At 37.3% G+C, this 72,089-nt stretch overlaps 1 protein-coding gene across 2 annotated transcripts; it reads left to right on the top strand.

The window, feature by feature from the left end:
• Positions 1-18,298: 18,298 nt before the first annotated feature.
• Positions 18,299-68,883, top strand: EFR3A (EFR3 homolog A; the record flags this gene model as incomplete). Of its 2 annotated transcripts, XM_084229529.1 has the most annotated exons (23): positions 18,299-18,370; positions 22,125-22,252; positions 23,385-23,535; positions 26,060-26,181; positions 29,513-29,662; positions 31,919-32,056; positions 34,737-34,815; positions 36,908-37,043; positions 38,967-39,134; positions 41,976-42,090; positions 42,592-42,643; positions 44,137-44,309; positions 44,722-44,797; positions 48,155-48,316; positions 48,949-49,080; positions 51,733-51,800; positions 52,775-52,902; positions 54,356-54,406; positions 58,854-58,945; positions 63,612-63,660; positions 66,935-67,038; positions 67,821-67,870; positions 68,778-68,883. In XM_084229529.1, exons 2-23 carry the CDS (start codon positions 22,146-22,148, stop codon positions 68,881-68,883), a joined length of 2,409 nt encoding a protein of 802 aa, XP_084085655.1. In that variant the 5' UTR covers positions 18,299-18,370; positions 22,125-22,145. The 2 variants fall into 2 exon arrangements, with proteins under 2 accessions (XP_084085655.1, XP_084085656.1); XM_084229530.1 differs by lacking the exon at positions 54,356-54,406.
• Positions 68,884-72,089: the final 3,206 nt, after the last annotated feature.

Below are 72,089 nucleotides of genomic sequence, written 5' to 3'. Positions count from 1 at the left end.
TGAGTCTCTGTTGACTTACTTTAGTTGGTGTATCCTGATAAATACTGTTTTGGGTTCCCATTTTAAGGCCATAAAAGGAGTGTTTATTTGATTGTTTCTCATAAAAACTAAGGACCAGTGTGGGGACAGTTGATAACTAAAGTATGATTATCAACCTTTATAAATTAGAAATCATTTCCATATGCTGCCCTTAGTCATCTTTTACACTCAGAAATAACTAATGTACATCTAATTAAACTAATTAAAGCTATTTTTATAGAAATCTGGTTGTCTTTTAAACTTTACTCTTTATGCTGTGTTAAGTATATTAAGCATTTTTAGATATGACTGTTTATTTGTTTGAATATGGTGGTTTTATACCAGGTTTTTAATTGAAAAATCTTTATCCTTTGTCCCTGATTATACATTTTCTGTAATTACTGTTAATGTGATTAGTTTAAATTTGTTCACCAAGTAATGTTTTGGATCCTTTGACATAGTAATTAAACAGACTACACTCATAGTTGCATTATTTTATCATCCCATTGTCCTACGCAAATGCTTCAGGTTGTTCAAAGCGAAGTTAAAGCTTTTTATCTGTTTATCCAAGACCCTTTGGATCTGAAAAGGTATAGCTGTTGTTCCCAGGCTCACCTCTAACTATGCTGTTCATTTGTTTTTTTTTTTTTTTATAAATTTTATTGTTATATTCCCCATACAATTGCAGCCCCCCCATTCTGACCCCAATCCCTCCCCTCCCGCCCCCGCCCCCCTAAAAGTGTCTCTGGTTCATAGTTTTTTGTTGATTTTGATTTTCACTTTCTTATAGTTATTCATTTTCCTGGTCCCTTGTTTAAGTTTTCTAGATTCCTGCTATGAGTGAGACCATCCGGTATTTTTCTTTTTCTTTTTGGCTTATTTCGCTGAGCATGATCCCTTCCAGCGCCATCCATGTTGCTGCAATTTGCATGTGTTTATCTTTTTTGAAGGCTGAGTAATATTCCATGGTATATATGTACCACATCTTCTTGATCCAGTCATCTATTTTTGGGCATTTGGGTTGTTTCCAAAGCTTAGCTATTGTAAACAGTGCTGCTATAAACATAGGGGTGCAGGTGTTCTTTGGAATTGATGTTTCTGTGTCCTTTGGGTAAATACCTAGGAGTGGAATTGCTGGATCATATGGAAGCTCTATGTTTAGTAGGTCCAGAAATCTCCACACAGCTCTCCACAGTGGTTGGACCAGTTTGCACTCCCACCAACAGTGCAGAAGAGTTCCTTTTTCTCTACACCCTCGCCAGCATTTGTTGTTGCTAGTTTTTTTAATATGTGCCATTCTCACTGGTGTAAGATGGTATCTCAAGGTAGTTTTGATTTGCATTTCCCTGATGGCAAGTGATGTTGAACATTTTTTCATATGCCTGTTGGCCATTTGCATTTCCTCTTCAGAGAAGTTTCTTTTTAGCTCTTCTGCCCATTTTTTGACTGGATTATTTTCTTTGTTGTTGTTGAGTCTCATCAGCTCTTTGCAGATTTTTGTGATCAGTCCTTTATCATTAGTGTTGGGTGCAAAAATGTTCTCCCAGTTGGTGGGGTTTCTCTTTGTTTTTGTTATTGTCTCTTTTGCTGTGCAGAAGCTCTTTAATTTGATGTAGTCCCAGCTGTTTGTCTTTGCCTTCACTATCACTGCTTTGGGTGATGTGTCTGTAAAGATGTCTTTGATGTGCAGATCACGTAGTGTTTCGCCTATATTTCCTTCTATATATTTTATGGTTTCAGGTCTTATGTCTAGTTCTTTAATCCATTTTGAGTTGATTTTTGTGTATGGTGTGAGGTAGTGGTCAAGCTTCATTCTTTTGCATGTAGCGACCCAGTTTTCCCAGCACCATTTATTGAACAAACTTTCTTTGCTCCAATGCATAGTCTTTGCTCCTTTGTCAAAGATTAGTTGACCATAAATCTGTGGGTTTATTTCTGGATTTTCTATTTGATTCCATTGGTCTGTATGTCTGTTCTTGTTCCAATACCATGCAGTTTTGATGATTATGGCTTTGTAGTATAGTTTGAAGTCTGGGAGTGTAATGCCTCCATTCTCTTCTTTTTTTTTCAGGAGAGCTTTGGCTATTTGGGGTTTTTTGTGATTCCATATGAATTTCATCAATAATTGTTCTATTTCTTTGAAGAATGACATTGAAATTTTGATTGGAATAGCATTGAATCTGTATATTGCTTTTGGAAGGATGGCCATTTTAATAATGTTTATTCTTCCAATCCACGAGCAGGGGATGTCTCTCCATTTCTTTGTGTCTTCTTCTATTTCTTTTAACAGTGTTTTATAGTTTTCTTTGTATAGGTCCTTTACCTCTTTTGTTAGATTTATTCCCAAATATTTGATTTTTTTTGTTTCAATAACAAAAGGGATGGTTTTTTTTTATTTCTTCTTCTTCAGATTTATTGTTTGTGTATAGGAAGGCTACTGACTTTTGCATGTTGATTTTGTATCCTGCCACTTTACTGAACTGATTGATGAGTTGAATTAGCTTTTCTGTGGAGTTTTTGGGGTTCTCTATGTATAATATCATATCGTCTGCAAATAGTGATAGTTTGACTTCTTCTTTTCCTATTTGGATTCCTTGGATGTCTTTCTCTTGTCTTATTGCCCTGGCTAGGACTTCCAGTATTATATTGAAAAGCAGTGGTGAGAGTGGACATCCTTGTCTTGTTCCAGATCTTAATGGAATTGCTTTCAGCTTTTCACCATTGAGAATGATACTGGCTGTTGGCTTGTCATAGATGGCCTTTATGATGTTGAGGTATGTTCCTTGTATCCCAAGAATTTCAAGGGCTTTTATCATGAATGGGTGTTGCACTTTGTCGAAAGCTTTCTCAGCATCTATTGATATTATCATATGGTTTTTATATTTCTTTTTGTTGATGTGTTGGATAACGTTGATTGATTTTCGGATGTTAAACCATCCTTGTGCCCCTGGAATGAATCCTACTTGGTCGTGGTGAATTATCTTATGGATACATTGTTGGATTCTGATGGCTAAAATTTTATTGAGGATTTTTGCATCAGTGTTCATTAGGGAGATTGGCCTGTAGTTTTCCTTTTTTGTGTTGTCCTTGTTCGGTTTTGGTATTAGTGTAATGTTGGCTTCATAGAACGTGTTTGGTATTGTCCCTTCCTTCTCAATTTTTTGGAAGAGTTTGTGAAGGATAGGCACTAATTCGTCTCTGAATGTTTGGTAGAATTCATTTGTAAATCCATCAGGTCCTGAGCTTTTGTTTTTGGGGAGGTTTTTGATTACCATTTCAATTTCGCTAATTGTAATTGGTCTGTTTAGGTGTTCTATTTCTTCTTTATCTAGCTTTGGGTGATTGTAGAGTTGTAGGAATTTGTCCATCTCCTCTAGATTATTAAACTTGTTTCCATATAACTGTTCATAGTAGTTACTGATTATTCTTTTGATTTCTGCTGTGTCCGTTGTGATTTCTCCTCTTTCATTGATGATCCTGTTTATTTGTGCTTTCTCCCTTTTTTCCTTTGTGAGCCTGGCTAGGGGTTTGTCTATTTTATTGATTTTTTCAAAGAACCAGCTCTTGGTTTCATTGATCTTTTGGATTGTTTTTTTAGTTTCAATTTCATTTATTTCTGCTTTGGTTTTTATTATTTCTTTTCTTCTACTGGTTTTGGGGTTTTTTTGTTGTTCTTTTTCTAGATCTTTGAGCTTCGAGATTAGGTTGTTTCTTTGAGTTCTTTCTTGTTTCTTGATGTGAGCTTCTATTGCTATATATTTTCCTCTTATTACTGCTTTTGCTGCATCCCATACATTTAGGATATTGGTGTCCTCCTTGTCGTTCAATTCAAAAAATGTTTTAATTTCTTCTTTGATCTCCTCATTAGTCCAGTGGTCTTCCAGTAGTGTGGTTTTTAATCTCCATGAGGTAGGAAAGTTCCTTGCCTTCTTTTTATGGTTTATTTCTAGTTTGATGCCTTCATGGTCAGAAAAGATGGTTGATATGATTTCAATCTTGGTGTATCTGTTGATGTTTGTCTTGTGCCCCAGTATGTGATCGATCCTGGAGAATGATCCGTGTGCACTTGAGAAAAATGTGTACTCCGTTTTTTTGGGGTTTAGTGTTCTATAGATGTCTGTTAAGCCCAATTGCTCTAGGTCCTTATTTAGAGCTTTGGTTTCTTTACTTATTTTTTGTCTTGTTGATCTATCCATTGTTGATAGTGGTGTGTTGAAGTCTCCCACTACGTATGTGTTTTCTCTGATGTCTGTTTTCAGAGAGGACAACAGTTGTCTGATATATTTTGGTGCTCCTTCGTTTGGTGAGTATATGTTAATGAGTGTTATTTCTTCTTGAAGTATTGTCCCCTTGATCATAATGTAGTGACCATTGGGGTCTCTTTTTATCTTTTTGAGTTTGAAATCTGTTTTATCTGATATAAGTATAGCTATTCCTGCTTTCTTTTTTGGTCCATTTGCTTGTAGGATTGTTTTCCATCCTTTAACTTTGAGCCCATTTTTATCTTTTGTCGCTAAATGTGTTTCCTGGAGACAGCAAAAGGTTGGGTTTTGTTTCTTAATCCAGGCTGCAACTCTGTGTCTTTTTATTGAAGAGTTTAGTCCATTTACATTTAGAGTTAATATTGATATGTTAACATCTGTATTTGCCATTGTGTTTGTCTTTCCTTTGATTTTATTTATTCTTTTAATAATTTTTTTTTTTTTTTTTTGGCCTTCTTTCAATGTTATTCGTCCCTCTGAGGTTCTGGCTTTAGGACTCCTTGTAGTATTTTTTGGAGTGGGGGTTTATTTGCAATGAAATTCCGGAGTTTCTGTTTGTCTGGGAAGGTCCATATTCTTTCTTCAAAGAGGAAGGAGAGCTTTGCGGGATAGAGTATTCTTGGTTGGCATCTGTTTTCTTGGAGTCTGTTGACTATGTCCCTCCACTCTCTCCTTGCCCGTAGTGTTTCTTCGGAGAAGTCTGATGTCAGCCTGATTGGTTTTCCTTTGAATGTTATCTGTTTCTTCCCTCTTGCCAGCTTCATTATTTTTTCCTTGTCCTGGATTCTTGGGAGCTTTACTATTATGTGTCTTGCTGTATTTTTCCTTTCGTCGTGGAAGTTTGGTGTTCTTCTTGCTTCTTGTATATCAATTTTCAGCTCCTTCTTCACATTTGAAGAAGTTCTCTTCAATTATCTCTTTGAATATTTTCTCTGTTCCTACTTCTCTCTCCTCTCCTTCTGGTATTCCTATAACTCTTATATTTCCTTTCCTCATGGAGTCAGATAGTTCCCGAAGTCTTTCTTCGTTCTTTTTCCTTCGTACTTCTCTTTCCTTTTCTGTTTTGGTTCTTTTTATTTCTGTGTCTTCAAGAGCTCTTATTCGTTCTTCCATTTCATCAATTCTGCTTTCATTGCTTTTCCCAGAATTCTTTAGTTCTTCCACTAATTCTTTGATCTCCTGCATTTCTTTTACTTCCCTCTTTAGGGACTCAATTTCATTCTTCTGATCGTTGATTATTTTTCCCTTATCATTGTTTTCCTTTATGACTTCTGTCAGTTTTTTAATCACGGCAATTTTAAATTCTCTTTCTGGAAGGCTCAGAAGTTCTTCCAAGTTACTGTCATTGCAATCTGGGGGCTGGCTTTCTTTTTGTGGTGTGCTTTTTCTCTGGAGAGTTGCTAGGTTGCGTGTGGTTCTTCTCCTCCCTACTGTCTGTTTTCTAATTTGCCGTATGCGTTGGGACACTGTGTTGTTGGGACTGGCCGGCATCTTGGGTGGGCTTCTCTTCTCCCCTCTGGTTCCTCCAGGAGTCATCGGCAGCCCGGGCTGTGTGCGCATCTCCGGGGGTCTTTGTTCTTCTCTAATGGCGCCCGGAGCCTTTCGCTCACCGCCGCGGGGAATCCTGCAGGGTTCGCCTCAGCTCCCGTTCACGGGGTGTGGTGGCTGCAATAGTTCCTTTCCACTCACAGTCCCGCTTGCTGGGTCGTTTATTCTTGTTGGCTGTTTTGGTTTGTTGTTTTCCTCCTCTCTGCGGGTGGGAGAGTGCCGCCTCTGTGGGCGGGGGAGGGGAGCAGGGTTCTGCGCTTCCCTCCCTTCTAGTCCTCTTTTATGGCCACTTTCTTCTTCGGGTAGTTTGCTGGAGTCACCCGTTTATCTTCCGTGTCCCAGTTCTCACTGGGACCTGCCGCTTTTCCTCCCTATTAACTTTTTTTAATGGGAGATCTTACTCGCAGCGTCTCCTCGCCGCCATGTTGCTCCGCCCCCCCTATGCTGTTCATTTGTATTCATGTTTGGCTGACCCATTTTTCCTCTGAGTAGCTTTTCTAGACTTTTTCAGTTGGAATTTAATTTCTCATTTCTTGTATTAATATTCTTTGTGATTCTTTTTTTTTTTTTTTAAAGATTTATTTATTTATTTATACAAGCCCTGGGTACAGTCAGAAGCGCGGGAGGGTGAGAGCATTCACCAGAGCCAGAGCGGGGAGCAGAGCAGCTAGAAGGACCGAAGGACACTGCCGAGGGGAGCAGCGGGCGGCAGGAGAGGTCTGCGTGCCATGTGGGACCCTCCTCCGGTGGCCGGGGAGCAGCCGGGGATTGAACCGGCGCTGCAGAGGCTGCGGGCAGCTTCGCAACCCAGCGCTCAACCATTGCACCACAGGGGAGGCCCTGTATGTGATTCTTTATTCCATCCTTTCATACATGAGTTCTTGTATGAAATACAAGATAATACTTTCCACTGTCAGTTTTTTCTGTACCTTTCACAGTACTGTGTATAGTATTTTCTATACAATTGGTATTCACTGGTGTGTGTTTGCATATGAATTGGAATCTTGGACATTACATATTTTATGTAATTTTATGGTTTTACCATTGATTACAACACTATACAAATTTTGGCACACGTATGTGTAAGCCTCATGTCACCCACTCCTGAAATTCCAGTGCCTCCCCAGGATCAGGTTGATTCTCTCCTCCCTTTCCACCCCCCTTTAACTCCCCCTGGCAATCACTATATTTTTCACAGAGCATGAGATTTATTTTTGTTGTGATTTGTTCATTTGCTTTCCTTATTTATATTCCACATACGAGAGAAACCCTCTAGTAACTATGTTTTACTTTTGACTTATTTTGCTTCGCATAATCACCTCAGGTTCCATCCACATGTCACAGAAGGCAAGGTTTCCTCGAGCATATATACCATAGTTATCGGTCGATTGGCAGACAGGTCGTTTGCATGTTTTCGCTATTGTGAATAAGGCTGCTATAAAAATAGGGGCACATATATTTTTCCCAAGGATCTTTTTCATATTTAGAGAGTTTACTTAATTTAACCTCTAATGTGAATCTTTTTTTTTAAATTTTTAAAATTTTATATAATTCTTACATCATTTTTCATTTTTGCACAATGTATGCATTTTCATTTTGGTTATATTCCCCATACAATTCCCGCCTGATCCTGTTTGGAAATTCACAGGGAATTCTCATAATTTTGACTACTTGTGTCCCAGTTCTGTCCTTTGAGAGTATCACAGAGTAATCCCTTTTTAATATAATGTACTTTAAATATTTGGGTAAAACCTCGTATATTAATACTGTATGTCATACTCCGTCATAAGCAGTTTTTGATGTAAAGAACTAAACTATAGGACTTTGATGTCAAGTTTTCTATTAAACATTAGGAATTTCATTGAATAGCCTGCAGAAATACCATATTGTTATTTATGAAAGTTCACTGTTGCAGAATCCATGAAACGCAGCAAAATTACCCTCAATTAGCAATAAGATACCTACTTAGCATTTGCATCCAGGTGATGCATTGCCCTGCATTTCTGACCACTAATATGTGGTCAGAGAATTAAAAATTATTTTTAAGAAATGATTTTGATTTGATCTCAAAGTACATTAAATAGAAAACATAAAAATATAAAATTATACAAATAGGCCTGCTTATACAAAAATATGAATGGGGAAATTCTCAAGAACAAATAATTTGTTTCCTCTGGCACAGGCAAGAAGTAACTAAAGACAAAAAACAATGTCCTCTAATCTTCCACAAATTTTGCTAATAATGCATTAAACAGAGAATTATACAAAACAGTGAACACACTAGACAGTGATGATATTCAACGTGGTCTGAAGGTTGTGTGTCCCTGAAAAATCATGAAACAGTTCAGATATTCTAATGACTGTTTCAGAGGTTTAGTTCATGGATCATAGATGCTGTAGATTAGTCAGTTTCAGAATGTCCTTGTGTTAATTTGAAAAGGTCGTTTGTCTCGTCTGTGACTCCAAGTTTATTTAACTTCCTCGTAAATATATATGATATTCTAGATAGTTAAGGTCAACACACTGCAGTATTACTCTTTTTTAATATTAATGTAACAAACAAAAGAAATGTGTCCAAATGATGACATTTAAAAAAGCTGTGGCTTATTTTTTTGTAGAACATGAAATCAAAGCCTTAAAGCTTTATTGTGATCCAGTAAAGCAAACTATAATGGTGTACATATGGTATCCGATACTAAAATTACATTTTTAAGCTGCATACTTAATGAATGCTAAAATTTACTTTATAGCTCGAGAAACAACTACAAGTTTTTGTGATAACCAGTTTAAACTGGTTTAAGTTTTATTCAATACTAGCACTTTCACTACAAGTGATTTAAAGTAAAAAAAAAAAAAATTAACTGTAACATGTCAAAGAGAATTCCAGATTTCCAAGATTTCATTTTTCTTTCACAGAATGGAAAAATGTACATAGTTATAGATTTTTCTTTCTAGACATTTTTGGGTCTTTAGCTTTCGAACATATTTTACCCTCTAAGTCTTTTGGACATGAGTAAACCATAGCCCTGCCTTTGAGTTTTAGAGCCCTCGGAGAAATACTTGAGTCGGTCAGTTAAACAGGTGGTGGTGACAGTTGTGGTAGAGGTGAGTAATGCCTGCCCAGCTCTTGGTGGGCATCTCGATCTTGGTGGAACAATGCCAGACATGGGCTGGAGGATGAGTAGTTGCCTGCGGGACAAAGAAGGGCTGGGGAAAGGGATAGCAAGAGAGAAGCCTGTCCTCTTCCTCAAATATATTACAATTTTGAAAATGTCAAACATTGCTTTTTTTGTTCTATATCCCGTCTACAGAATTGTTAGGCAAAAAAAAAAAAAAAAAAAAACTAAACTCAGTTTTGTGGTAGTGACTAGAAATCTACAAGTTTGTGTCCCCCAAACTTGAGCACTCTACCTCTGACAGTGTTCTCATATCCTAGATCAAAAAAACACCTCTACCACACAAACAACCAGCATTATTTCAATTAAAAAAATACTGCATGAGAAGTTTAAAATTCATATTTTTGATAATCGTTGGTGGTGACTTTGGACATAGAAGCAAACACGGACACCAAAGTCAGCATGGTTACAGGTTATGAGCCAGCCCTGCATATACTCAAAACAAAATGAAATTGCTTTTAGTGAGACATAATTCTTAGCAAGTAAAATATAGGTTCTATTATTTGCTAGTGGTTGGTGTTAAATTTATTGATGTCACCTTTTACCTCTGCACTTCTTGAAAATTTATAATTTTTTCATTTATTATTCATTATTCAATTATCTTTCATTTGTTTATTATTTCAGTTCAAACAAAAAACCATTTCAAACTTCCTGTTCATCATAATTTCCAAAACACTACTGATAATAATTCTACAATCATCTTAAAGTGGCCTTTGACAATGTAAACTACAATTTGACAAATAGAATTTTTAAAACTTTATCTTCTTAGATTGGGAACTATTTGAAAACATACATACTGTATTTCAGGCATTTTGCATGTGGCAGGCACTTTAATGAACATATTTTGATTGATTGATTAGTCATATAAAAAGTTAAAAGGTTCTTTGAATGTCTATCTTAGAAGAAGAAGAACTCAAATGTAGAGCTCTTAATCTGGGTCTATTATTAGGATAAGATCAGTGCCGGATTCTTGATCTTGTTAGATGAAACCTCTGCTTTAATCACTGTTCAACACCAAATCCCAAAGTGAAGGGTGAGGATTCTGCAGATGTTGTATTTTTTTCCTTTGGTTATTTATTTCAGTATAACTTTGCTTTGTTACTGTCTCGTTCTAATCATTTTGTCCTTCACTGTTTATTCAGAATTAACACACTTTAGTTCTCTATTTTAGATAGAAAAGTTGTATCATATAAGAATTGATTAAAATAGACATGAAATATATTAGTAGATTCTTTTAAGAGATATTTCATCTTATTCATTTAATTTTTAATAAGAACCAATCAGGGTTGAAAACGGTCATCAGTCTCTTTTTCCAACATCAAATGTAGGATCTGTAGAACAGTGATTTTCTGTCTGGACATTTTGAAACTAATTTTGGTCAAAATGCTTAGCCCAACCAAGAATTTTAACATATTAAAATCTGAGATTTTCATCTTTACTTGTTTTTTAAAATGTTCTTAATTTCTTTTTCTGCTGTTTCCTCATTCCTAGGGTATTTTTTAAAGTTCTCATTTCTTTTATCCGTGTAATTGGTACTTTTGTAGAAGGTATAGGATTGAAAAACTCTCCTTTGTTTTCTTGCACACAATTCTTTTGCAGTTTTATTCCCATTTCTTTAGATGTCTTCTCTTTCACTTCCTCCTCTGCTGGATCATCCTTTAAATGCTTGTTTTCCACAGGGTTCTCTCCCAGACGACCTCCCGTTTTCTTCGGTGGCCTCAGCTACTCCAGCTTGCTGCTTTTGCTGTTACTATATATGTTTTTGGTTCTTAAATTTTTATTTCTAACCTAGATCAGTTCTGTACTACAGCATGTCCCGTTTCAGGTTTATTACCTCACACTTAACAAGTGCAAAATAGAATTCATTCTCTCCCTCTTCAGCATCTCCTCCACCCTGAAATTCATCTTCCCTTGTTCCACTTAGGCTTTCCAGGTAGCATCTGTCTGGCTGTTTTACTCATGTGCAGAGCTCTGTGCTTGTTTGCAAATTAAAATGACATGCTTGTTTACCTCTGAACCTTAACATACTGACTTCTACCTGGTGTGCTAATCCTCCCCTTTTTGCCTAATTTCCACTTTTTTCTTCAATACTTAACTTAGTCTTTACTTCATGCAGGAAGGTTAAACCTAATCTTCCTGCCTGACCTTCCTGCTAGCCTCTGCTGATTTCCCATAGCATCCTGTTCTGTTATTGCTGTTATCACACAGTTACATTTTTCTCTTTATGTGATTATCTCCTTACCAGACTGTGAGCTATTGAAGGCCAGGGCTAAGACCTTTGTATTTCCTGCATTTAGCCAATTGCATGTGGAATGGTAATTCACATTAAGTATTCTTACTAAAAGAATAACTCTGATTGGGTATAAGTGTTTTTTCCCAACCAAATGCATTTCCGAGGGACATGTATTTGTTGTTTTCAAGAGGGTAGCAGTTGCACCCATGTCACTCTCCAAGTTTGGAACTAATTGAGAGAAATAAAAAAATCCATCTGATACAAGTCAAAATACTAGCTTTATTGCTAGTAAAGCTGCATCTGAGAGTGTGACTTGACTTTTATCATCAGGTGTCTTACTGACTTTTCTCTCCCCAAAGTGGTCAAAAAAAAAAAAAAATACTTACCCAGTCTTCTGCAAGCAGGACTTTCTGACTCAGACTTCTTGGTAGCCCCATAGAGACAGGTTTTCAGATCCAAATACCTTACCATCTAAAAGCAGATAGAGTGAATGGCAGAATGGAGATCTGAGCTGAGACACTCTTGGGAATTCATTTATTCATTCAACAAATGAGTTCGACTATGTCCTGGCCAGTATGTATGTGCTAAGGATACAGACTTGGAGCTTATGTTTTAAGGCATGATTGGTTTCTTTTTCCAGGCTCGCCGGTATAAGAAGTTTCTCTTCCTCTCATACTGTACAGAAATCTTACATAGAGAAGGTAGCACCAGGAATAGAACAATTTCTTCAAATGATAACTCCCTTTAGCCATTGCACATTAAATAAATTGCAAGAGTTATGATAATGTTAAAGACAGAGCAGCAGGAAATACAGAGAAGTGTACCACAGTAGTCTTTTAGGAAAAGGAAATTTCAAAGGACTGATCCTATTTTAGAAAAAATGTGAAAAGATCACAATCATTTATTTCTCTTTATTTGCAACACTTAGGATTTTTAAGGCGTTTAGCACCTCACTCTGTTTTATTTCCAGCATGGGTCTGCCAAATCATTCATTCATACAAGTTGATTAGAAATTGTAGTCCTACTACTGGCATTATCATAGAACTATTAAGTCAGTATTTTGTATATATAAAATAGTCAGTATTTGTATATATAAAAAGTCAGTATTTTGTATATATAAAAAGGAAAGCACATACTCTTTCATTTTTCAGTTCTGTCTTACCCCTGGTGGGCAGGGCGCAGGAGTGCTGTCCCACCTGGCCACACTGCCCCCTGCTCACATTGAAAGTCTGTGGCAGGGAGCATCCAGGCAGTGGTCTTAGAAGGAGGCAGGAGGCACAGGCTGTCTCTCAGCAGTGGTGTGGACTGAGGTGTGGGTATTTTTCTTTCCTGCTTGCAGCTCTGGTTTCTTTGTCTTCCACTGGAGTGTCTTACTTGTTAACAAACTAAGTCAGTATCAGATGAAATGAATAGACAGTTCTGTTTCCTGATTTTAATATTTGCAATAATTGTTTCCAAGATAATGATTGTAGAAGCTTTGCAAATGCAATCTTGCAGGATTATGTCTTCTGAAATCTAGATTATTCTGTGTTTTGTTGCTCTTGTCCTTGGGTAACTCTGCTGAGTAATATTTTATTTTCAGCTAAGTGGGATAGTATGCAGTAAAGTATTGGTATACATCTGTAAATTGACTTTGTAAGAAGGCGTTGTCAATACGTATTTTTTTCTATTAATTGGTATGATAGTAAGGGGCAATAAAAGCATGTTGAGTAAAGACCAGTCACTCATTGGCTCAGAAAAAAGCTGCTGGTTTTTCCCTAGATAGTAATTCTGAATAGTTTTGAAAAGTGTACCAGAGATTTCTCTGTATCACAACCATATGAAAACCAAGTTTTGCAGTGCTGTGGAAGACTGTTCTAACGCAGAATTAGAGTTTGAATTCCCTTGTTGCCTTGTGTCCTTCTGTTTTCCATCAGGCTATGTGCCTGGGAGCAAAGAACAAGCAGTGAAATTGAGAGTTAAAGAACAGAAAGTGTAGAATTACACGTGGAAAGAGCCACGTAATGAAATACTCCTCTAATGGATTAAAATCCTTTTAAAAGGAACACTTTCCTAAAGATAAGACCTGTTTCGCTCCTGTTCCTTTGCCCTCCCCTGTATCTAGCAAGCTGCCAACCCCTTTCCATCCTTTGTGCCATCTCCTTCCTTCCTTTTCTGAAATCTGCAGCATTAGAAAATGCATTTTCAGTTTTTTCCGTGGGGCCCCCTGCTGAGTTCTGCGTCCATCGTCCCCCCTGACTAGGTGTCCTTCACTGTCCCAGATTTAGCCCACACGTTCAGCCCCCCTCACTTTCCAGGCAGACCCACAGCTCAAATCCTATTTCCTCCGTCAGCCCTCTTCACCTGAGCTGGAAGTGCTCCTCGCTCTCTCTGGTCCCTGTGACCTGCCATCCATATGGCACTGGCTATCTCCGCCTCACATGGTTTCCAAATATCGTTTCAAAATTCCATTTTTAAGTCTTTGTCTTTTCAAGTACATAGGTGTCTTTTTAATCTCCTGTGGTTCTGAGCGAGTGCCCCGCACACATGTTGAGGTACAGGAATAGCACCCATATTATAGCCTTTGTGTATAGCATAAGTTTGTGGGGGGTGTGTATTTATATATTAAGTCTTTGATGTTTGGAAGGGATATGTGTGGGTGGGTTACAATATCATTAAATCTTTTTAATTGTATTGTTTTGTTCTCACACCAACTCAGTGGTATCTAATTTTAAATCCTATATTTTAAGTTTAACCTTGAAGGGAATATATATGATGCAGACTCTTTTAAAGGCCTACAGTTCTTCACAGAACTAGAGTTCTTGAAGTGATTAATCTTTAAAAATCTCCTAGTAGGAAAACAGTCTCTTTTCACCTTGATTACTAAGAGCCTCCACTAGGCCTAAAAATAAAACAGAAATTGTTTAAAGTGATTCATTTGATATTGTCATATGTTTTTTTGCGAAATATTATTCTGGCATTTACTTAGTGTTTTGTGCTAGACAATGTCATCATCTTCATTTTCATAGCATGTATCAGAGTGCATATTGCATTTATTTTATCAGTAAACTTTGGGTCTTCATTTAGTAAAGAAACATTTTTACATGTTTACGCCTAAGAATTAACCTGGGAGGTAGGTAGGTAGGTTTTGGGGTTTCCTGTTTACTGAGGAAGGCCCAAAAGGCCTTGTTGAGCAGGTTGCCCCAGTGTTACCTGCACATGACTCTCACACACAGCCTGGCACTTCGTTGTGGTCACAATTTCTCTCTTTTCAAGCATGCCCAAGTTCCGTTTTCCCACTGGTTAGTCATCCCGCTTGAGACTTCCTGTTTCTCCTCCTAGCAAGTGCATTGTGAGTAGGCTTTGACTGCCAGTGCCTTTGTGGTGTGGGTATTAGGGTGACATGCACCTGAGGGTGTGACCCTGTACCTCTTAATCATATACAGCACCGTAAACCAGTGCTGCCTCTATTAAAAAAAAAAATGGGTGCTGAATTCTCATACTACAGAAGAGTAGTGAATTCTCTTCTCCTTCATGTGCTTGAATTTCATTTAAAGGAAAAATTCTTTCAGACTTGCCAGTTGCGTGAAGCTTCTGTGGTATGTTTAGCCCACTTTTTCTTTGGAAAAGAGAAAGTTGGGTTGAAGTTGAACATAGAAGTGAATTGGGGATAAAGTGAGGGGTTTGTGGGAAGAACTCAGAAGCTAAGATGAGGAGGAATTAAAGGAATGCTTTAAGGGAAAAAGGTATTAAATAGGTTTATTTTCTTCAACTGTCTAAAACTCTACTTTTATTTAATTTGCAACACCACCAGGACTTCAGAGCAGCTCATGTAAGCTGTTTGGTTTTGCCAGCAGAATTTGATAGATTATCAAGTTCTTGATAGCTTTATATTTGATGTAGCAACAGGTTATATAAGTTACAGTACATCAGTATCCTCTGCTAATTAATTATAAGTGAAGTGAACCAGGTACATCTTGAACAGTAGGTAAAAGGATCTGGAAGAAGGAAAGAGCAGCTAGAAAATAGCCTTTTACAACATGAAGGACTATGTCCGGGTACCTGCAGCCGAACTGGAAAAGGCTTATGAGTTGACATCCCCACGGGAGCCCAGCACATTCCTCTGCCTGCGTAGGTCCAATGATTTCATTGTGCTTGCTTTTGTGATGTTTGTAAGTGCAACATTCTCTTGTTTTAAGTTGTCCATAGCGTTGTTTCTTTTATAATTTCTGTTGCCACAGTTATTTTAACTCTATGTTATCTTCAGTGTCCTCCTTTTATCAAATCTTGAGTAAACTATAATTTCTAAACCCAGTTTCAGGTGTCTGTACAGATGGTAGCTTTTCATTTATAGTAAGTGGTCAGGGTCTTTTGTCTTGTTTCGTCTCAGGCCTTCTGGAGAGACTTTCCGTGGCCACCTATTTCCCTGCATGGCAGCGCATTCCTTACTTGTTAGTCAGACTCATACCTGCAGTCATGTTCACTGGCCATGGTTTGTGTTTAAAGTATCTTGGAAGTTGGCTGGTGTGGACATTAGTGTAGCAATGACCCTGTGCAGTCATCAGGTCGGGGCTGGAATCTCAGTTCCTCTTTTTACAGGGTGTGTGACGTTAGACAAATGTGTCTCCCCAAGCTTCAACCCCTCCATGACTCAGTGAATAGGCGGTGAAGTGTAGTGAGTGCACGTCCTGTTCAGAAACTGGCAGCTCCCCACATGCTGCTGCTGCTCTTCCCTGTAGCTCTGGGCAGCACGACATCCACACATGTCACCCTCCTGCGGCTTGCAGACCATCAGTTTGCAGGAAGGTTTTCACAGTGTGGGGAAGACTGTCTCAGCGCTTCTCACTGCCTCCTGCTTGCCCATAGTAATGACTTCTTGAAGCGGCATTGCTAATAACAGCTGCCGCTTTCTTCAGTGCTTACTGTATGTTATGGCCTCAATAAGAACTTTATACAAGTTGTATTTCATTTTCCCAATGAGTGTGATGAGGGAATTATTCCATCTATGTAGCGGGGGGGGGGGGGGGGCGGAGGGGAGAACATAGGTGAAGTGAGAGAAAATAACCTGCCCACCCAGCTAGACGGTCAGTCTCTGAGTTCACCCAGGGCTGCGAGGCTCAGAGCCTTCCCCCCTTGACCCCAAGCTGCCGTTTTACTCTCATGTCCCGAGTAGACCTAAGTTACCTGCCTGCACTTAGGGACTAGGTGACTTGTATATTCCAGTGTCACATTTTTTTGAAGCCTCTTTAAACTAAAAGCCTCTTTAAACTAATATCAGAAAATGTCTATGAAAGTGAAACAGTAACTTTTTAGGAAACCCCTCTTGCTTATTGAAAATAGCACAGTTTACCATTCCGGCTGGAAACGTGAAGCTTTGAGACTTGTTTTTCAGCCTCATTGCCAGTCTCTTTGCCATGAAAGTGATACGCAATGCACTAGATTTGGCCTTGCGTTAGTGCTAGCAGAGGATTCACTGTGATCTTACCAGGGACGCCCTCCTTTCATTGTTGTCACACCCGGCTCTCTCAGGGACCTGTGCAAAGTCAAACTCTCGGTGCATTTTAATTTATTTCAGTGTTTAGCTAAAGAATGTTTATACTAAGTGTAATAGACTCAGAAATAAGACTTTCACTTGGTCCCCGCCAAGTGAAACAATATTCACTGTTTCTTTAAGTAGCAGTTTATATACTGCAAGAAAGGCATCTTGCTGCCTTTATACTTTCTTCTGTCTGTGGCATCTAACGTGCTGCATGATGGCATGGTGTAGGCACATTTGATTGTGATTGATTTGACCACCAATATGTGCGGTCTGCTGGAGAGAGTACTGGGCTTTAGAGTTAAGACACTGGATTTTTACCAGGATTGCTATTGAGTGAGTTACTTCGTCAGTTCTGCTGGTAATGAACATGATCTTAATATCACAGTTATTTGTTATTACTGGAAATGGTGTTTAATCCTGTCTACACAGTATTTTATGGCTACTGATGATGCTGTATTGAGTTTCAATTCTGTTTGGTGTTTATCATGATGGCTCCACTATGCTGCAAACCTGGACTCAGTTTTGTTTTGGCTTGTGCGGGGCACTCAGCTGATATTTGGTGGATCACTGAATGCACGCGTGATGCATACTTCACGAGCAGACTGAGAATGGAGAAGTTTCTTAAATAAGAGCCAACTGATAAGATAGTAGCGGAAGTCTGCTTGGATCTAAGTTCTCTTAACTTCTCACTCAAGTGTTCCCTCATATATTTTGGTTCCTAAGTACAGACAATTGCATACTCAGACACACATACTCATTTCATAATCATGGAAATAACTTTATAATGACTCATGACCAACATTGCTGTGAAGTTATTAGCTTGCAGGACAAGAAAACTGATCCCTTCCATTTACATAGTTCTTTCCAGAGAGCTGATATGCCCTACCCTGGGTCATATAACCACTTAAATGAAAGAATTGGAATGAACCCATGTCTTTTGGGTCTAAATCCATTGCTCTTTTCCAAGATACCAAACCAACACTGAATATATAGAGAGCAGCCTTTGAGCATTTCTCGACTTTCCTTTGAGGTTATTACCCTCCTTCCAGGCTACATTATGTAGAGAGATGTATTAATAGTTCCCACTGACTGCACTCGTGGGAATGGAAAGTGGATCAGGTCAAACAGGGAAAGTGAGGATCCATGGGGGGGGCAGGTAGGGGCGGGGAGGAGTTGCTGCAGAGAGTAATAGGAGGTGAGATCAGAAAAGAGATTAAAGGGAGGATATGGATTATGTATTTGCCTTTGGGATGAATTTGATAGTTGTGTGTGCATACACATGCCCCAAGTAATTGGTTTGGAATTTTGCAATAATTTATTAGCCTATTTATTTTTATTGTTTGAGAGACAGAAAAAATTCAACTTTTTTATTTTTTACTTAGTAATTGAATTTTTATACCTGTTCCAATTTGTGACAGTTTGAACTTTTCCCTATTACTTTAAATACTAATCCATTACAATTCAGAATCTTGAATTTCTAGGTCAGTTTATAATATAAATAATTGATTGACTTTGTGATTTTACTCTCTTTTATACAGGGGTGTGTTGCTGCTGTTCTGCTTTGCGTCCTCGCTACAAACGCCTGGTGGACAACATATTCCCTGAAGATCCAAAAGTAATGTGACCCACCTAGTGATCCTTCTCTTTGCTGACCCATCCTTCCCCCCTGCTGACCTTCCTAAGGTTTCCCTAATTTCATTTCTCTACCTTTCCCCCTAAATCTTATGTACACAGTAATTTTTATTTCTCTCGCTCTTTTTTTTAACTTTTAAATGACCATTGCTTGCTTTTCTAATTTTCAGATACTTTTCTTAAATTAGGAATAAATTTGGATGATGGACAGATATTCTTTGTCTATATAGATCTGAACTTTAAATCACACTCACATTAAATTTATTAGTCTATGCCAGATTATTTGTACAAAATGCTAATAAGAATACAATTGTGAACACAGACATGATTTCTGGTCTACCAGGCTCAAAGATAAGTAACTAGGCAATTAAAATATTGTATGAAGGGGTCCTATGGGAGAAGACAGAGTGAGCTCTGATTTGGACTTGGGAGATGTAGGTCTGGGAAATCAATCTAAGCTAATATCCAAAGAACAAGTAGGGCTGTCCACAAAGAGAAAACTGGAGAGGCAAAGGGGAGGGGGTGGGGGGGGCGCATATTCAGGCAGAGTTCTCTTTTTACTTAAATACCTGTAAGGTTTTTAGAAAAATTACTTTATTGTAGAAGATTACTGCTTTCAAAGTTACTGGGCTTGAATGATTTTGTTCGACACTGTCTTAAATTTTCAAAGACTACTTTAGTCTGAAATAGATAGGAATAAAAAAAAAATCTTGCATGGGTTTGATTCTCAGAATTTGCTGTATTTATAGGCACCTCTGGTTAACTTATATATAGGCACCTCTGATTAACTTATGTATCTCATGACATATGATACATCTTTTTAATCAAATCTGATTTAAATATTTAACTTAGAGGAGTCTGATCAATTTGAAACTGCTGGTTGCCAATTATCCTAGTATTTGTGGCATGTGAAACACCACGGATGTGGTGCCTTTTTTATAGAAACTTTCCTCCATTGACTGATATAAGAAAAGAACACTAAATATTTAGCCGCAACACTTAAATCGGTGAGTAAAAGGTTAAGTAAAACAGGTGGTAAGGTTTTTGCCTCTGCAGTAGGGTGCATCACTGTGGGTTGGCAATTTCTGGAAAGTGTTTTCTGAGGAAATGAGATTTACTGACATCCTATGCCACACGGAGAGACCATCCTGTTTGCAAGTGAGAGCTAGCAGGAGATAGTTTGAGGTGAGGAACACCAGCGAAGGCTTGTGTGAAGTTCCTGTAGCCGAGTCATAGAGTATAGTGGGTAGTGGTCATGTTGACCATGGTTTTGGATTTGAAATTTCAGAAGTATCATTTCACAGGTTGAATATTCAGGTCATTTTCCAGAGGAGTCAGGGGTGAAGGGTTACTGGAGGTGAGGTGAAGACCAGAGGATGGAGGACTGTTAATGACACACCCATTACATAATTAACTTCTGGGTAGTGAGGGGACTTTGAGGACTTTTGACCATGAGAAAAATGAAAGGTGAATCAGAAAATGGTAACAGAAAGTGTGCTATTTTTGTTAAGTATTTAGATAAGATTTATTTAAATACATACATTTTTAAAAGGGGAAGGTTTATAGGAACCTTCAATACAAATGTTAGCCATAGCTCAGCTGACTGTATTTCTTGTTTTTAATTTATTAAACAAACAGAAATCTAGTGGCATAGCCAAAATTGGTGAGACAGGTGCCCAGAGTGGAGAGTCCTCTTCATTCATTACCCACATGATCTTGGGCAGGCCTCTCAGATTCTTTTTGTGAAATGAGAGTTATGACTAGCACCTACTTCATAAGGTTTTCTTACATGAGGTTAAATTAGTTGTACAGTTCTTCACTCACTCTTGCTTCCCTGATGGCTCTCACAGTGCTTGGCACATAGTTAGTATTTGATTAGTCTTTGTTAAGTGAATGAAAAGACAGTAAAAATATACAATCGTATAAAATAAGTGCTATGAGCTAAAAGACTTTATAAGAGAAACAGCTCATCCAACTTGGAGGAGTGTTTGGAGGTCACAGTAAAGGCTTTTAGGATGAAGGTGAGGCCTGCAGGATAGGACAAATGAGTAGAATTTGTCCCGGAGAGCTGGAGTAGCGACCCTGGGCGGAGAGGTAGCTGAGAAGCCATGCCCAGAGGTGCTGCTGACACTATTGATTTGTACTGATAAAAAGCAGAGTAGTGGAGAGGGGCAGATGGACTGCAAAGGGCATGAGGGGTCTTTTGTACATGAGGTAAATATCCTGCTTCTGCTTTGTAATGTTAGTTTCATGTACATACACACACACTCATATAAATAAAGCTCAGATTTCAAATATCTGGGTGCAGTTTGCAGTATATCAATTATTCCTCAGTAGAACTGATAAGAGATGAAAAAAGTGCAGGAGATGCAGTCATATTTAAATAATGATGTGGAAGAACTCATGCAAGGGGAGAAGTCAGAAAACCTGGAACGAGAGAGACTAAGTGACACACAGCCAGATCCTGAGCCTGGGAGGCAAGACAGCCAGAGTGCAGGCATGCTGATTCTTTCCGGATGGGACAGACAGAGCTATCACTTAGCCTTGGGCAAGGTTTTCTAACTAGACTCTGTTGACATTTCGGTTCAGATAATTCTTTACTGTTGGAGCTGTTCTATGTGCTGTGGGTGTTAGATAGCATCCGAGGCCCCTACCACGAGGTGACAGTACACACTCTTCCCCCAACTGTGACAGCTCATAGAGTCTTTAGATATTGCCTGGGAGGACAAAATCACCCCTGGTTGAGATCTACCTATCTAGAAGTAACTGAGAAAGCAGGGGTGTTTTTGCCACTAATTCTAATTGGATTGTTTCTGTCTTCTCTGATGAGAAGAGCTCATTTGATGCCAGAAGGGAAGAGAGGTGGCAGACTATTAAGTTTGAGGAAGATAGAGCAGGTATAAAGTCTGAGCGGGTGGCCATTTGAGGTAGAAAACAGAAAATAAAGCAGTTTTATTTGTAGATTCACCATCCAACATAGTTTTGCTAGCTCCCTTCCCATCATGTCCATCAGTTCTAACAGCATTTAGTTCCTTGGACTATATATGACCAAATTTAGGGTGACCATTGCCTTGGAGTTGCATGAAGGTGGGGAGCATCATTCGCTCTGTTGCATGTCACCTTTTAGAGGGCAGAGACCAGCGACCATTCAGTAATTCCACATTGGACCTGGTTTTGCTTTTTTAATACATTGGCTACACTTAGATCATTACAGTTCTTAGTACTTTCTTATTCATTAGTTATAACAAAACGTTATGGTATCAGCAAGTTCTAAATTATTTAAAAACATTGTTTTTCATTGTTGTATATATATATATATATAAAGGAGCCTTAAAAATAGAACATTATTAGTCTTAAATATGTATATAAATAGTCTTACAAATAGAACATTTAAAATTTTTAAATTGAAGCAAATTTTGTTTGAAATCTTTTCACCAAAATCCATCCCAGTTCCTACATACTTCAATTGAGTTATTTCTCTAGAATGGATGGTGTTAGAATAATTAATTGCTTTTGAAGGTTTTAAATGCTTTTAAATGCTTTCTCTCTAACCTTTTGAAAATTTTGTGTATCCCGAAAAAGATTGTATTAAAGAGGCTATTTTCTAATGAAGTGATTCATAAGTATGGATCACTGTAGTCTAGAAAGAAAATCGGAAGCAAGCAACACTTAGAAATACAAAAAGTGAACATGAAATTATAGATATAGTATTACCTACTTATTATTCTTATTTTTAGGATGGCCTTGTTAAAGCTGATATGGAGAAATTGACATTTTATGCAGTATCTGCTCCAGAGAAACTGGATCGAATTGGCGCTTACCTGGCTGAAAGGTTGAGCAGGGATGTTGTCAGACATCGATCTGGGTAAGGAAACTCATTGCTGCTAATATAGCATTTTTGCAGGTTTTTTTCTGGTCTAAACCATCCTGTAGATTACTTTGCTCTCTTGTCAGGCAAAGATATGGTACTTGGAGAACATCTGTAATACTGTATAGATGCTGTAGCTTTTATTTTCCTGGTGGTCAGGTTATAAGAATAGACTCAATTAACAGAATTTCCTTTAAGCATCCATTAGTTTTTGAGACTTCTCAAGTGGAAATAGTAGGACTTAGCTTGGTCTATCAGCACAATACTGTAATTTTAAAAATCAGTTTCCAATAACTATGAGCTGATTTTTCACATAGCTTTAGTTTTACCTGTCAGAGGAGTAATAAAAGAGAGGTTAGGCTTAAACATTGAGGTTCAAAAGATGCAGGCACACAGATCGAAACTGTGCTAGCTGTAACCCACCTACAAATGAAGTTTCATCGTATTTGTCAGTTCTCTGTGCTTGTAACTTTGCAGTTTGGATTATGCTTTCCCACATTGTCACTATGATCCTAGGAGCTTAAAGTACTTCAAATTCTTTCACTACCTCCACATTGTTACCACTTACAACATTTTAGTGAGTCTTCATGTAGTTTTATAGTTGATTGTTGAAGCAGTTATTTAAAGCCTGCCTGAATTTTAATTTTTAGTACAAGTGTTAAAATCTAAAGAATTATGAGACATTTCTTTATAATATTTTCTGCTGTCAATCCTGTTTTCTAGACTCATATTTAGAAATACAAAAAGATTCTGTTGGAAATATTTTCATATTGCTTATAGTAAACGTTTTGGGTCATTATGTTTGAAAGTCTGGAAATTAGAAAATGTCCATGCTTACAAAGAAAAATACATATAAACGTGTAAAGTTAAAGAAACTTTGAAAGAGCTTTTGTCAGCAGGAGAAAATAGACTAGTACAGTGTTTATAGGCTTCAATGTGAGGATATTTTTATAATCTAAGATCTTTAGTGCTATATGAGAATTGAATTATGATTTTACTCAGAAACTACTATATTGATTTTCCTGTGTTCTGTATATTTAAATAAATATATTTAAATTATTCTAGTAGGAAGCACTTAGGAGAATTAAGGAAGCTAGTAATGCTTTGACATTATTTCTCTTACACTTAGGTATGTTTTAATTGCTATGGAGGCCTTGGACCAACTTCTTATGGCCTGCCATTCTCAAAGCATCAAGCCATTTGTAGAAAGTTTTCTTCATATGGTAGCCAAGCTGCTGGAATCAGGGGAACCAAAGCTTCAAGTTCTTGGAACAAATTCTGTGAGTAAAACTATTCTCTATTGAATTAGAGTTCAATTAGCATATCTAGAATTAGTATCTTCTTGAATGTCTATCCTGGTAAAGGCAGATGCTGTCAGGCATTTGGACAATGATAGGGTCACATGTGATTATTAGAGCGCTTTGTCTCAGCTTTTTCTGTTGCTCCTTGTGAAATCCGGAATGGTAACCAGTTGTAGTGATGAACAGAAAATCAATTGGCCATGAAAGTAAGGGTTCTTTCCCCATGCCTTCTTTCACTTCTTAAATACTTCCACTTAACACACTCACTTCTATCTCAAAGGTTAGTTTAAACATATGTGGGATTAGGGAGGCATTTTTAAAAAGGAAACTAAAATATAATGATAGCCTTTCTCTCTTTAGTTATGTTGTTTAACTTCCAGCCTTTCAGTGCCAGTCTCTGAGGAAACTTTGAAGCATTCAGTCAATCTGTATGGTCCCGTTCATATTTTTATTAGAAGCAACTGAATTTTTTATATATATATATATATATATATGTATGTATACACACATACATACACATACACACACACATCACCTGCTAGTGTTAATGAATAATTATTTTATGGTTTAGGGAGAGGATATACAGGTGGTAGCTGGACAGTGTGATCCCAGAGTCCCATTGGCCTAGTTTGAACTTTTCCTGCTCAACTTTCTTGTTCTATATCTTGGGCAAGTTACATGATTTCTTCTTGCCTCATCTTTTTTCATCTATGAAATAAGGGTATATTAGTACCAATCCTATCTTATAGGATTATCGTGTGAGATGAGCTCTTAGAGCATTGAATGGCATTGCTAGTTGTTATTGGTAGAGTAGAATGTTAAAAAAAAAGCAAGTGTGTATAAATAAAATCCTCTCTAAAAGCTTTTTATATGATTTTATCCTTTGAAACAGGGAAAATATTGAATATTTCCAGATACAGTTAAAATGATGTGACAGGCTCAGATTTAGGCAATATAATTGGGTTTTCAGAAGAATCATGACACATTTTTGCTTGAAAAGCAGAAAAAAATACATTATGACTTTTCCAACAATCCAGCAGTTCCTTGAACTCCTTTTAATTCCTTTGTAATTAGGTGAGGAAAGTTTAGGGAAAATGGTTTAGTGGTTGGAGGGGGTTGTCTTAGTGTGTATCCCCACAAATGCCTTTACTTACATCCAACAGTGCCATTATGATTCCTTTAGTGAGTCATTTGGGCAAAAGACTTGATTTTCCAGTTACCCATTTTGATTTAAATGAATTGTATGACATGAAATGCTGTAATATCTTTACCAACATTATCTAGTATTCCGTGAATGTTTGATTTTAATTTCTTAGTGGTGCTGAGTTGTCGAATATTGAAAAGTAAACATTGAAAAAATATTCAGACATGATCAGTACTCATTTAAAACTTTTATATTTGTTAATGATCTTTGTACATTTTATTTGAATTTGATGGCATTTGCTGTTGTGAATGAGGAGTATGACAGTGCCTCGTTGCCTTATAGTCTCCTGCTTGAGAAATTGTGCTAACTACTTTTTATTTTTATGCTTCTTAAATTTTTTTTTTTTTTTTTTTTTTTTTTTTTTTTGGTGGGACTCTCGCCGGGGGCCAGGGAACAAACTGGCGCTGCAGAGGCTGCGGGCAGTCGGGCAGTCTCGCAGCCCAGCGTTCAACCGCTGCGCCACCAGGGGAGGCCCCCTTTTTAAAATTTGTTGAACTATTTTAAATTGTGAATTATTTGTTTGGTAAAACTTTCGTTTGTTAAATTAACAAAATGGATTAAAGACTTGAGTGTAAGACCTGAAAGGTGATAATTACCTTGACACCAGCCTTAGGAATGTAGCTTTTTAAAGCTTGGGCTACTTAGTGCACAAAACTAAGACGTTTCTGAATGAATGCGTTCAAGAGAAGTGTCCATTTGAAGGACTCTTAGAGTTCATATCTGTAACACATCTCAGCTTTTTAAAAATTTCTAACCCCCTGGCGCTCTCTTTTCTCTCTCTCCTTTTTTAATCATCAAAGGAGGTGAAGTAAATGTCATCTCATTTTTCTTTTCTAGTGAACTTGTGATGTTTCCTTCGGTTCGTGTTCCCCCCTTTTTCCCCCCGTGTTATTTTTGTAAATATTCATTTGTATGTTATGCAGGAGGTGCCAAGGAAGATTTCATAGCCACAGTTAGAATAACATTCCCTGGAGGTACGGGCCTCTCTGAGGCTCTCACTGACGCGATGTCATCATTTAGGAAATGTTCGAGAGCTTTAGAGTAAGACTTTTCCTCCTAGAGAGTGGGGTCGCTCTCTCAGAAGGAACTGGATTAAGAAGTTATATTTAATACTTATTAGGCTCTGTCCTTGGTTTTGAAGCCCATTACTTTTGTTTCTATGTGGTATTTATGATTTTTCATTTGCTGCTTATGTGGCTGTTTCTAGTTAATGTAACAAATAATGAGTGAAACTATAAATGTGCTTGCTTCACATTTTCAAAAAGATGCTAACACATTTATATTGTTTTTGTTTTTCAGTTTGTTAAATTTGCAAATATTGAAGAAGACACACCATCCTACCACAGACGTTACGACTTTTTTGTATCTCGCTTCAGTGCTATGTGTCATTCCTGCCACAGCGATCCTGAAATACGGACAGAGTATGTGTGGTGTCACTTTCTGGTCCCTGAATTACCCATGGGGTAATTCATTGGCAAATACCACGTTTACGTGTGATGTAATGATCACCAAAGGAAATGGGGGAGCATGTGCCTTATTCTTGAACTATAACTGCATTGTTCTTAAAGTTACAACAACTTGCCTAAGTAGCAAATTGAGAGCAATTTTCCAATTAACTCAAAATAAAGTTCATACTTTCTATGGGAGCCCAGAATGCCCCTTAGTGCTCCTCCTACCTCAGTTTTAGATCCTGTCATTGGGTCGTTTCTTCCTCCTCTTTTTGAACACACCAGGCACACTTCTTGGGGTAAGCATTCTCTCTGCTTTGTATTACTCCCAGGATACCCACATAGCTTGTTACCTCACTTTGGTCAGATTTGTGCTCAAATATCACTTTATCAGGACACACCTCCTTTGGCTACCTTTTACTTATTAGATACCAAACCCTATCCCCAAGGGTAGGGTTTCACCTTCTCTTCATCTCCTGTCTGTGTCTGTTTCTCACTCCTCTGTGGAACATGAGCTCCAGGAGCACAAGGGCTTGTTTTGCGGACTGCTCTGTTACTAGCTCTTGGAATAGTGCTGGGCACATAGTGGGCGCTTGTTAAATACTTTTTGAATAAATTGAATGAATGGATATTACTGAATCACTGTCATTCTCAGGTTCTCATGACAACTCATTTGGATATTTATAAAATTTCTTATAAATGCATCCTAGTACTAATCTGAAAGCAGGTACTTATTTGCAAACATCTGTAGATTGTTATCTATCTAGAAATAGGAAATTTTAAAGATAGGAGTTAAAGTCAGAATGACTCTGGCAAATGTAGAGTAGGTTGAGCATTATTGTGACACACCTAAAAAAAAAAAGAGACTAACCTGAATTCAGTGTAACTTTCTCCCATTCACCCCTAACATTTTCTTTCTCTCCCTTATAGACTTTTAAAAAATGTATGATAAAACTGTTCCCTGTTCTCAGAGGCTGACATTGTTTAATTAATGGACAAAAGTATATGGTGTTAGCTAAAAGAATATAGCAGTTTTTTTCAAGATTGTAGCACTTTTGTTTTCTTTTAAAATACTGAAAAGATTGAGAATGTAGTGTTTTTTTGTTTAGTATTTTAAGGATTAATAAATTATACAGATACTGCTCAGATTTTGGTTAAGGTGGTTTTCACATATAAACCAATGTAGGTTTAGTGTTTACAATGTCTGATTTTAAAGTTTACAATGTCTGATGCATGTAAGAAATAAATTTTTTTTTTACATAAGGTACCTTATTTTTAGGTCTTTAGCGCCACCTAGTGAAAGATGTCTTTTGAACATATGTTCAACTAACATATTTCATTATAAGGAAATAACACTTTTCATTATAAGGAAACTTTCATTTATAAGGAACTGAAATTCTCTATATGCAAATGAAAGACCTTGTAATACTTTTTCCTAATATTAAGTCTTTCATTATATGAAATATGAAATTCAGAAATGACATTTGATTTGAATTACTGAAAAATAAATGAATAAACTAAAATTATTTAAAATATATGAGGCTTGATTTTTTTTTTTTTTTTTTTTGCTGTTTTACCTGGAGTAAAAATCCTTTTTTTTTTTTCTTCAGGTTCTAACTTAGATACTTATTATAGGGTTTAGCAAAACCCTGTCAGGGAGCATGAGCAGTGAAATGGGACCTCTAACTGTTAGGATTTTCTTAAAATATTTACCTTGTGGAAATGGTTTCCAGTTGTAAAATCATGCATCACAATTCTAAACTGTAATTCTTAATTTCCTGAGCACCCTTCAGCTATAGTGAAATCGCCATCCCTGTCATAATGATAACAGCAGGAGCAACTAACGCTGAGTGCCTACTATGTGCCAATTTCAGGAACACTTTATTGGATAAACACTTTACATGAATGAACTCATTTGAATCTTCATAAAATTCCAATGACAATTACTCTGGTTTACTGATGGAGACACTATAAAATCCTTCTCAGGATTATGTTGATTATGCCAGAGACCAGGGCTGGGCTCATTGCCAGCTGCAGCTGTAGAAGCTATTGGTGCTCCCCATTCTAAATGAGGCCACCGCCCTCCGCTCTCCTCCATTTATCATAAGCCAGGAGCCACCCCCGTGTGTTGTCTGACTGTTGTGTTCCACGCTGCGGTATATGATCCTCTCAGTGCCCCGGGAACAGCACCAGCTACACAGCACAGGCTCCGGGTAGTCATGCTAGGCTAGCGCAGTGGGCATAGCTGCACAAGTCTCAAGGTTTTGTTTATGTTGAGGAAAAAGCACATATACACTTTGAAATAGACAAAATTTGTCTTTGTCTCCCCGTTGACTTTTCTCACTTGTTCACGGTCATATTCCTGTGGGTATCCCGCTCTCCTCCTGCAGCCCCTAGTGCCTACACTGTTTTCCCATGGGCTTGTAAATATCACCCCCTACCCCCTAGCTCCCATTCCTTAAACTTAGCTTTTGGCAGACAGTGGAAAGTTGAATAAACCTCTAATGGTGACCATGTTCAGGTCATAGCAAACAATGAAGTAAATAGCAGTCAGACATGGCCAGAGGGAAGGCATTTGGAACAAATGAGCTACCAAGGCAGGTGGCTTGAGAGGTTATTCTTCCCCAGCTCTTAAATGCTGGTTTTTGATCACTGTTCTTTCTTGAATGGATAGTGATTTTGTGTGTGTGTTGTTTTTTTTTAAGGCAGAATAAGGACAAGCTTGAGGAAGTTGGGTTTGGGGGTGAGTGCAGAAGATGGGAGGCTTAAGTATTTGCTCACTGTTTTGATAAATTCTGAGTCACATGTGTAGGTAATAGTGCGTGTCAGTGCACACAAACGATGTATTTTTACATCAGGGGTTATCTGTACTCTATTTTGATGGTTCTCATCTTTTTATCTTTAGAGGAATCAGCTTAACTAACCTTCCATCTAGGTGGCCTGGGGAAGAAGCAGTGACGGAGAAGTCTGACGAAGAATTAGTTTGAATTATCATCCTCTTAGGAAAACCGAGTGCTTTTGATTACATTATTTTTTTATTGAAAAATAGACATAGACTAGATATTTCTATTTAATAGTCCTTTTAAACTTTAATGCTGATTTTAAAAAGATGGTTTTTAAAGTAAGCTTTTTTGGGAACTGCCCTGACTCTCAGATTTTTGAGATTTTAATTTCTTAGACTTGTGTTATTTTCATTTTATTTACTTGAAACACAGTACTTATTTGGCGTCCATCTCTTAGCTAAGCAAGCATTACTTGTTTAAGAAACATTTGTTTTTGTCTCAATTTTTCTTCTTTTTTATAGAATCCGAATTGCTGGAATCAGGGGTATTCAAGGTGTGGTTCGCAAGACAGTTAATGATGAACTCCGGGCTACCATCTGGGAACCTCAACATATGGATAAAATTGTTCCATCCCTGCTGTTTAACATGCAAAAGATAGAAGAGGTCGAGAGGTATTGAGTCACGATGTCCGGGTTGAGGCTGTATTGCTGCATGTATGTGTGTGTGCGCTTGTTAGGATAAGAAAGTTTTGTCTTTATTATGTAATTAACAGTCTCATAAACTGGATGGAGTTTACATTCCTTCTCTTGAAAAATGATTCATCTTTAGTGATCACATTAGACTTAGCAGAGCACAGATTCTTGCTCATACACTCCAGTTTTTATTTCTTTCAGAATAAATTTGCATTTTACTTGTTTATTATTGAGCATCCAGATTGCTATTTAAATTAATCTGTAGAGTTGCAAGTGTGAGAAATAGAAATCCTAGCTGAACTTTTGTTATTCTTTAGAAATCCAATATGCTTCTTCATAGAGTTAGAAATAATCAAATAATAGTAATTGCTATTCATTATTTTTTTTTTTTTCAGCAAAAAGGTTAGACTGTTTTTTTCTTATTCTTCTAATGTATTTTGGATGTTGGCATGGAATGCTATTTTGGGGTGTATGCTAGTTTGCTCCCCTTCCAATATCCAGTTACACTCCCAATTCTATAATTTTTTTCTGCTTTTCAAATTCCTGCAGCAAGCTTTCTGCCCACATTCTTGTTGCTGTATGCAGAGATTCTGTGCAAATAAGTTTCAGAACCAATGTTCTCCATTTTGGCTTATTATCCCAGTCTTTCCCATACTTGTAGTTTGAAGAGGAAAATCTGAATCACATTTCAAAGATATTTCTCTAAATCTAAGATTGGAACTTTATAATTTTTTTATAAAGATTTATTTATTTATGCATACAAGATCTGGGATACAGGCCAGAGGTGCAGGGGGTGAGAGGATTCACCAGAGACAGAATGGGGAACAGAACAGGCAGACTGACTGAAAATACACTGCTGAGGGGAGCAGCGGGCGTGACAGGAGAGGTCTGCTATGCAATGTGGGTCAGCTCCCTGGCTGGCCATGGATTTAACTCCTGATGCAGTGGCTGCAGGTAGCTTCATAGTGCTGTGCTTAACCCCTTGCGTCACCAGGGAAGCCCTCTGAATTTTATAATTTTTTAAAAAGATTTCATTTATTTGCATACGAGAACTGGGATGCAGGCCAAAGGTGTGGGGGTGAAAAGACTCACCAGATACAGAGTGGGGAGCAGGACAGGTAGATATACTGGAATACACTGCTAAGGAAAACAGCAGGCAAAACAAGAGAGGTCTGCTATACCATGAGGGTTATCTCTCTGGTCAGTAGATGTGATAGCGCTGAGACAACCTCTAGGCCACCAGGGAGGCCCTGAACTTTATAATTTTGATGATCATATGCACCATGTCAAAATTTTTAAAAGGAGTCTAAAAAAAAGATGAAGTTGATAGCTATGGCAGCACTTACATGTTTATCTAAATTTTTGCTGATTGCAGAATAGTTCTGTGCATAATTCCTTAGATGTCACTTTGAACGTTGCTCCAACTTTGAAACCTTTTCTAACATGTAAAACAATATATTTTAGAATCTTCCATGTTTTCCCTATTCTGGGCACCACAGCAGAGGTAAAATTTTCCTGTCTGAAGTGTTTACTCTGGTAAAGATAACTAGCTAGTTGAGAAACCATTCCTCATGATCATAACCCTTAGTCATGATTAGGGTCATGACCCAGAATTAGCCTAAATTATATACAGGAAGCAGAGACCATGAATTGTCAAAATCTTTAAGAAATTGTATTTTTTTCATGGTGTTAATCCCAGTATGATGAATATGCTCTCTTGTTTGTGCAGGAATATATTAGTCTAGAATATTGTTTCAAATTGTGAGCAAATAGTCTCTGTTCAAGACACTATTATACATGTGTTCTAATTAGGTTTTAAAATTTTTATGTATAGATTGTCATATGTATTTACTTGTCCTATGTTTTTACTTCATTTTACTTTTGCCCATATGTAGTTAAAAGAAAGAAACCTAAATACCTTAAGGACTGTCATCTGACTGATTTTGCTATAAATGGAGAGAAGTTATAGAGAGTGCACAAAATTGCAGCAGCTGAGGATTTCACCCAGTGCAAATATGCTCTAGAAAGAAACAAGTTACACAACTGAACTTACTTCTCCCTTTTGGGAGATTATGTGATTAACTTTGGTGGTGTTGAATTCATGAAGTTAGAGTCAAGTTTTAGAATCTTTGTGGGACAGAAAGAAAATATTATAACATTTTAACAGACTTCTTTTATTAGAACTGGTGTTAGAGTTCTTGCATTCATTTTTCTCTACTTCTCGTATGTTTTCAGTCGAATAGGCCCTCCTTCTTCTCCCACAGCAGCTGAAAAGGAAGAGAATCCTGCTGTGCTGGCTGAAAACTGTTTCAGAGAACTGCTGGGGCGAGCCACTTTTGGGAATATGAATAATGCAGTTAGACCAGTTTTTGCGTAAGAAGTTTGTGTTTTATTGCTTACTTGTGACTGTCGTGTAAACTCTGCGTTGATTTACTTTCAGAGGACAAATCATTTTTCCCTTGCATGAGTTAGTTATGGAAACAGTGCAGCATTGTGGGAAGAGACCAGGTTGAGTCAGACAAGAGTATTGGTTCAGCCATTTACCAGCTTTTTCCCTTAAACATAGAATCATGTACATCATTTAACTTTAATTTCTACTCACTGCTTGAGATGCATATATGCAGGAAAACAAATTTTTCATTTTAACAAGTAACTTTTTTATTACTAATTATTTTAAATTATGTTTATTAGGTAATATTGATAAACACCACTGTTTATGCTTTAGGTATGTGGGTTCACACCTCTGCAAGTGTTAAAACAACACTCCCACCACCAAAGCACTAGTAATCTTCCATCATAGTCCATTGGGCCTCCTCCCGCCTACCCTACCCCCCAGACTCCAAGGCTACCAACTGGTAGCCTTAGTTCTGCACTCAGATTTCTAGGATTTGTTTTGAGAAAACTTATTTTTTAAAGCTGTAGAAAATACTGTCTTTTTAAAAATGACATCGTTTTGGTGGTTAACATGTAGGAAAATGTTGTTGACTTTTTTGGTATGGATCTTATATCTGATTTTGGTATAAACTCAAAGTCTAGGAATGACTTTTAAGGTACTTAGAGATTTATTTTTTCTTTTGCGTTCTCTGTGTACACAGCCATCCATGAATAAGGACAGTTTTGCTTCTTCCTTTCCCATCTTTACACCTTCCAGTTCTTACTGCGTTAATTAGGACCTCAGGTACACTGTGGAATCAAATGATAATATCGGGCCATTCTTTTCTCTTATTTTGAACAGAATGCTTTTAACATTTTTCCGCTGAATTTTTGTTTTTATTTACAATAGAAAACTTTCATTGGTTTAAGAATTACTTATATTTTCTTTGCTGTCAGTTTTTAAAACCACAAGCATTTTTTTGCATGCTTTATCTGAAAGCCTTTTTGAGTGGTTCTTAGGAAATTTAGCATTTCTTAGGTCAAGTTTAAAGTTTAATACTTGTTTTATATGTAAGAGTTCAACATTTTCTTCCCTCTTCCTTAGAAAGACAAGGTGAAATTCTTGTCTTAGTCTATTTTGACCAGAATTTCAGTTTGTTTTCCAACTCCACTCATTGGATATTATTGCTACTCAATTTATGTCTTGCTTATTTTGACATGTGTTTTTCACTTCCATTGCTCAATATTCCTTTTTGTCTTTCTGTTCTTTTTTCTGAAAATATTTTTCTCCCTTCCTGAAATAAGCCCTCCAGAAATTCCTTTATAGAATATCTAATTTATCCTCATTGTTGCAAGTTTTGGAGGGTATTATTGATCAGCACTTTGAGTATATTATTCTGCCCTTTTTCTGGTGTGTTGAAAATCTAGTTATATTTCTTTTTGAGGTGAACTGTTGTTCTCTTTACTGGATTCCTAAACCTGAGGGTTAGATTTTTTCTTGTTTTTTGTTTAGTTGTTTTGAAATAAAAAAATTCTCTGATTCTTTTCTTTCATCCTATCTTTGATCTCCTTCTAAAACTGGTTAAAAGTATTTATTAGGTCTTCTCCTTTTATACTTCTTGTCTCAAGTTTTCTTACCCTTTTTATTTCTTTGCTTCTTTGTGCTACATTCTAGGTAATTTATTCAGATTTGGTTATTTTCTCTTTCTCTCTGTCTAAATTGTTTAAATTGATATTAAGTTTCTAGATTCAGTATTATGTGTTGTATATGTGGAAATTGTATTTGGTTAATTCTCAAGTTTACTTGGTCATCTTTGACAGACTTTTTACTCAGTTGTCAGATTTTAACACCTTTTCTCTTTAAGCATAAAAATAGATTCATTTAAATTTTTTAATCCATTAATTCCAGTAATATCTCTAGTTCTTGAGGATCAGATTCTGCTACCTCTCATTCATAGTGGCTTTTTATTTTATGTGTTTTGTGAACTTTAAATTTGAGCTCATTCACTGTAAATTTACTTGTGGAAATTCAATGAGGCCTGAATTTATAGTGTGTTCTCCACAGAGATTTTATTTTGCTTCTGCTGGAGCCATGGGTGAGGTGCCATCCAGCCACCACTTTGAGGACATTCTTAACTTAGGTTTTCTGAGCCACACGATTACTGTGAATTCTGTGAAACCTGGGTGCTGGGTATGTGGTTGAATTCTCCAGAGAGACTTTTGCGGTTCTCAGAGCCAAGGTTAAGATGGATGAGCTTTGTCTCCAGCCTCCTGTATCTGCAGCCCTTTAAATCACTGCTCCTCCTCCACCACCACCCCCACCACCCCCACCCCCACAAATGTCCACATTTGACAGGTCTAAAGCTATATGCCTCTGGGACAGCTGCTGACTTCAGCATGTACTTACCTCTCTAGATTCTTGCCACAGTGTGGAGTTGAGACTAAAAGAGTTTTCTTTTTTACCAGCTCTTCTAAATATTTATAAGTCTTACATGTTTCCTAGCCTTTTATTATTGTTCTATGAAAGGATTGGCAACTGGGGTAATGTGTGGAAACTTCGGCTTTCTTTTAGATAATGTTCTTTTGACTGTTAAACTTTACATATTGTTGATAACTCTAAGGAAAAAAGCATGATATAAATAAGCAAGTCTCAATTTAGTTTTTTTATTGTTAATTACAGGCATTTAGATCATCACAAACTGTGGGATCCCAATGAATTTGCAGTTCACTGCTTTAAAATTATAATGTATTCCATTCAGGTAAGATTTGGTTAACTATTGATAAGTAATGCTGGTTCTGTAGACACAGATACCAGGGAACAGATAGAGGACATTGTAGGATATAGGACTTGTCCTTAAATTTAGTCCTTTGTCTCGTTTTATTTTATTTACCACTTGTATTTTTATTTGCCAAGATGAAGACTTATCTAACCCAAAGAACTAAATGATTTTACGATGGTGCCCTTTATTTTGTACTTATTGAATATGCTTACTGTGTATTTATAGTTCACTGATTAACTGGTATTGGAATTGATAATAATTATGTGCAGGATATAGTTGGTAATGGTAAGTGACATTTATTGAGTATTTACTGTATAATAGTGCATATATTAACCCCTTTAGTCTTTATAGGACTTATGTGAGATCTCTTTTCTACTGCAGAGGACACCCACCTTGGTTTTCCTCAAAATCTGAACAGACATAGTTAGCTCTTAACTCGTGGGATTTTAGCTTTATTAAAAATATTTTTTAATGCCCTAAAACTTCAATAACGTGAAGGAGTTAAGGTAGTAAGGAAGGAAGCAGCACAGCTTCTAGTGTAAGTCATACCACGATTTGCATCCTAGGTATGCTGTTTACTGTTTGTATGAAAGGGGGCAAATTACTTAACCTCCCTGAACTCCAATTTCCTTTACTTTGAAAAGAAATCTTAATATCCTAATACATACTTCTACTGGTGTATGCGTATGTGTGTGTATATATGAACTAAACTCTTGTCTTAGTCTATACACACACGTGCACACAACCACATAAGGCTGCTGTTGAGCAGGTCCTCCTTACTTTATGAAGTAGATTTTGTTATTGTCCACATTTGACAGGTCAGAAACAGACCCTTTTAGAGAGTTCAGGTAACCTCACTAAGAAAGAGAAAGGTGTAACCAGCTTGGAAACTTGGGTGTGGGGGCCTATCGACAGGCAACCCAACCAGGGGAGTCAGCGGGGAGTTATTTTTCATTTGCTTTTTTAACAGCTTGATGCAGAGCAGCAGACCTTTTCATAACACCTACCTGAGTATGGGTTTGAAATAACAGCTCTGCAGCCCCATTTAAAAAAAAAATATAAGCATATGCACTGAAATTAAGCATTTATCTGTACTGTTTTAGATTTAGGTTTCAGTATCATTCCAGTGATTAATCAAATTCATATATACGTGATAAAATTGCCTATGTAAATTGTGTTATTTTGATGTCTTCTTGATTTAAATTTCTTCAGGCATACATTGATCAGAATGCCTGTTGATTAGGTGAGAGCTGTCTGTTTAGCGTTGTTAGGTATCCATAATAAGAAATAGTATTTATTTAGTTTAGGTAAAGGAAAAGTACAGTAAATGTTAAAAGCTGTTTATTTTTGAACAATATTTTGTCCTGTTATCAAATTATAAGAGTTTGTTGTGAAGCTGTTGAGAAGTATAAAGAGGACACATTTTTCTCATAAATACCTCTCAGAGATGGCCAGAGTTAATATTTATATATAATGCTGGTCTTACATACTTTGTAAAAACTAAATTGAATATTATTGATTGTAGTATTTTGTAACTTTTCACTTAGGGTATCCAGTATTTTATAGTATCCTTACTTATTTTTAGAAAGAATGATTTTAGTGACTACTTTTATCCCAAACATCAGTACCAGTCCCCTGTAACTGGGTATTTGTTATGTGAATTTCCATTCTTTTTTTTTTTTTTTTTTTTTTTTATAGAGGCATGTTTTTATTTATTTATTATATTTGTTTGTTTGTTTTGTTTATACATGCACTGGGTACAGTCAGAAGCGCGGGAGGGTGAGAGAATTCACCAGAGCCAGAGTGGGGAGCAGAGCAGGCAGAGGGACTGAAGTACACTGCTGAGGGGAGCAGCGGGTGGCAGGAGAGGTCTGCGCACCATGTGGGATCCTCCTCCGGTGGCCGGGGAGCAGCCGGGGATCGAACCGGCGCCGCAGAGGCCGCAGGCAGCTTCGCAACCCAGCGCTCAACCGCTGCGCCACCGGGGAGGCCCCTGAATTTCCATTCTTACGAATTGTTCCAGGATGCATAAAATTGTTCACACAACTTTGTACTTTTTTGCTTTCTTTAGGCCCAGTATTCTCATCATGTGATCCAGGAGATTCTAGGACACCTTGATGCTCGTAAAAAAGACTCTCCACGGGTCCGAGCAGGTATTATTCAGGTTCTGTTAGAGGCTGTTGCCATTGCTGCTAAAGGCTCCATAGGTGAGTGACTTCCCCACCTTCCACACATAATAATACATTACTCTGTTTCAAAGTGTTTCTTACTTGGTTATAGCAGTTTATGGAAAAATATTTGAAAATACTTGTAATATTTTTAAATGTGCTGTAATTTCTCTTGAAATTTTAGATTTCTGTGATTATTCTCCTACTTCTTTAGTACACAGTTAAACATTTTTCTCTAAATCAGTCTTTTTTCTTTGCCCTTTTTCTCGTAAAGAGCTCTGAATACCAATTGTATGTAAACATCTCTGAGGATACAGATACAAAAAACTTTTTTTTTTTGAGTTAACTCCACCTAATACTGTCATACACAGCAGAATTTGATTACATATTTCACGAAAACCAGAATTAAGAAAAGAAGGGAAAATGGATTATCAAGAGCAAAATATGCTAACTTCTTTGGCTGGAATATGTGGTGCAACAGAAAGGAAGTCCGACAAGTGGCTTGTAGGTTAAAGTTGCAGCCAGATAGGTCATGGATGTGATTCTGTAGTTCATTGCCACACTTGAAAGGTTTACCTTGATCTATATCAGAGATGCACTGTGTGATAATCCATCTGCAGCAACATGTGGGACACAGTAGCAATAGCAGGTAGTTGTCACTGCGAGGCTTGAGAGAAAGAACTTGACCTTGGATAGCAGCAGTCAGAATGGGAATATGAAGTCACAGCATTTGAGAACTGGTTGACTGAAGGGGTGACCAGGATAAGGGGCAGGTCAAAGATCCTATTACCTACACATGACTAGAAGAATCAAAGTGTCTGTAATAGTATTGCCCGAGTTACTAGGAGAATCTGGTTATGGTTTCTTTGCTTCAAAATCAAAGTAAAAATAGAGTAGCTACTAAAATACTTTAATTTTCATCCAGTGTTCAAAGCATAGGCATTTTGGTGTGAACTTTTCATTATAACTTATCTCACAGAAATGAAAACAAGTTATTTAATTGAAAATTATTTAATTTGAATTATGAAATAAAACACATGATACAGTATCATAGTAATGTCTGTTATGTGTCAGGTACTGTGCGAGGCTCTGTACATTTAAAGGAGCATTTGAATGTGGCCACCAGAGAAGGCTGTGAGCGGGAGTGGGCGGCACTGAGTGCGGTGTGGTGGGTGACAGTTATAGCAGCGTGTGTGGGCTATTGGCAGGGGAACAAGTTTAGTTTACCTGAATCTTTTCAATCAGCTGGTCTCTGTCTGATAATTAGGGCAACAAACTTTTCCTTCTTCACTCACAAAAGATACAAAATAAAATTCCTATGCTATAATAAACTATATTATAGTTCCACAGATTCCATCACCAGTCAAGTTAAAACCTGTCCCAGTACACATTATTTTAAGTAGAAAGATTAGATAGGTGGAAAGTTTTTGGAAATCTTTTTTTTTTTTTCCTTAAAGAGCCGGGGTACAGTCCAGATGCATGGGGGGGTGAGAGGATTCACCAGAGACAGAGCGGGAAACAGAACAGGCAGACAGACTGAAGACACTGCTGAGGGGAGCAGCGGGCGAGGCAGAGGAGGTCTGCTCGCCATGTGGGTTGCTCCGAGGCCAGCGGGGATCGAACTGGCACTGCAGAGGCTGCGAACAGCTTCGCAGCGCTGTGTTCAACTGCTGTGCCACCAGGGAGGCCCAGTTTTTGGAACTCTTTAATGCAAGTACAAATATTGTGGGTTTTGTACCAGAAATTGAGATGGTGCGCTTGAGCTACTCAGGAATGTGTGTGCCGCAAAACTAAGAGACTTTCTTATTTAAGTACTTTTTTAAAAATGAACTGGTTAATTAATGCATTATTAAGTATTTCCAACTGCTTAGAAAATTCCCCAAATGTTGAGAAATATGAGGATTGATTTTGGTTACATAGCACCAGAAAGGTGTGTCTGCTCATATCGGTGGTGACTTGCAGGACCCACAGTGCTGGAAGTTTTTAACACGCTATTGAAGCACCTGCGACTCAGTGTGGAATTTGAAGCCAATGATTTGCAAGGGGGATCTTTAGGCAGTGCCAACTTGAACACAAGTTCCAAAGACAACGATGAGAAAATAGTGCAGAATGCTATCATCCAAACAATAGGTGAGTGCAGCCAACTCTTCAAAACTGTTATGTAAAACACTGGTTGTAAAAGCTCTCACAGAAGATTCTTGATTCTTAAGAGTACACAGTCAAAGATGAGTGATAGCTTAGACTCTTAAAAAGCTTCATATCTGTGCAGTAAACGTAGAATATTAGGTACTTGTTGCCCACATTCTCGTCTGTTAATACTTTCCTTTGTCATCTGCATGCATGCATCCTCTCTCCCTCTGTTTCTGTGAGTGAGTGTTGCACGTGTGTATGTTTGTAGCTGTGCAAGCATGTGTATATGTGTAGATAGATGATATGTATATGCTGTTCTTAAACTACTGGATAGTAAGTGCATATACACCAAGGCTCTTTACCACAGTGCCATTTTCTAAAGAATAAAGATATTTTCTTACATGACAAAGTACAGTTATCAATGTCAGTAAAATCAAGAGTGATCCAGCCCTTTAATCCATTTTTTTTTAACACAGTGGTCAAAGTAGAAAGTTACCTCCTTAAAAAATAAGCATGAGAATTTTGGGGGAATGAAATGATCTCACTATATATAAATAAAAATTAAAGCAAGCAAACTTTTTTCTACTTTAATTCTCTTCACTCAGTACCTTTAGAATAGCCAGGTCATGTTTTAATGTAACTACATGATTTCTATGATAATTTTAAAATTCAGTTATATTCTTAGGCTTTAGTACTTAATTTCTAATGGTTACTAACAGTTTCTGCTAAAAATAGTCATATGTAATAGTGTCTTTTTATCTGGGTCATTTTCCCACCTTTGGGGTACTTGTTTAGCAATAGTACTTTGGAGTACTTAATGCAAAGCTTTTTCATGTCACATTATTTCTAAAGCTTTATGGCTATAAATGTATCTATTCTGCATCCACATCTAACATTTATTTTTTGAATGTGTACATACATACACTAGATCCTGTGCTAGGGCTTTGCAATGATGTGGCTCTCACCTGGTGGGACTTGTTTGGTGGCTCTGTTCTGGGCAGTACCTGTGCCTCACCTGGTAATGGCCTCACCACAGGCATGGAGATTGTCCTGAGGAGGACAGGACCCCAAGCAGGTGTTTAGCACAGTGTCTCAGACAAGTAGGTGCTTCAGATTTGGGGAATGGCTGAAGAGACAGTATTGCTATGGGATCTCATTAAAGTTGAGATATTCTATTTATAGTTTAAAAAGTTAGTATCAATGTATATAGTAAACCTGACTTTTCTTGTGACTCTTAAATTTAATGTAAATTACCTGTGGATTTTCTGTGGTATTTTAAGATGATACATCAAATCAGCTCATGTTGTTTTCACCACATTAAATTGCTTTAGTGACTTTAATTAATTCAGTGTTACTGTTTCACTCTAGAATATTTAATTTGTTTCTCAAGTGTTTTATTATAAAATGTGTGTTAGTATTTCTGTGACATAACAACATTCAGAATAATGTGAAAATTAAAACATGAGAGAAAAGAAATGCAGGGTGCCCCAGTAAGATTTTTATCTCAGTGATGCTTGTGATTTCCTCAATATTTTCTTTAGAAGTTCTCAGATGGCCTGGATATTCCTTTTGGTTGGCAATGGAAGAGAAACACTGTAGCTTTTGTACTTCAAATGATGAGGTTGTTGGCCAAATTCTGCTTTCTTTGAAAATAATCAAGCACACTGCTCCCTGCTATTCAAATATAAATGACAGGTTTCGAGAGTGAGAAACTTTCAATACTCCATCCTCAGAGAGTGTGGTAATCTGCTTGGGACAGAAATCAATGTCCAGTTTGTACAGTGATAAAGAACATACCTAATTGGGTTCTTGGAAAGTTAAAAGTGCCTTATCGGAAGGTGGTAGAGCGTGCTAAAGCATGATTTTGGAAATCATGCTTAGCTGTGTGATTTCTAATATGAATTTTGAACCTCTCTCATCCTTATTTCCTTGAGAGAAGGTTAGTGATAGTACCTGGACTCACAGGGTTGTTATGAGGATCCCAATGATGAGCAATTTGAGTTTGTATAAATTATTTATTCTGATAATTGAAGCTGAAGGGTTAAATTGAAAAATTAATTTATGAAAGAAATATGTAATTGCAGATGATTTCTTTAATGATTGTTACATTTTAAGAATTGACCAAAACTGCCATGATTTCATATCTGTTCTGATCTTTCAAAGAAATAACAAAGTTTGAAGCTTGACTAATTGATAATTAAGTATTGTAAAGTCTCCTAGGACTAGAAAGCAAACCATCAAAAGCTACAGTAGATAAATTAAATATACCCAGAAAACCCAAGGGTACATGAGGGAAAAAAGATAAGAAAATTTATGTAAGTTGAACTATATATATTGAATTAACCTACAGGGTTAAACTAAAAACACGGCTCATTATAATGACATTCTCAAACATTTCAGCATCCTAGGAAACCAAAGTAGTGATCAAATTATGGAATTTTCACCAGACTAAGTGTAGCCTCATTACTGACTCATTCTTGTCCTTACAGAACAAGAATTTAGACCTGCGGTATGTGAACAAGGGTTCTTATCTGGAATACTCCCAAACTTTTTTTTTCTCTTTTTCTAAAATGCCAGTTAACTCAAATTAACAGTAGTCTGCCACTGTTAAAAATATGCACAGACTGTAAGATATTTATTATTTTATCTAAGTTTTAGCCAGTGTCATACTGATTAAATGATTTGGACAAATGAACTTCTATCTTCAGGGTTACATGTAGCTCATCCTTTCATGACATATTAAAAGTTTCAGTTCAAAATATATTATAATTTTGTGTTATTTGGAAAAATAATTTTAAATTTATAAAATTTATCTTAAGTTTAACTTAATTTTTTTTACAGGATTTTTTGGAAGTAACCTCCCAGATTACCAGAGGTCAGAAATAATGATGTTCATTATGGGGAAGGTCCCCGTGTTTGGAAGCAGCACCCATACTCTGGATGTCAGCCAGCTCGGGTATGTGTGTCCTTTCTCTGGTTTCCCAAACTCTAAATGTGAGCCTAATCTTGGGTTACGTTTCATCTGAACGAAATCTAGAAATTGTTTTTAATCCTTTTCTTTATTCTTTCTTAAACTGTCTATTCTTATTGTTACATGTTAAATAGGATACAATGCTTGTTTTTTATGTTTGCACTAAATGTCTCCTCCAACTTATAGTGTCTTTTAGTTTGGGTTATTTATTTGTGTTTTCACATGATTTAATTTTCATGATATTACATGCATGGGTCTGTGCCTTTGAGTGCCAAAAATATTTTAATTTTTTGTTTTAATTTTATTATATTTGACTCACGTGAAAATTGCTTTAGCATATAAAATGAGCCATGATTTCAGCTGGTATGAAAGTAGAATTTATTCAGCCAATATGAATGGAGTTTTTAAATCAGGAAATGATATAAATAAATGAAATAAATCTTAATTAGTATTAATAGCATAATACCAGTATTTTGTGTATTCTAGGGATTTAGGAACCAGGCGGATTCAGATAATGTTGCTGAGATCTTTGCTAATGGTAAGGCATTTAAGACAGGTGAAGCTGCACTTAATCTCAGATTGTTTAGGAGTGGTAAGAATAGCTTCATATTATCAGCTGCTTTTTCTTATATTGTAAGATGCTATTTATGATTGGCTTTTACCTGTGGTTTAGACATTTAAATAGTATGCTCTTTGTATTTTCTTTTCTTTTATTGCACTTATTTTTATTTACTGATTCTTCACCTTTCCTATCATATTATTTGATCCTCACAATGATGAAACACACAGAGGGCAGGAAGTATTACCAGTTGGTACATGAAGACATCTGGTCAGGAACTTTGTGGGGATGGAGTGGAGATTCAGTAAGGCCCTGAGCAACAGCATGGTGCTTGGGCCTGAAATACCCACTGTGCTATCTAGGTATTATGCTATTTCTTCAAATACTGGTTTATTATTTAGAATACAGGGCATGCCTAAAATGTGAGGTCTACGTTACTTTATACATTATAGTGATTGTATTCATCTTTGAGTGAATTACACCAAATATAAATGGTCGGGTGTTCCATATCTACCTACAATCGTGAATGAAAATTTGAATTAACCCCAAATTCCGTTGGATCCTAAGCCTTTTTATTAAATTCCCTGAGTAAATCATCTTGCCTCTAATCTTAATTGTACCACAAAATCAACTGAGTCATTGCCCATGTAGTTATGGTTAAAATGTTTAATAGGGGCCTCCCTTGTGGCACAAGGGGTTAGGACACAACCTATGAGCGTATCAGCAGCCTCTGCAGCACGAGTTTGATCCCCAGCTGGAGGTGACCCACATGGTGTAAGCAGACCTCTTCTGTTTCCCTGCTGCTCCCCTCAGCAGTTTATTTCAGTCCATCTGCCTGTTATATTCCCCACTCTGTCTGTGGTGATTCCTCTCACCTCTCATACCTCTGCCTGTAGCCCAGTTCTTGTGTGCATAAAAATAAATAAAATCTTAAAAAAAAAAGGTTTAATAGTATTTATGTACTTTAAAACTCTGTTTAGAAGAGAGGGATGTACTCAAATGTCAAATCAAGTAAGAAGCTTTTCGAAAATGAAAATGTTTCATATTAACTTAAATTGCTTAATTTAAAAGAATAATTGTCAGTTTAAATTTTAAAATCTCAGGTCTCACTTACTCTTTTTGCTACTTAATCTCCTTCTGCTCATTTAGTAATGACCAGCTCTCCCACATATTCTGAACCTCTCTAATAAACTTCAATTTTCTTTTATAAAATGGCATGTGATGGGAAAGCAGTGCATATCGGTGCTTAGATTTGTGCCTAGCACATGATAAATGTGAGTTTACTAATTTCATTCTCTTTATGAATGTTGTTTTTGTCAATTCAGTAAAATCCTCGTCACCTTATAGACAGATTGCCTTTTTATTTTCTTTCAGACTATATTCATACTTGCTAGTTCCTCATTTTAAGTTTCTTGTGAAGGACTCATGGCAAAGGTACCTTTGCTGTTCCTTTTTTTCTTCCCTGTAACCAGGTGACCTCTGGATACAAAGCTAAGACTATTGTTACTGCCCTGCCTGGGTCTTTTCTGGATCCTTTGTTATCACCATCCCTCATGGAAGACTATGAACTGAGACAGTTAGTCTTAGAAGTAATGCATAATCTCATGGATCGCCACGACAACAGGGCAAAGCTTCGAGGGATCAGGTAATTGCTATTTTTAAATCTAATGATAATATTTTAAAATTTTTACTTAATATGTTTAAACATTGTGATTTATTTTAATGTACGAATTTCAGGTTTATATTTTAAGGTAACAAATGCTTTAATAGTTTTTATTGTATTTTCAGTGATCTCATCTACTAGCAATCATGAGTTACATGATTTTTATTTTGGTTTTGCTTTAAACTTAGGAATAATGTTAGAAGTCAAGATTGCGTTATGCAGTTCTCCTTAATTAAACTTGGTCATTCAGTCATATCTATAGACTTTTTAAAAATGTTCTTGGGAATGAATGTAAATAGTACAAAATCCTAAATGTAACTGATTTGCATATAAGTCATGACATTTTAACTACATGTGCTATTTATTAAAGATGATATACATTGATTGTCTCTAGAATAATACCAGATGTAGCTGACCTAAAGATAAAAAGAGAAAAAATTTGTAGACAAGATACAAGTTTCATGAAAAAGGTAAGATTGTCTCCTAGAAAATTTGTGAGATGCGTTATATTCATTCGCATTGCTAGTTTTGTATTGATCTGTGATCGTAAGGTGAAGTCATAGAATCTGGAGTGACAACCTTACACTACCACTTTCAGCTTCTCCCGCCTTTCTGGAACATGCCTGACCGTTTGTGCTCCTGCCTGTGTTGAAGCATTGGATTGTGGGGTTGCTGTAATAGTTGCTGAATTTCTTCATGAAAAATGTTTCCCTCTGATTTCTGCTCTGCACTGCTCCTCACCCCAAGCATACATACTGATTCCGTTTTTAATGACTCTTTTATTGACCCATGTTTGTACCTCTTTTATAAATTTTTGAAAATACTTATTACCACCAAAAAAACCTATAGTGAATGTTTTGTACCAGGCATTGTTCTGTGCTCTATTTGGGACAGAAAGTTGAGGTTGGCAGGATCTGTCTTTAGCAGATCTTTATTTGTCTTTAGCTTTTCATTTTCACCTTTAGCCTTTCATTTTCCAGACACTGAGCTCAACACTGAGGGATAGAACCATACACACGTGCTGACTGGCCTTATGGTAATCTCAGCCTGGTGTAGAAATGAGTCTTGATCTATAGAGGTGTGAGGCACCCTTAGGGAGATAGGTAGGTGCAATAGGTAGGTGCAGGTAGCAGTAACCCATGCTCACTTCTGGCTCTTGACTAGATGGTGCTTTTATTTTGTTGTCACTCTCCATTGTGATTGCCCTGGCTTCAAGTTAATAGCCTAACTGTTAAAAACTTCATTTGAAAAGTAATTTTTAAATGATGCCTGATTGTATTAGGAATAAAAATAATTCTTTATGCTTGGCTATATTGTATATGAAATTAAAGTGGTTAGTAAACAGGACAAAGACATAGTAACTCCTTCCAACATTTTTTTTTTCAGTATTTCTTTATGTCCTTCAGTTAATGAAAGAACTTGCTTCCCAAAATCAATGAATTTTAATCACAATTAATAGAGTGACCTTTGAAAACTCATTGGTAACTAAATTTTTGCTTTTTGACTTACAGAATGACATTAAGCAGCCCAAAACCTTAGAACTGGATGTTATTTTATCTGGCAGGGCAGTGATAGAAATAATCCTTTTCTGTGTCTCATCTGGAATGTCAACCAATTTGAAAGACTACAGTTTAACTGAAAGATTAGAGGAGTAGTCCATGTAAAGTTTGAAGCTGGAAACATCTCTGAATTAGCCTTCTGTTTTATAATTTTAAGAAACTTATCTGGCTAAATAAGCATTTCTTAACTTTAGTATAAATAGTTTTTTTTAAGATGTTTTTCTTTAGGAGCAATCTGTTCACATCTTTATAATGTTTTATTTTTATAATTAGATACCCCTTTTCATTGTCTTCTGATTTGTTTTATCAGTGAGTGGCATATAGTGGAGGAGATGCCAAGAATGGGGTTATGTAGTCTTCAGAGGTACTGATAATGCCAACCACTTTGTAAAGTCATTACACCTATTTACACTACACTATTAGGAGATAATGTTAAATTTCAATTTGTTCTAATAGGATGGCTACATCATAAATGATTTTTTAAAAAATAAACTTGAATTACTTTAAGGAACCTGAGGCCTAAACTCACATGCTTGTAAGCACCATTTTTCTGACCATCTGTGATGTCCAGGAACCATAGGATTCAAGAATCTTCTAAGGCTTCATAGGGCCCAATATATAGACCTCTTGGCTACTGTGTACAGATCCACATGAGAGAAAGTCTGGGTTCAGAAAGGTGGAAGGGCCTCCCCGGTGGCGCAGCGGTTGAGTGCTGGGTTGCGAAGCAGCCCGCAGCCTCTGCGGCACTGGTTCGATCCCCGGCTGCTCCCCGGCCACTGGAGGAGGGTCCCACATGGCGCGCAGACCTCTCCTGCCGCCCGCTGCTCCCCTCAGCAGTGTACTTCGGTCCTTCTGCCTGCTCTGCTCCCCGCTCTGGCTCTGGTGAATTCTCTCACCCTCCCGTGCTTCTGACTGTACCCAGTGCATGTATAAACAAAACAAACAAACAAACAAATAAATAAATAACATGCCTCTATTAAAAAAAAAAAAAAAACTTTAAAAAAAAAAAAAAAAGAAAGGTGGAAGCCAAAATAACAGCTCCAGAATAAAGAGGGATCTGTAAGGAGTGTGTAGCTTTATATTTATAGCCAAACAGTGACTTGCCAGTACTATACAGCAGATTTAAACAGATTTTACTAGTCTTTACTAGGTTGACACAGCTGGAGAACTACAGGTCTGCCTTAACAAGGTAGGTCATCATTTTAAATAGAGAACAGAACAAAAGATACTTTTCACAGACAGCTGGGCTTCCCAAGACTGTGCTGTTCTCACTCAATTCTTTGCCCTAAAATGATCAGTCAGATGAGTCAGCTCAGTGTTAAGCTAAAGCTTAGGCACATATAAATGAGTAGCACCCCACTGTTCTTGACACTGGCTGCACATTAGAATTTCCTAGGAGTTCTGCTTTAAAAACACTGGTGCTTGGACTTTACCACTCATCATTAAGTCATATTTTGGGGATGGGCAGAGGTGAGGAGTGGGAAGGCAGAAACAGTTGGTGCTCAGTGAAGTGTCCCGGTGGTCATAGTTCAGTGTGGAGAACCATTGCCGCGGACTGAGTCAGCTACTGTGGTAACTTGAAATGGAGCACCACCTTCTTTCTGTTAGCGCACTTGGCAGTCAGAGCTGTGCCAGGACTGCTTTAGAGCCGCCAGGTGTCACGTCCTTTATTAACACATTTAGATTAGTTTGGCTTAGGGGGAAAAAGCTCTGTGTATCCTGGGGTGTTCCTGTGGCCTCTGCCCTATGGACAGATTTTGGGCTTGGCTTTGGTGACTTCTTGCCGGAGCATAGCAAAACCTGCAGATGCTGTTCCCTGGACAGCTCCTAACCCACGTTACAGGAGATTGTTGCAAGGCAAGAAAGCCTAGTAAGTTCCCCTTCAGCCAAATACACTTTATCACTGTTATGCTGTGTGGCAAAAAGTATATTCCATAACTCTACCATCCATTGCAATTTTTTCTCAAAGTAATCTATAATTTGCTTTTGACTTCTCAGATTATTACTAAAAACACTTATTGTTTACACTGAAACTATTTTTTTGCTACTTTTATTTAAGGTTTGTTCTTCAACTAATATTAGTTTGTAATTACATTAGTGTATTTGTTGATATTAATAACTGGAATGCAATTTGCTCATCTAATTGTCCACTTAAATTTCTTTTCCATATTAAAATAGCTATGTTGTAGGAAGTTCTCTGTATGTAGAAGTCTGCCTTTACCACATTTCGAACAAAATTTGTTTTTCTTCTGTCATTTCCCTTTTAAGAATGGGCAGCAGCTCTATCGGCATATATATTTGGGCTGTAAAGAGGAAGACAATGTGCAGAAAAACTATGAGCTACTTTATACCTCTCTTGCTCTCATGACGATTGAATTGGCAAATGAAGAAGTGGTTATTGATCTCATTCGATTAGCCATTGCTTTACAGGTATGCTTTTTTAAAAATTATTATTTAGACACCAGCCTTAAAGTGTTGTCTTTGTCCAAGAACATGAATTTTAAAAGGGAGGTTTCTACTTAAGATCTTGCTCACATTCATTTTCTTTGAGCAAATGGCGAGTGAACACTGACTGTGTGCTAAATATCGGTTAAGGCCCTAGCACACTGTGATGGAAAAGGTGACACCGACCTGTGCTCACACTCTCAATACAGTTGGGAAGAGCTTCATACATGATAATTACACATATGCAGTTATTTAGTTGGAGTTTAAATGTTGTGGCCCAAAGAAGAGTAAGCAGCAGGGCTATTTCTGTATCTGGAGGGGGAGTGGGGAAGGGTGTGTATGTGTGTGTTTGTGTGTGTGTGTGTGTGTGTGTGTTTCCCCACTCTCTTGGCCCCTGAGGTCCTGCCTAAGGAAGAGCTATTGACGTTGCAAGATTTAACTCTCCTGTAAATGGGCATTTATTCTCCTGTCATAATTAAAAAGTAAGTACCTTCTAATAAGGTGACATTTTGGTTAACATTCCAAACGGCTTCCAAGTCTTCAGTGTAAGCACAGAGAACATGCTAGTGGCGTGTGCATGACTTTGAGCCCTCAGCTGTGCCTGTGTCTTCATACAGGACAGCGCCATCATCAATGAGGACAATCTGTCCATGTTCCATCGTTGCGGGATCATGGCTCTGGTAGCAGCGTATCTCAACTTTGTCAGCCAGATGATCGCTGTCCCTGCATTTTGCCAGCATGTTAGTAAGGTAATGTATTTAGAAGAGATCTTCAACTTCAGTTATATAGAGGAAGGACCAATTTTTTTATAGTGATAGTTTTTAATTTTGATGATGATGTATCCACTTAAGGTAATGTTATCCTGTGAATAAATAGAAACTGCTGCTAAAACTACACTTAGTGTTTATTATGTATTTTCTTTGATGCCTATTTTGTTAGAATTTTTTTAATGTAATGGTTGAGTAGACTACATGGTTTTCTTCTAGAATGCTTAAATTCTCATATAATTTTTTTCATTTTAACCATTAATAATAATAGTATATAGGGCCTCCTTGGTGGCGCAGGGATTAAGTCTCAGCACTATCAAGCTATCGCCAGCCACTGCAATATGAATTCAATCCCTGGCCAGGCAGGCTGACCCACATGGTGCAGCAGACCTCTCACCTCACCCGCTGCTCCCCTCAGCAGTGTATTTCAGTAGATCCTCCTGTTCTGTGCCCCACTCTGTCTCTGGTGAATCCTTTCACCCTCTGCACCTGTGGCTCTGGCCTACACCCCAGTTCTTGTATGCATAAATAAAAAAAAAGCATTTAAAAAATAATAATAGTAGCATATAAACATTCTTAGATTATACTTTTTTTAAAAAGATTTATTTATTTATTTATTTATTTATTTATTTATTTATTTATTTATTTATTTATTTATTTATACATACAAGCACTGGGTACAGTCAGAAGCGCGGGAGGGTGAGAGAATTCACCAGAGCCAGAGCGGGGAGCAGAGCAGGCAGAAGGACCGAAGTACACTGCTGAGGGGAGCAGCGGGCGGCAGGAGAGGTCTGTGCGCCATGTGGGACCCTCCTCCGGTGGCCGGGGAGCAGCCGGGGATCGAACCGGCGCTGCAGAGGCTACGGGCAGCTTCGCAACCCAGCGCTCAACCGCTGCGCCACCAGGGGAAGCCCAGATTATACTATTTTTGTTACTGTTATTGTTTTAGTCCAATCTACTTGAACTAGTCAACTCCAAAATTTGCCTCTCAGATTTACCCTGTGTCATTTTGCTATTTTCAGTAGTAATTCATTAGTTACTTGCATGTTTTTACATTCAGAATTCCTCACTTACATGGTAAAAAAGTCCACTGTAATTTTTATTCTTTAAAGACATCTGTCAGAGAGAAGCTCCTTTTTATGAAATTGGAAGTACATCTCTGAGTCACCTCAGGTTTCTAGTATATTGTGAAAAACTCATTCATTCATTAACCCTTTGCACTCCGAACCATTCTGGACATTGGCTACCAGGTACTCGACGCTACTTTGCGGCGGAAACGTGCATTTACAGACCCTCGTATTATTTAGTATAATTTTGGAACCAAGTAACATATTATAATGATATTGGACTTATATGAATTGGGTGACATCGAGGAATGTATATTTGCAAAAAAAACAATATTTTATTGTTTATAATTTTGTACAGTATGATAAGTTTTGTAACACTCCCCAATATGCATTGCAGGCTGATTAGTGCATGTTTGACATGTCTGTATAGAGGTCTATCTGGAGCTCATCTTCACTACTACTTGTGTCATGAGACTCATTCGTGGTTGGACGCTTTGCCATTGTTCTAATAAAAAATATGAATAAATGCATGGGTTGAAAATTTCTAATTGTTATTACTAACTGACAAGATGATATTTACCAAAATAGCTTTCACCAAACAATTTATTCACTAAGAAAAGAATCACTTTTCCGATTTTCTCCTCGTTAGATCTATGTGCACTGCTCGAAGCTTCAAACCACAATGAGCTCAGCTTTGAAAATCTTTTCCTCCAGATGTAGACTTGTTTATTTGTAATTATATATCTCACTATACAGTGCGCGCTATGTTCGAAAACCGACTTTTCTTCTACAAACTCCCCTTATCGCTCTTTTCAAGTGGCGTCACGAAGTGCTCGGACCGTCGTGAGCACGCATCTCACGTTCTCGCCCGACACAAAACCCGCTGACATTTCTTGTATATATCTTAGTAATTTTATGATATTTTGATTTAATTTCTTGTGCCATTTCAAGATAAAACTTCAGGGAAACATGCATGTCTCAAAAAGTTGCGTTGAAATAACTCAATTCCCCGTAATCACTAATAAATTGCAATGTCCCCTGAGAGGGGACATCTGAGTGATATGCTAGAATTCCGATGTCCCCTGAGAGGGGACAGCGGAGTGCAAAGGGTTAAACAGTGTTTGAGTGAATAGTCGACATCAGTCACTGGAGATGCAACGATTAGGCTACCGAGTACCCTGTGTTGCTCACAGACAAGCAGAGGAGCCATGGCGCTCACGTGCCCTGAAGCTTTGTGCCCATGCTGCGGAACACAATGAAGTTGGACGGGCCTGGCAAGGGCCTGTGCTTCCTGACGCAATTTCCAAGTAGTGGCATTTGAGAAAATGCATCCCATTTTGTTGTCATGACTTTATTAACTTGTTAAATATTTAAGATAATAAATGTGGGGACAAAGTGAACTCTGCATTTGGGCTGTCAACATAGCTTAAGTTCCAAGATAAAGTGATGTCATTTCTTAATAAATGTTCAATTTTTTTGTTTCTGTTCCTTTTGTTTTCCAAATTTTCATAGCAATATCCTGAGGCGAGGTTTTTGATTTTTGTTTTGTTTTTGGATATTTTTTCAGGTTATTGAAATTCGAACTATGGAAGCCCCTTATTTTCTACCAGAGCATATTTTCAGAGATAAGTGCATGTATGTTAATTCTTTACATTTTAAAGAAGGGGTGCTGAATTGAGAAACCAATCAGTGATTATAAAAGAGTAAATTATTGTTAAAATGATGTTCTGCTGTTTCATAATGATTCCTTTGTGTTTCTGTCAATTCATCTAACTTCCTCCCCTTGCCATGAAAGTTCTTGTATACTACAAATGCAGACTCATGCATTGAGTCAATCTTTGATGACAAGACTTACTGTTTTTAATGTGGAGAGAAATCTCAAATACAGAATATGTTCTCATATAGAAAGTGACACTCCTTTCAGAGAGTACAATATCCTGTTCACGACTTTGAACAATAGATAACAGTTTTCATAAAATTGTGAGAGAAGGAATGTATTAAGGAAAGTCAATAAGTTATGCACTACATTCTTCTGTGCTGTCCAAACAAAAAATATATATGAACATTCTTTTCAAAAGTTTCATTGAAACTGTTGGGCTCTAAAAGCAGTTTAATATTGAAAGTGTCAGATTAAGATTATATCAAGCAATTTGAAGGAAAGTGAAACCTTTTGTGATTGGGCCACTGCTTCCCATCGCTGATTTTCCTGATCTGCTTTTCATTAAAAGTCAGTGAGATGTCAAGTCAACAATACTTTCATTTTCTTCTCTCAGATTTTTAATGAGTATGAAAGTTCATGCTGAATTTAGTCCTCTTCATTTAATGTGTGAAAACCAGAAGAATAATGTAAGGTTGACGGTACCATTGGAATGTTATAGGGGGGAGGATCCCAGCAGAAAGGTTAATGCCATGTGTATTTAAAGAACTCAAATTAGTCATATCAGAGATACTGCTTTTTCTATTACAAATAACAGTTTAAGGTGTACTAGTAGCAATCTAAGTTGTATTTATATTATTTAGGCTTTGATCGAGAATGTTCGCCTGTTAATTTATTTTTTGCTCAATAATAAAATAGTACTGAGTGACTTTTGTTCTGATCGACTCGACAGGCTTCCAAAGACTTTAGAGAAGCATGACAAAAATTTGTACTTTTTGATCAATAAAATTTCCGAGTCACTGGGTGGAAGTGGCTATAGTGTTGACAGACTGTCCGTGCCATATGTCCCGCAGGTCACAGGTAAGAGCAGGACTCTTACTCTATGATAATGGAGATTTTCTGCTAACTCAGCAGTGAGAATTGTTTGTGTGCTTATATATCACCGCTTTTTAAAAATACTTTAGAGGGCTTATTTTAAAAGTTTGTTCTTAAAAATCTTTAACCTCTAAAGGCATGATTTTATCATGAGATTGTTGAGTCTTCATGTGATTAGTATTGCTATTATTTATGCTTAATATGTTAGTATACTTAATAATAAAACTATAAACAAAAAGGCAGAATAAGATCTTTCTTATTTACCAATATTATATTTAACAAATGGAAACTGATGAAAATTGTTTAATTAGTAATTTGTGATTATTGAGCTTAGTGAAATAGGCAGTGTTTTTCCTTCTGAAAGAGTACAGATTATTAGTAAAGAAACCTGCAAACTTTTAAGAATATGTGCTCCTCTGTGCACTGTTTCCTTCTGTTCTCGCCATTATCTAAAATGACTGTTGCGTTTCAACCCAAAACTGAATGGTGACTTGTACTCAGTATTACTTTAAAAGCTAAAATCAATGAATTTCTATATTTGATTTTCATTTTTATTTGATCATTGTATAAATATTAGTTGATAGAGGAACTAGTTCTTCTTTTGGGCATGCAGCTCTGTTCTATAAGGGAACTATTTGTTAGATAGTTTTCTATATTAATCACTAGGTAGTTTTGTTATAGAGCAACCCCGATATTAAACGGGTTCCTGGCTGTGAGTCCTCACCCGCACGCTTTAAAGGGACTTATGAATACTCCACTACAGACACACGCCAAAGGGTTAATAAAAGGTTTATTTACAAGAGAAAAAGAAATAAGGAAAATATACAACTCAGGGAGAAAATAGGGAAATAAAGTCTTTAATGCATCCTACCCGATCCCACGACCTGGAAACCCAAAGTCACTCTCAGAGCTGGCCGGATGCTGCGAGCTGGCCCAGAGCCAAAAATGGAGAGCCCCCCAAAGCCCACGTGTCTGCCTTTTGTATCCACCTGGCTGCTTAACCCCACCCTCAGGTCCCAGCCACCTTCCCTTTGGTGGTGATGGGATTTGGAGTTCCCAGTGTCTTTGGCTTTGACCTGGGGTGGAGGTGGAGTCCACAAAGCCTATATGGAATTTGCTTTGGGACATCCTTTTCCCCCTAACAGTTTTCTATATTAATCACTTAAAAGTGGCACAATCTTTCTAACTACCTATCTTTTTAATAATGTGGGCCCAAATGTATACTTTTATTACAGTAATAGTTGTGCATAATTCATGAGATGTTAATGAATGTTTTCGCATTTTCTTTTAAATTCCGTAGTATAAAAGATTCTATTTCTCATGAATTCCATGGGAGAAATAAAAGTGTTAAGAATATAACATTAGTAAAACTATGTAATTTTAAGGATTTTTTTAAAAAAAGACTTAAAAAATATTTTGTTCTCATAATTTGGGTCAGCTCTCTTTTCTTCAGGCAAAAAGCCTCATAAGCCCAGGCACAGGTACAAAGGTAAATCCTATGTCAGTTGACTTGCCCTTTCCCTCACCTGTCCCCCAGGAGAGCAGCTTAATAAAATGTGCCTTTTCAATACTGAACCAGTGACCCTTGTGTTTTATATACTGATAAGTTTGGTTACTGCTTTGCTCTCTTTTACCCATAGCTGTAGTGTATTTCCTCCCCTTGTTATTTCCTTTTACCCTGCTCCTCTTCCTCTTCGCGGTGTTTAATGACTATCTGGTACTTTTATTTTAAACAGGTAGTTGGTCTTCCCCCAATTTCAGAATATTTTAGTATATACTTAATTAAATAACTGCAGAGGAATCCCTTAATGTGATGCGATTGATCTGTTTTTTTTAAAGACTTTGATAACCAGTGTGTGCTACCTGTGTCCTCTCCCAATGTGGAAGGTGTTGGAAGAGACAGTGATAATTTATGGAATAATCAGTCAATTTTGAAATTTTCCTTTTGCTGTCTAACCAGCAGATATTCACTTTAAAAAATTGAAGAAAAATATATCCAAAGGAAAAGTGTAACATACTTAGTCTGCTGGGTATTAACGCATGCACCCACCATCATCAAACAGTAGCTGCTATTTATCTATATATATGAAAGCACTTCCAAGAACTGCAGAATGCCATGTAATTATCAAAATGGTGTTGGGATTTTTCAATGTCTTAATCTTGCAGTTGGCACTTAGAATTTTGTTCTTTTGTCTTACTGATTAAAATCTTTATAATGCATCACTGTTTTTATCTTCTTTATCAAATTCTCCATTATTTTCCAACCAATATCTGCTTATAAAAGTATTGCCACATATACCATCTCTTTGTATAGGTCTGTTTTAAAGTTTATTTGTGTCCTTTTCTTACACTGACTTTTTATTCCATGATGAAAATGACTTGTGGTTTCTTTGTATTTATCAGTGTATTTTAGTGCTAGATGGAATTTTGTTTTGCTGTAGCACCTAAAAAGTTTATCTATGTGAGTTTTATCAGCATTAGACTATGACATTTTGAATTTTGTGTACATAAAATACCTGTGAAATTTCATTTTGTCACAGTTAGCTTTTTAATGGAAACTGAGTGGCATAGTAGTTGTATTTACGTTTATGATTTACTGTATACAGTTAAGCCGGTTCCTAGATGTCATGTTTTATACAGCCAGAGGAAAATGGATTGAGAGTAATTTAATGGGCTTCTGTGCCAGATTATATTCCTGTAGTTTTCTCTAGGCTGTAACCATCTGCCTGCAGTTCTATACATTCTATGCAGATACACCAGGTGGCAGCAGAATATCACTGAAGGAAGTGAGGCACTGCACTCTAAGCACTGCTCCTAAAATGCAGGTTCTGGTAAAAAACAAAAGGAAGAAATGTGAGCAACAGATAGGGGAAGGGAAGAGGGAGGAGGGATGGGAGATAGGCAGGGCATGGGAGTGGAGTCCGGCACTATCCCAACTCAACCTGTGCAAGGGGGAAGCAAGGGTCTTGCTGGGGGGGTGGCAAGCTGGTCATATCAGACAGTGACAGTGAGGGCAGTTTGCTAGCGCCACCTGGCAGTCTGGCCCACGGAGGCTGCAGCAAGACTGGGTTTCAGTAGTCTTGGAAAGCAAGTCAGCAGTGGATGTAGACGGCTTATGGGAACATACCTTTCCCAGGTTCTATTTGAGAAACCTCTTCGTGCAGTGGCACGAGATATCTGATTATAGTGGTACCTGGATTTTCTTCAGTCACCTGTAAGCAGGTGACTATGTAGGTCAAAAGGAAAAAAGTTCTGAGAATAGAGTTTCCTGTTGAATTTTATTTTCCTCCCTTTTAAAATTTCTGATCATTTTTTAAAATCACTGCCCGCTCTACTTTCCTTCTGTCCTCTTTGGTTTTGCCACTCATTGATCCCTGTCTGCCCCCACACTTTCTTTCCTTTTTATTTTTAACTTAGGTTTCAGTTTGACTCTTCTCCATGAGCCTTTGTATATTAACCTAGAAATTCTTTTATGAGGTTTTTTTGTGAGAGGCAGGCTATTATTTGAGCCTCATTTTGAGTTCTGGTGAGACCTTGAAAGTTGACCTAGTTAGAAGTTAAAAGCAAGTCAGCAATGATGACCTCATGCTATTTTGTAGCAGTTCCATTGATGTCATTATGTTTGGTAATTGATGTCAGAGCATACATTCATGAAGGATGCATGAAGGAATATAGTGTCTAGGTGAGCTCAGCTCAGAAATAGCCTCATACAGGATATAAAACAGTTCATCCTGAAAACTGTAGCAAAATAGTATGTGGTAATTTGTCACAGTTGAGTAATGTATCCATAACTCATAGCCTCCAACCTTCACCATACAGCAGAACCTGAGGGACTCACAGAATTCAAAATATAGACACAAAATACAGAATGTTCTATATTTCTTATATGGTTGGAGAGAGGAGATACTAATTTACATGTTTCATCTACAAGGCCAGTAAGTGGTTCAAGGATGATAATTGAAGTGTGATCAAATCACACTTCAGTCATAACTGATAGTAAATTTCTTTAACTATCAGAGGGATATGGCCTCCCTGGTGGCACAGGGGTTAGAGTCCCAGCTCTGTCAAGCTATCACTGGCTACTTCAGCATGAGTTCGATCCCCGGCAAGGTTGATGATCCACATGGCGCGGCAGACCTCTCCTCTCTCCCCGCTGCTTCCCTCAGCAGCTTATTTCTATAGATTTGCCTGTTCTGCTCCCCACTCTTCCCTGGTGGGTCCTCTCATCCCCTCCCCACACTCTGGCCTTCACTCTAGTTCCTGTATACATAAGTAAAATAAATCTTTAAAAAAAGAAAGAGGGATGATTTAAAGAATTAGAGTATTATGTAAAATATTCAGGAAGCCATGTAATGTTCAGATTGGTCTTGAAAGGTAAGATTCTTTAAATGAGGTTAGGTAATAAATGTTACCAACAGAGGTGTCGTGTTGTAGAAAAGCCTAGAAGCAGATATGTAAAAACAGGCTCAGAGATTGGAGAATAGGCACATTTGATTTGAATACTAGAAAAATTAGGGTAAAACTGAAGTTACTGTTGGTAAGATCTGATGAGAGAACTAACCATCTTATTAGCTGTTTTCCTAGCACCCTGTACTTCTCCATTATACATTATTATTTGTGGAATTATTTGTGTATTATTTGTATTTTCTATTTTCCTTGTTAGACTGTAGCTTCTAGGAGGCTGTGGACTACATATGGCAGTCTTTACCTAACACCTGACATGGCTTCTAATCAGTTTAGAGTTGTTGAATGTTGTATGCTGAAGTGGAAAACAGAAGTAGAAAAAAATGTATAGAAGATTTTAATTAAAAGATTCAAATTTCCATGCTATACTTTACAAAACAGTACATGCGATGTTTAAGGAGAAAATGGGCTGAGGAATAGAGGGTGAGTTTAGTGATGAGGAAAACAGTGAAGTTGTATGAAAAAACACATTGAGAACAGTAATGGGGGCAGGATCTTTACTGCAGGGGTTTAAGTTTTGTAGGTAGCAAAAGATCACAGCAGTTGGCTCAGATCAAACAAGTAAGCAAGTTAGCAAAAGTGGGGAGAAAAGTAGATTAGCTGGAGTACTGAAGTGAAGAGAAAGATTTTCTGGATGTCTGGTTGAATTATAAAGCAAAAGATCAGGAATCAACCAGTGGGATGAATGATTGGACTTAGGAGAGATGGAGTTGTTAATTAAGTAGCAAATTCTTTTAATCCATAAATTTTAATTCACAGTAAACTCTTTTGGATATAGGTCACCAAATTACTGACCTAGAATAGAGTTAATTGTCAGCTTTCACTGTTTTGTGGAAAAATTAGAGATATAAGGGCAATTATTGTGAGTTTGAATTAAACAAATTTTCAGTGTAGATTATGCCCTCCTCTTGGTATTATTTTGACTTTTTGGGGTTTTTTGTTTTGTTTTGTTTTAAGATTTATTTAATTATGCATACAAGGACTGGGGTACAGGCCAGAGGTATAGGGGGTGAGAGGATTCACCAGAGACAGAGTGGGGAGCAGAACAGGCAGATTGACTGAAACACACTGCTGAGGGGAGCAGTGGGCAAGACAGGAGAGGTCTGCTGTGCCATGTGGTTCAGCTCCCTGACTGGGCATCAAACTCGTGCTGCAGTAGTTGCAGATAGCTTCACTGTGCTGACTGAGGCCTGACTTTTGGGTTTTTTATTAAACTTAGGTAATGGGTTTTATGTAGCTATTCTAGAAGACTCATTTTGGAAAATAAACTATTAACTGTATTTCAGTTCACCCCATCAGTTTTACTTTTTAAATCTTCACGAAATTTCAAAGTCTGAGAACATGCTGCTTTATGGTTTAGGAAGAGCAAAAATACAACTGTTTCAATTTTTTTGAAATTTAAAATAGGTAGAGTTTACAAATGATAAACTGTTTCTAACTTGCATGTAATGGGGAAACTTTTTTTGTTTTAGATGAAGATCGACTTTCTAGAAGAAAAAGTATTGTGGACACTGTATCCATTCAGGTGGATATTTTACCCAACAGCTTTCCATCTGATGATGTGGTGAGTTGTTCCACTTTATGACTTAGTGCTATGTTGTGATAGATAACACTTTAAAAGAACTTTTTGTACTGTCAAACTTGCAAACAGGAGCAAATACAACTCTTCGTTATCTCTAAATCAAATATATTGTTAGTAGAAATTAATCTGAGTTAGCCTTGACCTTATTTATGATTTATATGACAAAATGCATTTCAGCTATCTATAAAGATGCCTAAATTTAACTTTTATGTATTTGATAACCATTAAATTTCACATTCTAATTTGATGTAATCAAAGGAGCTATAAGACAAAGTATTTCATAAGTAAAAAATATTACACAAGGCCTATTATTAAATAGTAGGACTGCTAGATCCTATCATCTTTAATGATTTATGAAAAATAAATTGTGAGAGTAAATGGAATTATACATGCTTGTATAAAGCCAAATGCTCACTATTTTCAGAAGCTTTAAAACTTCATCTATGAGGGAAAGATTTTTATGATTTTGGGTAGTAAATATAACAAATTTCATGTAAGTTAGGCTGATTGGTGATCTACGTACTCCTTAAGGACTGTGGCTTATTTGAGACTTCGTAGATTTAATATTCTCCTCCTGTTTCAATAGAGCAAGAGAGTGTACCCTCCTGAGTTATAGGAAGAAAAAGCAGCCAGTATTCTCTAGGACTTATTCCACACAAATCACCTGAGAATTTTTTGATAGTCAAGTAAAAATGCCGAAATGCCAACATGTCAAGTCAGCCTCCTCCTCGTGGTTTATCCATTGTTTGCCTTACTAGGTACTTCATTATTTCTCCTTGGTACAATATAAATAATTAAAAGAATATCCATATAAGAAAAGGGGAAGGAAGTTGTCTGAATTCATGCTTTCGCAGCCTTCTTTTTCCACCCTCCTCCAGTCCCTGCCAGCTCATTTGTCTTCAGGTATTAAAACTATTTGGTGGCTAATCCGTGCTACTTAACTGTCTTTTATGTAGAATTAATCAGCTTTATCAAGAAGTTGTCAGCAGAGCATCAACAGTCATTGAAGAGGTGATTAACTGAGAAACTTAGGTTGGTTTAAAGTTTCTTGCCAACTTAATACTCAAGAAAAATCATCTTTCCTAAATTCACCTCTTCAAAGCCCATTTAATTTATACACTTCTTTCTTGGTAACCCTTTTAATGGTTATGAGTTTGCTGCTGTTACCTTTTGAAGGAAGAAATTCATCTAAAGCCTTCATTTATACATTTTGTCAAGAGTGCAGTATGTTTTATTGACTCATATTTCATTCTTTTGTTAGCCATTTTTATTTCTTTTTAGACATTCATATGTAGCATTTCAAACTGTTGCAAAAAATCAGTTTATTTTGATAAACTGAAAAAAATTGCATGAAGGCATAACACAGGGAGATTCTTGAGCATATATTTAACCTGAAAAGTCCGTTGACACATAGGTTAGCTTTTAAACCTATTGTTTTAAAACCCCTTGTTTTCTCTTTGCTATAAATCCTGAGTCAAATGTGCCTCACACTTAAGCATTTGAAAATTTAAGTGCAATTTATTGTAAGATTTACTTGAATACATTTGTTTCATATTCATTACTATTATGGAATCTAATTTTGCATGTTAAGAATGATTGTTCAAATCCAGAAGACAGAACAACATTACCTTCTAGGCTAAAACTAATTAATTTCATAGCATGGACAGGAGAAATTCACTTCAGTTACATACTCACTAATTAATATTGCAGCAAAATATGAAATTATGAATAAGTGTATTTGCTAGCAGTGAATCATACAAGAAAATTGCTTCTTTAAAAAAGCATTTTTTTTGTTTGTGATCAAAATTATTTGAAATTTTAAATGCGTAATCCCAATTTATCCTGTTACATCTAATACTGCTTTTAGAGTTTATAACTTAGTCAAAAATTGTTTAAATGAAAATCATAGTAAACTTTTGTTTTTCTTAGATATAACCGTTTCTATAGAACTATTGAATTACCTGTTCCACTTAAGATATATAAGCTCTAATGTTTGCAAATCAAATCTTAACCCACCATGAATCACTTAGTGAACTTTTTCTGTAAATTACCCTATGTCTATGTAAAGGTACCTAAATTAAATTAATCAAGAAGATAAGTGACTGAAATGGAATAAAGGCATCCCTGCCTTCCTCTGTAGACATGATTAATATACATACGAGTATATTAATGCACATACGAGTAAAGCCTGAAATCACTACTTAGTTCTTCTCCCCAAAAGGTAATAGTGCTAAATTATTTGGGGGAATGGATAGGAGGTTATATGTATTACATTTTGAGTACTTATTGTATTTTTCTGGTGTAAAATGAAAGCACTGGTTAATTCTAAAGGATTGTTGTTTATCCTAGAACACATAACAGAATCTTCATTTTATACGTAAATATTCCTGCCTTTTTCCCAAATATAACTGAAGATGACTGTATGTGAGCTAACAAGACAAGAATCTCTAGCATCAAGACAGCTGTAGTAGGTGCTGTAAAATTACTAAAATTATTTTAGTAATTTAAAATACTAAGTAATTAAAATACTAAAGTAATTTTAGTAATTTTACTAAACTATTTTGTTTGGAAGTGACAACTATTTTGTTTGGAAACGGATGAGTACAGATTTTTAGCAGCCACAGTGGTGTTTTAGAATCTTGGTTAGAGCTATAGATCACAAGCTAGGCAGAAGTCATAAAGAGTGAAAGGGATGTTGAAACTCCTATGGGATGGCGCCTGTGCTCCATTTCTCCATAACACCAACACATAGTTTTTCTGCTAGAGTTGGAACAGATTGCAGTTTGCTTGAGCACCAAATGAAATAGGTGCTTTGTATTTAGCAGCTACATTGTATGAAAAATACAAATCATTAAACCTTAAGGTAAAACAATGGGTCTTTATTTATTTTTACATAGGATCCACCAAAGGGAAGGGTAGGATATACAAAATGGAAGTCAAATGGATAAAGGTTTTGTCACCAGGTGGAGGGCTCTGTGTATAATTTGGTAGGGGGTGGGTAAATGCTGAAGTTCAAGCAGTGTCACTGTGAGCCTATGTTTCCATACAGAAATCTCAGAAATGTGCCTTAGCTAAACTAGCAAAAAGAGATTGGAGGTAGAGAGCCAAGTCAGGAGATCTTTGTAATGCTCTTCACTTGAAGAAATTAGGCCCTAAGCCGGAGTAGCCAGGGTGGAGATGAGGAGGAGGGGCAGGAGAGGAGTACCCTGTTCTAGAGATCGACTGGGTGGGGCCAGCAAGTAACATAACAGGATTTTTAGAAACAAGAGTTAGGAAAAAAAAAGAAAGGAGGGGACAGAATGACATGGAGGTTTTTGATGGTGGGAGACTGAATCATAAAATCCACATTAAGGGGAATAGGAACAAAGAGGGACAATTTGGGGGTGAAGTAGATTAGATTAGAGGGCAAATTAGTTAACTTTTCACTCGGGATTGAGCAGGTAATACATAAAAATTATGTGTAACAAGACTGCTGGCCTTGAACTTCTCTCATGTTCTTTCTCCTATATTGTAGTTGTTTCTCAAAAGTCTGATAAAGCTCTTAACCAGTTGTAAGAACAACAGTGGATTTTTTTCGTTCAAGTGCTAGATTGCTTCTAAGTGCAAATTATTGACCAGTCTAAACCTAATCTTGAATATCTGCTCCAAACATCTAGAACAAAGCAACGGAAGATTCCAAAGTTTAATCTGACTTCAACTAGGAATATGAACCCTCAGTAGAAAAACTGAGGGGGTGGAACTCTTGCTGCTTGATTTCCAGCTCAAGCCTTTGTATTACAGAGAAGCTAAGGTGCAGAGCGTGGATTCCTTTGCTTTCATTTAGTCTTGCTGCCTTAGACTTAGCAAAAGAAGCTCAGGAGCTAAAATTAGGGATGACCAGAGTCCCAGGCAAGTACTCATGTATCATTTCTTAACTGTTATCAGAGATACTATAGTAGCTGAAAGATTCCCTCCTGGAAATGGGCTAGTGCCACAATAAGTGTTACTGACATTTTGTCTCTAGCAGTTGATTGTATACCTGTTTTATATCTTAGAACAAGAGAGAGATTTGAAAACCCCAAGTTAAAGGGTCTTTCTGGAGGATAAGACTTGGTGGTTGACGTTAGAAGATACAAAATAAGATTATTTTAAGATGTTTGTTAACTATACTTATTGAACTCTTCCCAAAGCAGTGATTCTTGCTTTTAAACATTTACAGTTTTAGGCACTTCACTTTTGATTGGTAAACTTTGTGTGGTGCCGCAGATACAGAGGCTGTGGAGTGCTAAGTTTTAACTATCTGTGAATCTCTGCCTTGAATATTTCAAATCGTTGTGATCTGATGAAACATAGTTCAGCCAGTAGGCCTCAACCGCACTGCACCTCAGGCTTCTGGAAGCTGAGTTGTCATTCAGTGCTGGTTGAGTTGCCTACAAGATGCTAAGCTAATGTTAATAGGTAGACTTATTTGGGGACCCACTATAGTAGGCCTTTGTCATAGCAGTGAAAAAGTGAGCTCGTTTGCATTTGATACCATGGAGCATAATCACAAGTCAAGTAAACACAGAAGAAAAAAAAATCGTAGACATTCTTAGATGACTTGAAACTAGATGAAGATGCTATTTGTATTGACCTTCTAACTATTTTATTTAAATTCATTTTTCACTAGGTGAGTAACACGGAAGAAATCACCTTTGAAGCATTAAAGAAAGCTATTGGTGAGGTTTTACGCTTATTTAATAACACTCCTAACAGTTTGCTAGCATATATATGTATATTTATATATACATTATGTGTGTATAGTTGAGTTCCATAGAATTGATTTTATTTAGTTGTAAGAGTTTTACAATTGTCTTATCATAGATAATTCTTTTCCTTTGATAGACTGACTTTTCTGGAGTTATGAAAACAGTGGCATTTAATGCCATTAGACCAGCATTTAGGTGGCTTGAATTTAAGAGAAATAATCTTTCATTTCAGATATGGGGATGAAAATTCTGAAAAAGGGAATTTAGTATAACTGGAAGTATGTTTGCAAAGGGGTAAGAGAAAGGAGCTGGCTGGGACTGTCAGCAGGCACGATGGAGAAGCATATCAGCCCTTACTTTTTTATTGATGAGAACATTGAGGCAGAGAAATTAGCAGACCCTGAACTCACATAGCTAGCACATGCTGGAGCCAGATTTCATATCCACATCTCACTATCATTTTTCACTTATCTTTCCATAAAAATATTACTCTGATTTTTTTCTCTTTTTTCTTTTATGGAAATAAAGCCTCTTAAATAATTTGCCTCTTCATTTTAAAATGATTCCTTTAATTAAGTATTAATAGATGAATTACTGCTAGGGTAATGAGGCCTTCATTTCAGTTCACCTCTAATTGGTAAAGGGAGATAGGGTAGAAATTGGCTCTTATTTTTTCAGGGATGTTAGAATAAGAAAGTCATCATCAAGGGAAATGAAGTGTGAAGTGCTCTGGTGTCCATCATACATGAAATAAACTGCCCTTTTTCTGGCTTCAGCCAAGAGAGAATTTATTTCTGATTATAATGCAGTATCAAATTTGCAAGAATAAAATTAATTGAATTTGGTAAGCAATTTTGAATGTCCATTATGTGGTCTTTGAGACATGTAAAGAGTAAAACAAATTGAGGGCTATGCAGCATGGACCATGGTTTTCAAGATATATCTGTGGACTCCAAGACAGTGGAGGGGAGACTTTTTCAGGGATTCGTGAAGCTGGTGTTTCCATCATGATGCTAAGACACCTGCCTTTTCACTGCACCCACTGACAACAAGAAAGGCAGAGGCGTCTCTCTGCCTAGTGGTCCTCAGTCACCGGATTCCTCAGCATCACACGCTCCCTGTTACTTTAAAACAGCAAGATTTTACTTAAGATTCCCTGATGAACCAGTATAAATTACCAGTTTTATTAAATTGCAACTCAGGAGTACAAGTCTTTGGGAAGTACATATAAAGCACTTTTTGATTGCCTTGGTTTGCGAAGAGCACCATTTTCACTGGGAAAAAAAAAAAGCTGACAGAAAACTTATGATATTTCGCAGACATTTTCTGGAAAATAAATGGAGTGAGGCTGTCACTTGAGGAGAGGAGAAAAACAACACCCTCTGACAGTATTTGTTCCCAATGATAAAATTAGCACTTTAGAACAAAATTAGAATTTTGAAACTTGTGCCTGTCACTGTGAATTTGACAGCTCCCGATATTTAAAGACTTTTCTAATGAGATCAGTGGTAATAACTAATGAATGTGATTTTTTTAAAAATACTTTATTATGAAAGGTGTCTGTATGAGTCAGTGGACTAATATCCCAAATGACCTTTGCATGAGATCACAGAATCATGCCTGAGGAAAGAGGTCTCTTCAGACAGTAAGAGACGAAGGCATTCGCCCAGGCCAAAGCTCAGAAAGTGTACTCACAGGCTTCACATTCCATATTGCAGCTGACTTTTAAGAAACAATCACTTGTCAAGTTTTGCTGTGGTGTCTAAGAAGAAATACATTATGTGAAATTATGTGAAAAGTCTATTAAAGACTATTAAAAGTCTATTAAAAGACTCCCCTTTCCCTGTACTTCCCAGTACAGATCTAGATTGTCTTTCTGTACTTCAATGAGAATAACTTACTGTGTATCCAACGGCCTTCCACTCAGCCAGACATTAGAAAAATTTGCAAAAATATAAAACAATGCCAGTCTCTTCTTTAAGTTTTTTCATTTTCAAAGATGTTCTTTCACAAAATGTTACTTATGTTAACACAATTATTTCATTCTTTTTAAATGTTTAAAATTTCTCAATTTTATGTACTAATATATAGAAGGTAAAAGATTTAACACATTAATAAAAAGCTGGTTGGTGTTCTCAGTAATTTTTAAGAATATAAACAGTCTTAAAAACCAGAAAATTTGAGAACTGCTACAATGGAAAGCAACCTCTATGCCACTAGGCCAGATTTAGGTGCAAATATTATTTTTATGTAGAGAGCCCAAATACTTCGGACATGGCTTGTGCTCAGCTTGCCCGCATTTACCTGAACATCTGCTGCTTTAACCTGCTTGATTTAAACATTTCAATCTTCTGCCAAGCCCTAGACACACTTGATGTCACTCCAGTCCTGCGATCATAGTTCTGTGTTGTAATCAGTAGGTTAAGTCTTCAATTTTGTTAACCTGCCACAATCTCAAAGGGAAAAAACAACAATGCCCACTTCCTTTCTGCCCACTATTTCCAATTTTTAAAACTGTAATTTTTAGTTTGTCCACTTGAAAAGCAGCTTTGTGTAAGGAAGCGTGGGCACAGTGAATGTCTATGAAACTCTCAGCTGGGAAAAAAAAAAAAAAAAAAAACACCCTTGAGGAATTACTAGCAGTTACCAGTAGAGGAATTGATAAGCCACTAAGTAGCCTTTTCATTGTCTTAAAAAAATAGGCCCAGTTACTGTATTAGTAGTGTCAAAAAGACATCTTATTTTACTATCTTACAAACTTTGGCCAGACCACATCATCTTCAGATCAAGCAAACAAAACATATCTTTGGAATTGTAACAGTTTACTGGCTGAGACGGTTCCGTTCAAGTGTCCCTATTCGTATTGCAGTTAGGCATTCAGTGTCCAGTTTGGCACACATTTTATTTAGCACCTTATAGGTGCAAAGGGATAGTTATTAATAAAAGCATCATCTTTCATGAAGGTCCTTCACCTGTAGAAAATTATCCTGCTTTTTTGGAAAGGGAGACGGCGATCATCTGTGAAGAGGAACCGGTGCTGTGTAGTTTAGATTTTTTTTTTTTTAAATATGTGTGCTTTCTAGATTTAAGATGTGGCAAGGATTTATGCCTTTTCTTTCCTATGAAAGTAGTCCTGAAAATTGCCTTTAATTTTAGTTTATAGATCATTTGCTCCTATGGCCATTTGCCAGGTTCTGTGAGATTCTGTATTTCTTTTAATGGGTCTTTGTAAACACTTACGTAGATACCAATGGAATGGAAGAGCAGGAAAAGGAGAAAAGGCGGCTTGTGATAGAAAAATTCCAGAAAGCACCTTTTGAGGAAATAGCAGCGCAGTGTGAATCCAAAGTAAGTGAACCAGTGGTGAAGGGAGAGGGAGTAGAGTTCGCTTTTGTGGAAACTTTCTTGGTCATTGTTGAAGGTGCCAAGCTGCAGGCTCAGGAGAGCGCAGGCAGTGCGTCTGGTCACTGTCAAGGCAGAGCTGTGACGGACGCGCTGTGAGCTGATGGAAAGGCACATCCCAAACTGAATGTTAATGACTGTTAGCGCTTTGATACATTTTTTTTTTAAAAAAAAAGATTTATTTATTTATTTATTTATTTATTTATTTATTTATGCAAGCACTGGGTACAGTCAGAAGCGTGGGAGGGTGAGAGAATTCACCAGAGCCAGAGCGGGGAGCAGAGCAGGCAGAAGGACCGAAGTACACTGCTGAGGGGAGCAGCGGGCGGCAGGAGAGGTCTGCGCACCATGTGGGACCCTCCTCCGGTGGCCGGGGAGCAGCCGGGTATTGAACCGGTGCCGCGGAGGCTTCGAGCAGCTTCGCAACCCAGCGCTCAACCACTGCGCCACCAGCGAGGCCCTGCTTTGATATATTTTTTGCAGTGGTCTCCAGTAATTTTACTGTGGGTATTTTGTTTTGTTTCTGTTGGTTTGTTTTTCGTAGTGAGACTCAAAAAGGACTGAAAGAACCGTTAAATTCCAATATGAGACAGATAAAACCAAAATATTAAAGCCTTCGAAGGTGTGATCCGCTTAATTGCTAGAATTGTGCGTTTTCCTTTAAATTGCATTGTTTTACATATGGGTATTTGGAAAATAACAAACCCATTCTTTTTTTCCCTTTGTAGGCAAATTTGCTTCATGATAGACTTGCTCAAATATTGGAACTCACCATACGGTAAGGGTTTTCTTTTTTCTTACTACAAAAAACAAAATGGAAACTTTTGGACCCCTATAAATTTGTGGCTAGGTAATTTTTTTTAAGATTTATTTATTTATACAAGAACTGGGGTACAGGCCACAGGTATGTACCCCATATACACACCTGTGTGTGTATATAAATTTGTGGCTAGGTAATTTTTTTTTAAGATTTATTTATTTATACAAGAACTGGGGTACAGGTCACAGGTGCAGGAGGGAGAGAGAATTCACCAGAGACAGAGCAGGGAGCAGAACAGGCAGCTGGACTGAAAACACTGCTGAGAGGAGCAGTGGGCGTGACAGGAGAGGTCTGCTGCACCATGTGGGTATCTCCCTTGCCGGCCAGGAATCGAACCTGCGCTGCAGAAGCTGCGGACAGCTCCACAGTGCTGCACCCACCCTGCTGTGCCACCAGGGAGGCCCTGTGGCTAAATATTTTTAAGTTATGGTGCTTTTCATTTAGGATAAGCAAAAGTTCCTACCTTTCAATTACAATATAGCCAGATAATGAAATACCATCAGAAAGGATAATGCATGCATGTAAAACAGAACTTTTGCTAATGAAACAAAGCAAGCTTGCAAGAATGGGTGTAGTGTTATCCCATTATAGAAAGCTATATACATATACACGCACACATCTCTTCGTGTATATACATACATCTGTATATCCAAACACACAGACACAGGGAAATGTCTGGTCAAGACTTAAAAACAGCTTGGTACTATGAGCTACTTCCTTGGAACCAGCTGGCGACTTCACGTTGATCTCTGCAGTGAAGGATCTGCATGCTGTGCTGTGCTGTTTGCATTCTGCTTCACAGGGTGCTCTGTGAAATGAACCGCTCTTAAATATGCTCTTGACCATGCTTGTTCTTCTTTTCCAGCCCTCCTCCCAGTCCATCGGGAACACTGACCATTACTTCCGGGCATGCCCAGTACCAGTCTGTCCCAGTCTATGAGATGAAGTTTCCAGATTTGTGTGTGTACTAAGCAGCTCATGAAGACCTCAGCATAGGACTTTAAAAGCTAAAAATTGAGGCCAAACTGAGTTTTCAGGATTTACTTAATGTGTAGTAACATATTTCTTGAAAATAATGATGGGACCTATTTTTAACCAAATGCTTAGCATACCATAGCAGAAATTTTGGAACTATATATAATTTAGAGTACTTTTGAAGATAGATTTATGCCGTGTTAATTTCTTCTGAGACTCCTGTTGGCTTTTAAAGTTGAACCTATGTAGGTCTCATATTAGTCCATTGTTCAATAGTACATTTTAAAGATTTCACAGAGATTAACAACAAAATAAGCCTCCAGAGGGTTGAAAATACATGAAGCATCTACTGTATTTTGTGAACTTCCACACAGCTGCTTAGAAATAGCATTGCTTTTGTTTTTGGTCATCTGCAAAAGCAAGTAAGCAAATGTATCGCTAGTCCTGGGCTGCACAACTGTTCTGCAGCTTGCGCCCCATGGTTCACGTGTTGTGGTTGGCCTCCCGCTGCTTGTCGCTGTGATGATGTGTGATGGCAGTCCTCCAGTGTGTGTAATGATGACCTCTAATGAGTAATATCCTAGAATATGACCTTAAAAATCACCAGACTTTAAAGTATCTAGTTCTTGTAATACTTTGTTTCTGCCAAGGGTTTGACCATTCTACGTGAGAGGCTTAGAGCTTACTCTTGGAGTACTGAACTGTGCAATATTTTTTACATCATAAGATGTATTAGTTTACAGACTATGCTTTGAAATAATAGTAGTATTTTGCTGTGGCTCCATTGATTAAATGAGATATATATTTAGTATAGGAAAAAGACATTTAAGACAACTACTAGTTCACCTGTGAAGAGTGTACATTTTCATTCCTATTAAAAGCACATTAATTTTCAGTCCATGTTGTGCATTGTTTTAAATCCTCACAGTAAAAAAATTCCCCAAGCGGACTTTTAATTTTTAAGATTTGAATTATAACTGGCATTCATCTCTTTTGGGGTTTTCTTAATATTACATTTGAAAGGAGTACCTATCGTTCTAGCAGTCCCATGGGTTAAGGGTCGCGTTAGGCTTCTGTTGACGGAAGCTGCTGCGCTGGCGCATGCTCTCTGCACGTGCAGAGTGGTGCCATGGCATCAGGTGCATCTCGGGGAATCCATCCGCAGCTGCAGCGAGCAACTTTCTTTGCGATGCTTATATAGTGCTTGGAACATTTTTTATAAAGTCACCCATTTATAATACTACTTGTTCAGGTTTGATTTCTTTATACATATAACAATATACATATCAAAACTGGTAGCTAAAAATTTTCAATTTTTACCTTTGGTTTTGTTTGAAATAATGCGGTTATTTATGAAATAATCATAAATAATGTTTATGATGATTTGGGCACCACTCGTAGAACCAGAAAAAAGTAAAGAACAGCATCATAGAACAGGATACTCTGATTTTATTTTTTAAGTATTTAAGATTACAGCAACTTGAAACATCTTCCAAAAAGTGCCAGTTATTAAGCCTATAAAATGATAGTCAGACATCCTGGATGTTTAGTAGATGTAGGTAAGCAGGGCCTGTTTCCAGAGAACAGTCATCACCGTGGGGCTGCCTGGCCTCATTGCAGCTCTCACTGTAACTTTGCCGGTTGATCACATAAAAAGTTTCACCCTTTAATAGACCAAGTTTACGTTTTTTTTAAATTCCTTTTTGTTTTTTGGTATTTTTAAAGAAGGACATTAATTTTTGACTGCATTTTAAAAAAATCTAAGCAGGGGGACATACAAAAACAATCATCATCCTCTTGGATGTCATTTTACAGATTAACACTGTGTGCTTTTGTATGAAAAAATATATAATTTAATAGTATAAGAAAAGAAGATATATATTCATTTGCTCTCACGCAGAACAAACTGCTCTACAGAATTTCCTGTTTCTCTGTGATTAAAAAATGCATGTATTGCACGTAAAGAAAAATCATTTCGGTCAACGGCCATCACTTTCTTGGGGTCTGTTTGTAAACTGTTAATTCGGTTTCTGGTTTTGAGGCCCAGTCGTCTTCGGTGTCACTGAACTTGTCCAGTTAACAGTGATTCCCAAGAAATGGGTCTTCACTGGGCTGTCTCTTCCAGGGCCGCAGGACACCTGTGGGGAGGAGCTGCATGCTGTTCGCAGTCGGTGTAGAGACGGAAATTTAAGATGCGTTGACGTTCACTGTATTTTACTATATTTTTGTAGATATTTAAAACTTTAATAAACTGTTGTTCATTCTCTTTTTGTGGTATGCAGTTGCTGGTATCATTCCTTTTTCTTTCCCCAACATTGAATAGTTAACATCTAAATGTTCCTCCTAAACTTGTGTTGTCTTTGACTGTTCACATCGTTTGTTGGTGGGTTTACCTGAACACACACACATCCTTCCTTAATACTTCTGCGCTTCTTCTCTTCAAATAATACTATACTAGCAACTAACTGCCCCCTTTCAGAATGTTTTCCTGTCTGAAAATGGAACACATTTGTCCTATTCATGCCATGTATGTAATAAATGTAATTGTTTTGAAATGTAAAATTCACTGTGCAATTCATACGTAAGCAATAAAGCAGTCAAATCACTCCTGTTTAAGTACTTTTTATAATAGCTATTATTACATTTATTAGGTTAAATTTACTCAATATTTCACTTTCCTTAAAAATGAGATTTGGTGAAAACTGAGTTGCCCAGCGGTTTCCTGCTCCCCTAAACCGGAAGCCGCCGATCCAGAGTCGCTGGTCGGGGGAGGCGGCTGGGAGCAAACGCGGGGTGCGCTGGTGGGAGCGGAGGTGCCGTCTCTGCCTCAGTTTCAGGTTTGTCTTCTCAACCCTGTGTCCTTGAGCTGTAAATGAGTGAAATCTCCACCACCCTCTGGCCCCTGGTGTGCTGCTGCTGCTACTCATCGCCGTGCCTGGGCGCTGAGGGCCTTCAGAGGCTTCACGTGATAGAAAGTGAGGAAGGACAGACTGGGGGTTCGGGTGCAGCCTCACCTCCAGGCCGGTGGCTTTTGGCCCGTGACTGAGCAGAGTGAGCTTTGACACTGGCCTCCTCCCCATTTAAACACAAACACACACACACACAGTCTGTGTGCTTGGCTCTCACAGGCTCTTTCCAACTACAACTACACCAGGTACGTAAGTTATGTCAGTACCAAGTTCAAGTGAGCGCAAGAGCAGAA

This window comes from Talpa europaea (genome assembly GCF_964194135.1).
Source record: "Talpa europaea genome assembly, chromosome: 3".
NCBI lineage: Eukaryota > Metazoa > Chordata > Mammalia > Eulipotyphla > Talpidae > Talpa > Talpa europaea.
The sequence above is the reverse complement of the archived record's forward strand: the minus strand, read 5'-3'. Positions and strand labels throughout refer to the sequence as shown.